Here is a 63,901-nt window from a genome sequence, read left to right on the forward strand (position 1 = left end):
GAGGCATCCCCCACCCACTTCCTCTCCTCCTCCACAGCCCTGATCGCCACCTGGCCCCATGTCCTGGGATCCACCACCTGCGAAGGACGTTAGTGTTGCTCCCAAGATAACAGAGATCACCCTGAGCAGGATGGGTGGAGAACAGGGAAATTGAAGAGTTTTCCTCTCCCAGCCTCATGCACCAGAGCACAAACCATGGCCCCTGAATCCAGCACTCCTCCAAACTCAAGAAAACTCCTCTCAGATAGACCCAATAACACAGAGATGGAGAGGGCTGCAGAAAGACTGGAGAACAGAAAGGAATGTGTAGTTCTTCTTTAAATTAGACAGCCTGAATCACACAAACTTCTGCCACAATTCTATCTGGGGTGGCTAGGAGGTTAGTCAGAGCTGGGAGGAAAACGCCCAACCCTCAGAAGTGGACCAACACTCGTACCACCAGAAAACGAAGACATCAAAGGGCATGCCAGACACAGGCATTCCAGGCAAACAGCGTTAAGGGGTAGTGCTGGGCCCAGTTCACTTTCGATGACTTCTTAGGGATAAGTTGTAAGCAGAATTACAAAGAGGTTAAAAACAAAACAAAAATGTCAGAAAGCGAAGAAGGTGTTAACAATCCTTGAGTTTTGAGATTTTTAAAAGGGTGGTGACACAAGTTGTCAGGGAAGCCAGGTGTCCCAGGCACTCTTCTAGATATTGACCACCAGGATAAAGGTCACTGTGCAGGTCAAAGGTCACAGAAGAGGGAGTGGAGGAGGAAGGGAGGTGAACGATCTTTCTATTTCAATCTAACTCGGCAAAGCCTGTGAGTAAGACCGTCTAGCTTCAGAAACAACAGTCCTGGAAAAACTAGAGGGGAAGGAGGAAAAGAATAAATGAGCAGCCCCAGGCAAGAGGTGATGGCTGAGAAAAACCAGAACGGAAACAGAATGAGATGAAGTGCCTGGGAAGAGGGCTCCAGCAGGGGACATGGGAAAGAAAGGAATGGCTGGGAGGGAAGGCAGCCTGGAGCCTGCTTCCCACGTGGGAAGCATGGTGAGAGAAGGCTGGGGACCTCCCTTCCCGTGGGCATGCTGGCCCAGCCACTCACCACGCCTGGACCCTCCAAGGCCTTTGTTTTGTGGAAAGCTCTGCAAGCGTTTGCTCAGTATGGCTCAGGAAACAAGTGTCCTTTCTTCTGGGGGCCAGATTATCATGCAATGAAGAGTACAGAAAACAAACATAATTATTCTTTCCACTTGAGAACCATGCACCACCCCGGCTGGGGTTGGCAACGGAACCAGGTGAAGGAACTCCTCTGCTCTTCCTGGCCTGTATCAACACAAGCTATGATTCATATCTTTCCTGTGGAAACTGAGACTCCCAAATAATCTCTAGATGGGGGAGAGGCCTACCCCCTGGCCTCAGTCCCAAGGAGGAAACAGTTTAGAGAACAAAGAACTACCGCTCCAAGTGCCAAGCTGCCATTCCAGGCAGGTGAGAATGTCTGCCAAATGGTCGGTTACCAGTGTGCCCCTAAAAGGACACCTGTGTGGAAAGACCATGGAATCTGGCTCTGCTTCTTGTGGGTCTGTCTGACTAGTTAACCATTCTGGGCTCAATGCCCTCATCCACGAAATGGAGACTGAATGCTGATTAATTCCTCTCTTACTCTCCCAGGCTTCAAAACCACAGCAAGAAGAAAGCAGGCAGCAAGATAAAAGAAGATTCAGGCCAGGTGCGGTGGCTCAAGCCCGTAATCTCAGTACTTTGGGAGGCCAAAGAGGATGGATGACTTGAGCTCAGGAGTTCAAGACTAGCCTGAGCAAAATGTCGACACCCAGTTTTTACAAAATAGTAAAAAAATTAGAGCGGCATGGTGGAGCATGCCTGTAGTCCCAGCTACTCAGGAAGCTGAGGTGGGATGATCACCTGAGCCCAGGAGGTGGCGGTTGCAGTGAGCCGAGATTGAGCTGCTGCACTCCAGCCTGGGTGACAGAGTGAGACCCTGTCTCAAGGCAGAAAAAAAAAGAAGAAGATTCAGCAATGTTTTGGTTTGACTCTTCCCATGGTGGAGATGGGGCAATGAGTTGCAGAACAGAGAGATGAGGTGCCTTGAAGTCTTCTTTGCGGTTTGTAGACTAATATAGAATGTAGGGCACAGTCTACAAGGTTAACAGGAGAAACAGGGAAGGAACGAATCCTCTGCTAGGTGCAGCTGTTGGAGCTCTTTTGATGAAGGACTGGAGAGCTAGGAATTCTTGGTCCTCAGGAGGAGGAGGAACCTGCCTGGGAGACTTCTGGGATAGGCAGCCTCAAATGCAGCTTGGAGGTGATGATTCATGGTACACCATCTTGTACAGTTTTATCTTCCCAACAGGACCATGAGCTTGTTGAAGATAAATAATGTGCATTGTGTTTCTTTTGAATTCCCACAGGACTAGTCACAGGATGGACATGGTTGGCACTTCCTTAATATTACTTGATTGTATCAGAAAGAGGGAAGCCTCAATAGACATTTACTCAGCACTTACATATACCAGGCATTGCGAAAGTTTTCACATGTGAATATTCATTACAAACCCCATTTTACAGACATGCAAGTTGAGGCACAGAAAAGTTTCATGGCTTGCTCAAGGTCCCACAACTATGAGCAGGTCTGAGATTCAAACCCGAGTCTTTCTCCTCTCACAACCTCTCTTCCCAGGAGACAGAGCACTGGCTGGCCTTGAGAGTCACATTATATTGCAGCGGGCAGGGCACAGGCACACATACACTCCAGAAAACCATGTGTGACCTACACAATAGAAACGGAAGCTTAAGAGCAGAATAAAGGGGCAATCAAAATGGGGTGGATTCCTAAGGAAGATGATTACAGAGCGCGACCTTCAAGATTTGGAAAGACAGCTTGATGGGGCTTGGGGAACCAGGCAGTAGGTGCTGAGAAAATGCTTAGGGAATAGGAAGCACCCCAAGGAAACAGTGAAGTGTAGTGGCTTGTATTAACACAAGATGTTTGGACAGGATGGAGTTGGTCCCAGGCCTAAGAAAGCAGTTTAGAAATGAGGCAGTGTTTGCTGAGTCCTTTACAAGATGCATCATTAGCACATGACGGAAAGCAATTAACTTGCTTCTTACTCATATGCTGATCAAGTTGCAACTGGAAAGGAGTTTGCACGTTGTGGGGAGGGGGTGCCAGGGAACCAGCCAGTGGCCCTTACACCATTTCCCGAGGGATGCCGAGTGTGAGCTCAGGGTTGGCGGATGCCCAGGGAATGCCATCAGAAGGCCCTCTCCACTAGCAGTGCCCCGCCCCCACAGGATGCTCATAAAAGCCACGAGACCAGGGCTCTCCAGCCACCTGTCTTCTCCACTGCCTGTACCAGCCCACCTCAGGTGCCTTCTCGCCGGCCTTCCTCACCCACCATGTCTCGGCAGTCCTCCATCACCTTCCAGTCTGGCAGCCGCAGGGGCTTCAGCACCACCTCGGCCATCACCCCGGCAGCTGGCCGCTCCCGTTTTAGCTCTGTCTCTGTGGCCCGCTCTGCAGCAGGGAGTGGGGGCCTGGGAAGGATCAGCAGTGCTGGGGCCAGCTTTGGAAGCCGCAGCCTCTACAACCTGGGGGGTGCCAAGCGGGTCTCCATCAGTGGGTGTGGCAGCAGCTTCCGAAGTGGCTTTGGTGGCAGGGCCAGCAACGGGTTTGGAGTCAACAGTGGATTTGGCTATGGGGGTGGAGTTGGAGGAGGCTTCAGTGGCCCCAGCTTCCCCGTGTGTCCCCCTGGAGGCATCCAAGAGGTCACTGTCAACCAGAGTCTCCTGACTCCTCTTCACCTGCAAATCGACCCCACCATCCAGCGGGTGCGGGCCGAGGAGCGCGAGCAGATCAAGACCCTCAACAATAAGTTCGCCTCCTTCATTGACAAGGTAAGCAGGGGCTTCATCCACCCCCTTGGGTTTGGGATCAAATAAACTCTTGGAAGGGCCATCCCATGGGGGGAGAGCAATAATGCAATGACCCCACTGTGGGAATGAGCACTGTTCAGCACGGGCTCCCAGGGGCTGAGACCCTTCCAAGTCAGGCCGGCTTGCCCCACAGGACCTGGTAGAAATTTCCTCTCTTTCGGAGCCACATGGGCTGGTTCAGTCAACACCAAGAGAAGAGTTTTGTTGATTCTCTACAGGAGAGTTGCTGCTCAGCAAACCACCCTAACCCAGAGTAGGTGGTGTTGAGAAACTGAACCCAAGAGCAGCTCCCCAACAGAAGCCTCTAGTCCCCACCACCCGAATCCTATGCAAGCCCTAGGGAACTTTGCGGTAGCTCCATGGACTGCCTCCTTTTGGGTTGGAGTTGTCAGTTACATTATTGTCAATGGGTGCCAAGTGAAAAAAATATCTTTTTCTTCTCTCCCTTATTAATAGGAGTGTCTAACTCTGCCTCTCCAACTTCTCAAGGTTTCATTCTCTCTTCTTCCCTCCAGGTGAGGTTCTTGGAGCAGCAGAACAAGGTCCTGGAGACCAAATGGGCCCTCCTGCAGGAGCAGGGCTCCAGGACTGTGAGGCAGAACCTAGAGCCCCTCTTTGATTCCTATACCAGTGAGCTCCGACGGCAGCTGGAAAGCATCACCACTGAGAGGGGCAGGCTTGAAGCTGAACTGAGGAACATGCAGGATGTTGTGGAAGATTTCAAAGTCAGGTAAGTGGGAGACTGGCTTCTGGCCACACACAGCCATCTGAAGGCTCCTTTGTGTGAGGACCAGAGAGGTGCAAAGGAGCAAATGCCGATATCAGCCGGGAGCTTTGGAACTGCAGCCTTTATCCTGCAAGGTGGAGACAGCACTGTGTGGGGTAGCACAAGGACCTTCATCTTGTGTATTGCTGTTGATGAAGATCCTATTCCTATTTGTTCACATGACTGCAAAGGGATATCAACATCATCCGACAAAGCATTGCTACTCACTCTAGAAATCATAATGTAATTTCACAGTCAGCATATTGTTTAATTCCATTGGACATGGGCTCAATTATTGAGATGGTTTGCATTTCCAGGATGGCATTCACTGTAGAGTGAAGAGAGGTAACAAGGAAGAGTTTAAAGGAGGGCAATCTGACTTTTCTTGTGGTGGGTAACTTTTGACTGCACATCATCCAGGCTGCAGTAGGTGAGGTATCCAGTGGAAAGGGATTTGGTCCAGACTAACCCATTAGCCAGCTTGCCCTTATTTCTAAGCTCGAGCTACCCCTAGTTACAAAAAGCATATTTCTCAGGGGCCACCCTGAGGTTCAGTGAAAATATATCAAAATCTACCCGAAACAGCCTGCTGAACAGATAAAGTTTACTCCACGATTTCGGTAGACACTTGAGGTGGAAAAACATTTTAGATTAGCATTGCATATCTATCAAAAGATGGAGTTGCATAAGTATATTTTTGTATTCCTTTAAGTTCCATGCTCACCTTCTACTCTTAGAAAAGTTTATTAAAAACTAGCAGAAGAAATTATCCCCCTTTTATGGAGGGAGAAATAGAGGTTAAATGAATCACACAAAGTCATGCCCAGGTCAGCGGAAGAGCTGGAAATGATTTGAGGGCTCTTAACTCTTGCTACACCAGCCTGGAAAGAGTTTAATGCAGACTTGCTCAACAGCACACCCCCCGCTCTGTCCTTATAGGTACGAAGATGAAATTAACAAGCGCATGGCTGCTGAGAATGAATTTGTAGCCCTGAAAAAGGTGAGTGGGGATGTCTCTCTCAAAGGAGAAGGTTTAAAATGGAATCTGGAGTGTGGGGTAACCTGACCTCTGACCCTTGGGCCACCCAAGAAATGTCACATCAACCTTGAGAATATCTGCAGAGTTCAAACCTCCCAACATGTTCCCTCTACGTTGATGGCCCCATTAGCCCTACTTGGGTTTCTGTGAGCTCAGGGAATTCAAGCCCCCAGTTCTCCGTAATTACCCATCCCCAACCCCAAATCCCCCAGACCCAGAGTTTTCTAAAATCCAAACTAGATGGGCTGGGGAGAAATCTGCTCAGCTTCTTTTGGACTGGATACTTGGGGCTGCAGACTCAAAGGAGCATCCTGCGCTGTCATTCCAGGACGTAGATGCTGCCTATATGAACAAGGTGGAGCTGGAAGCCAAGGTCAAATCTCTGCCCGAGGAGATCAACTTCGTCCACTCAGTCTTTGATGCAGTAAGAGTCTGCAAGTATTTCTGTCTCTCCTAGGTCTGGAGCCTGGAAAGAAAAGGATGATGTATTGTGCCATTCATTCATTCAGTGCCTCTGCCCAGCATCTTGCTTGGATACTTCAAGCTGGGGCTTGGGTGGTAGGGGGACCAGGGAGAACCACTTGGAGCCTTGTCATACTAAACTACCCCAGCTCTGATGCTTCTCCCCCGAGCTCCCTCATCCCATGGCAGGACAACATCTAGCAAGGAGAGAGTACTGATTCCCAAATTCTAGGACACTGGGTAATTTCCCAAGGAATCAACACATACCTGCTCCCTTCCCCTTCCCTGAAAAGTATTAAAAAAAAAAAAAAAAGGCAAGCTGTTCCTCAGCTCATTGGTCAGGGGGCTTCCTACCCTTTGAAGATGCCTCATTCTGGGCGCTACCCCTCCAAAGGCAGAGACCTGGGTCTGTGGAAAGGGAGAGAGAGGTAGAAAGTGATGGAGTCACACTGTGCAGGGGGAAGCAGTGTCCCAGATGTCCCCAATGCTCTTAAAGAAGCCGTTTATGTTGGCATACTGAACAGACACGTGTCACATTCAAATCTATGTAATTCCAATTCAGAGGACGCTTACCCACCCTCATGCCTGGGGAAAGCACACAGATGGGAGCCTTGAGAAGTAAGGCTGGGAAAGATTTTCACCACACTGATCTTTTGGGATGAATGGGAATACCTAGGGAATAGCTGAGAGAATCTGCCAGGAATACCAAGGAAAGGATTCCTGACCTAGATGGGTAGTTAACCACGAAGATTTAAGATTCTTCATCTTATGCTTTGGTGATGCTGAGTTTACTGCCCTGCAGGAGCTGTCCCAGTTGCAGACCCAGGTCGGTGACACATCCGTGGTGCTGTCCATGGACAACAACCGCAACCTGGACCTGGACAGTATCATCGCTGAGGTCAAAGCACAATACGAGGACATTGCCAACCGCAGCCGGGCCGAGGCTGAGTCCTGGTACCAGACCAAGGTGAGCATGGACACCTCCATGATAGGTTCCAGGGTTAGTGTTCTCTGAGGCTCCACATTATCACTTAACTCAGCCTCAGGAAACGTGTGAGCACATTCGTTTATTTCAACTTAGCAGGCATGTCTTTGATGCTATGACAACTTAGCTTGAAATGCATGTGGAAACCAAACCAGACACACTAATACATGGTCAGCCCAATGCTGGGAGCTCAGGACATCCACTGGCCCCACATTCCTCAAGATCTGGGTGGGAGCAGGGTGAGACACAAGGACAACCGAGACACAGTCATGAAGCAGTTTCTAAAAGGCTTATTTATTCTCTATATATTTTCTGAGCTCCTGCTGTATGCCAATCAGGGTTACAGGGTTGCAAATAAATAAACCGCAAACAGAGAACCCAAGCTCTGGGAGGCCATGAAGTGAATGGACAATCATGGAAGGGAAAAGATAGCATGAATAAAAAGCTTCCAGGAAGACGTGGGGGCTTTGTCCAGTTGGGAAGCCATGAGGGACAAAAGATTGCCGAGGAGTGGGGAGAGGTTTAAGGCTGAACAAGGAGCTGGCAGGCAAGAACAAGCAAGGGAGTTTATGTCAGGAAAAGGAAGGCTGGGATAAACACAAACAGCTACTGCCCAGAGCTCAGACAGCCGCAAAGAAGTTTGGCTTTGCGGGGTACAATTGACCCATGATACCAGCTCTCTGTCAAATCCAGACCCCTCTTGGGGCAGCTTCTCACCTACGAGCTGGTTCCTACTCTTTCCCTGCTCCATACATTGCCTCATCCCTTCTGGTCAGGAGTGTGGTGGAAAGGAAGGTGGGTAGCAGGGATCAGGGGTCCACAGGGCAGAGGCAGCGCCTTGACGGTGAAAGGAAATGTGATGCACTTAACCCCAAGGTGAAGTGGTTGAAATCGATAGCAAACGATTCCTCATGTTGTTGGGTTGTTGCTCCATTTAATCGTGTATACCTAGAAGCGGGAACCTGAGCTATTCAGCACTTTCAAGAACCCCACAGATCTTGACTCTGGCAGGGGATCTCCTTTTGTCAGGGAAGGGTGTAGGTTTCACTTCAGTCTGCTGGAGGAGACAGGGTGTAATTATTGCTCTTAAATTCACATGTCCTGGATATGCACCATTAGATTGAGAACTACCTGAGATTGGGAATACTTTTACAAAGTCTTCAAAATTGTGCCTTCCACAGCCTCTGCACCATCCCACACCATTCCCCCATATCTCCTCCCTGTTTCCCCAGCATTGGTGTTTGGAGGGCTACCAAAATTCATGGGCACAATTGGTCTGGATGCACGCTCTGTGACCAGGAACTCCCCAGGGACCGTGACCAAATCACCGTCTCACTCCTAGAACTCACCATGTTCCTTCCCTCACCCAGGGTCTTCATGCAAGCTGTTTCCTTTGTCTGGAATATTCTCCCCCACAACTGGTCACTTAGGTCCCTCCTTCTCATCCTTCAGACCACAGTTCAAGCATCTCCATCTCTGGAGAGACTTCTCTGACCACCACTTCCCACTTCCAAATCTAGGTCAGATTCCTTCATTACACTCTCCCAGGACCCTGTTCATTTCCTAAGGGCACTGATCTTAGTGTGGAACTATACATTTGATAATATGCTAATTCAGTTAATGTCTATGTCCCCCAATAAACTGTAAGCTTCAGGGGGAATGAGTGAATGACCAGGAATGAATGAGCCTGCTTGTGGCACCCAGGGTGGGTCTGTGTGCACAGCCAGTGCCTGGGCCAGGCATTTGACTCAGTGACTGGGTTTGCTCTGGTTCTCTCAGTACGAGGAGCTGCAGGTCACCGCAGGCAGACATGGGGATGACCTTCGAAACACCAAACAAGAGATCTCTGAAATGAACCGCATGATCCAGAGGCTGAGAGCTGAGATTGACAGCGTCAAGAAGCAGGTAAAGATTTGGCAGGGCCAAGAGCTCCTCAAATGCTCATTTCTTCTGGGCCTTTCTGCCATCTTTAAGAACTCCTCCCCAAGAAGCACCACACCTCCATGGGCTGTCAGCAGGACTCATGGCTTCCTCCTGTACTTACAGTGCTCCAGCTTGCAAACGGCCATTGCTGATGCAGAGCAGCGGGGAGAACTGGCTCTCAAGGATGCACGGGCCAAGCTGGTGGACCTTGAGGAGGCCCTGCAGAAGGCCAAGCAGGACATGGCTCGGCTCCTGCGTGAGTACCAGGAGCTGATGAACATCAAGCTGGCCCTGGACGTGGAGATCGCCACCTACCGCAAGCTGCTGGAAGGCGAGGAGTGCAGGTGAGGCAGATGCACCAACTTCATCCTCAAAGCAAGTTGAGCTCACCCCAGCTTCCTGGGCATTCCTAGGGGCTCGGGCTGTTGCAGCCCCTTCTTCTCCTGGAAGAAAATGCAGTTCAGAGTTGGGCTATGGCAAAAAAATAATTTTAATTTCCTTCCAGGCTAGTAAATCATTTGAGGTGCAACTACAGTTAGCATCCCCATAGAAACCTAAAACCTGATCAGGTCTAAGTAACTGAATTCTACCAAAGGAGACATTTGGTTACATGGCAGCTCTCGAAATGTGGTCTAAAAGGCCATGGGCTGAGAACAAACAGTCCTAGGATTTGGGCTTACAGATCTAACACTAAGTAGCTACATAACCTTGGGAAAGTCAGTCTCCCTTCTCTGGCCCTCAATTTCTTCAATGATAAAATGAAAAGGTCAGATTACATGATCCACAAAGCTTCATGGGAGCTTTGTGCTCTGCCAGTTAGGAGCTGTGTAGCCAAGAGCAGATACTTAACCTCTCCACCTCTCAGTGTTCTCATCCAATAAAATGTGAATAACAATAGTTCTAAACTCTCACTTTATTAAAAGGGTTAAAATAAGGGAATACACACAAAGCTGTTAGAACAATGCATGGTACACAGCGTGTTCGATAAATGTTAGCTATCATTCAGTTTCATGGCCAAAGACATAGGCTTTGGTGTCAGATGAATCTGCCTTCAAATCCAGCTTTGTGACTATGGGCAAGTTAGTTAACTTGTCTGAGCTTCCATTTCTCCCTCTATAAAAGTGAGCAAATAATACCTACCTCATGGGGTTGTTGAGAGAACTAAGTGGTGTGATATAAGTAACAGGTACTCAACAGCTGTTACCTCTTGTTAAGTTTCTCAGTATGTGTTTATGAATGAATGCCAGTTCTGTCCTGAAGATGCTAAAGCAAAGTTACTTGGTTGCTAACATAATAATAAACTGATATTACTATTGTTATTTTTATGATTCAGACGCCTCTCCACACTTATATACAATAAGCTCAGCCCTGCTCAGTGCATGACAATGGTCCCTTGTTGAGAGACAAATCTTATTATAGGACAGGCCCTTCTTTCCAGTTGATGCCAGTATATGATTACTTTTAATTTCCTTAAGGCATCTAACTAGTTTAAACCAAAAATTGTATTACTGAGATTATAGATTTTGCTCCTGTGAACCTCAAACTCCACCTTATTTTATTCATTAGATTATTAATATTATCTTTAATACTACTAGTTCTCAAATAATTTCAACCTGTATTACTTCTGCAATAAAAATAATAAAGTATGTTTAAATGCTTTGTCAACAATTACAAAAGTGTCATTGCAAAGGCCCGTAAGCTGCTGGCCACATTGGTAACCTTCCTTCTCCCTGCTCTTCCCAATCAGGTTGAGTGGAGAGGGAGTTTCTCCAGTTAACATTTGTGAGTATGACATACTTCTTGGGCCATTTGGAGTGTGTGTGGTAGAGGGGATGGGGATGTGGTGGGCTTGCCAGAGGGTGAAGATATGACGGGTTAGACGGGATCTCACAGACAGCGTTCATTTGGAGAAGGTTTGAGGTTTTGGGTCCCTTAAAAAGCAAGCCATATTAGGAGTCTTTAATGTCACAGTTCTTTCCTCTTTGAGAGTGAGGGTGTCACAGAAGGGGTGATGAGAGGTTTGATGTCATTGTTCTGAGTGGGTTTAAAAGATCCTGGCCACATCTCCTACCTCCCAGAATTCCCTGCCTTTTTGTTGGGGCTGCAAGCCTAGCACAGAGGTGAGCACTTGATGTAGACGGGATTTATGAAAATTCCTGGTCTGGCTTGGACCTTTGAAGGGAGCCTTCATGCTGTGGACAAGAGCATTGCAAACTAGGCAGCTTCTCTCCTGAACAGTTTGAGAAGAAGCTCCACTGCTTGGCTCAACTCTGCCGAGTATAACTGCAGAAGGATGCCAAGGGTTTTCAAGGCAGTAAGGGCAGCATAAAATATGGCAGTTGGGTACAGTAGCTCTAAAACAGGAGAGGTATTAACAAGCTGGCATGGCCCTGTGCTGGTGAGAGAAGAAGTGGTCATTCGCAGAGCTCAGTGCTGGCATCACAAGGGCAACAGATATGACTCTTACAACTCACCCTCTACAAGTGAGTTTGAGTTTGGTTTTCTTGATGGGCATTCATAAGGGCAATTCATTATATTAGCCAATGAGTCTAGAAGGCAGAGCCCTCTGAACCACCCAGGTGTCCTTCTTCCCTGATGTCCTTGTCTAGTGGTGCCAGAGACCCTCAAAGCTAATTTTGGGGACAGGCCTTCAAGCATAACCTTGAAGCTCCTTTTCTCTTGAAAACACCTAATTGTCTGTATTAGTTTTCCAGGGCTGCTGCAACAAAGTACCACCAGTCAGGTGGTTTAAAGCAACAGAAATGTCTTGTCTCACAGTTCCGGAGGCTGAAATTAAGGGTTAGCAGGGCCCTGGTCCCTCTGAAACTTGGAGCCTGGGCCAGCCTCCTGCTCTGTATATCATGCAGAGTGGCACTATCCCCTGTCCAAACCAGATGGTGTTCTGGAACACGGAGGCAGCATGGGCAGCCCAGCCCCCCTCCAGCCTCCTCCTAGCTCTGGCGGTGGCCATCCATCCTCGGTGTTCCTTGGCTTGTGGCTGCATCCCTCCACTGTCTGTTTCTGTGATTGTATGACCGTGTCCCTGTGTGTCTGTGGCATCAGATGAATGTCTTCCTTCTTTCTGTATGGACACCAGTCATGTTAGATCAGGGCCCACCCTACAGACTTTATCTTAACTTGGTTATACCTGCAACGATCCCATTTCCAAATAAGGTTGCATTCACGGATACTGGTGTTAACACTTCACCATAGGTTTTTGAAGGACACAATTCATCCTATAACGGAGTCTATTTTTTTAAATTTGATTTTCCTTCTGCAGGACCCAAAGTAGGGTGCTAGAATGTGTAAGGGGATGAGTTATAAATTAGGAGAAGAATAGGTTGGGAGGAGAACGGGGGCAGAGTTCACTGGCCAACAGGTTAATCTGTCACTTGATCCATCAAGAATATTCCAGCCTCCACCCTGGGATTCTGAGTGTGGGGCTGGGAGACGCTGAGGGAAGAGGAGTGTGCCCCTCCCCCCATAAGCATCCAGAAGGAAGAGAAACTTTGGAGTCAGGCTCAGACAGGGAGACAGACCCAGACGGCACAGCAGGAGGATCAAAGGGAAAGCAGGTGGACTGGAGCTGCTTCCAGGAGGAGAGGGCTCCAGTAGGTTCTGGAAGGGGAGGAGGAAGCCATTCCAGCCTAAGAGGCTGCCTGGAGCTGCAGCTCAGGAACACAGGCAGTGATCTCACTAAGCAGGGGACGTTGGAAGGAGGCAAACTGCTGGCTGACGAGACCACCCCCTCCCCACCCAAGGACTCCAGGGCACAGGCCCTGACACTCCCAGCTGTCTTCTCGCTTGCACTTGATCTGACCACACCTCCTCTCTTCCCGGCAGCTGTGGTCACCTCCACTCTTTCCAGTGGCTATGGACGCGGCAGCAGCATTGGAGGTGGAAACCTGGGCCTCGGTGGGGGCAGCGGCTACTCCTTCACCACCAGTGGTGGGCATAGCCTGGGTGCAGGCCTGGGAGGTTCTGGATTCAGTGCCACCAGCAACCAGGGCCTAGGGGGCAGTGGTTCTAGCGTCAAGTTTGTCTCCACCACATCCTCCAGCCAGAAGAGCTACATGCACTAAGAGAGCCCCATGGCTCCCTCTCCCCTGCCTTGAGGCCTGTTTGCAGTCACACCTGGACACCAGGGTCCTCCTCCTTCCTCTCTCCTTGTAAGGTGCACCTGTGCTGCTGGGAGCCTGGAGTACTGGCTACACCCATTCCCAGGCCTAAGCCAACCTCTCCCTCCTGACCGTGCCCAGACTGCCAGCAGCACCCGTCTGTTACACATGTGAAACCAAAGCCTGCTCTCTCCCAAGGCTCTCATTCAGCCTATCTTGCGAGGCCCGGGCAGCTGGAAAGTCCTCCTCCAGCTCCACCTCCCTCCCTCCCTCCAGATGCAGAGGCTGGGGAGTCTCTCAATGCCAGGTTGTCAACCACCTGTCTCATAGTGTTTATAAGTGGCCTGCTGGGAGTGAGTGCTCCCTCTGTTCCCTCCCTGGAATGTGTCTATTAAATGCATGTGTCACCTGTTTGGTGTCTGGCCCTCTGTTTGGAATGGTGACTGACCCAAAGCAATTCTCCTCCTCTCCCAGGCCTGCTCCCAGCATGGGGATCACACAAGCAGTGCTCAGAGGCATCAGCCCTTGCCCCTTCCCTCTGAGCTAAGAAAGCTGGCTGGGAGGAAGGGAGGGCGGCCTGCAGAGGTGCAGGGAGTGCAGGGCTGGCCAGACTTCCTTTTTCCTCTCCTTGGCATGCCTTGTTTGGGAAGCCGGAGCTGCTGGGAGAAGCCCAGACCGGCCTCCCTGCTCTGTTAGTGCCGTCCCCATTCCAAACCAGTATTCCAGAATACTGACGCCGGGTGGGCAGCCCAGCAGAGGGGCTGATTGTTCCCTGACAGTTTCAAACTTGCAGACCCAGCAGAGAAATAACAGGCCACGAAGAGGAATTAAAAGGCAGCCCTGGGAGCAACGCTTTCACCAAGGAGAGGAGCCATTTAGCCCACAATTGCAGGCAGCAGTGAGATATCCAGTAAGCTCCCACATTCCTGAGTTTACAGTCTCCTGGACCCCTCCCATCAGGCCTGAGCTGGGGCATAGCCCAGTGGGCTCACCCAGAGTGGGGCAGTCGATGTGGGCTTGGAGAGAGTGAGTTCAATGCTCAGGAACTGATGTGAGCTACTTGGGACGGGGTTCTAAAACACCCTTGTCCAGGGTGAAGGAGCAGGAAGTGAAGTCGGGGGAGAGGGAGGCCGTGAATCAGGAGGGAAGATGAGTGTAAAACCAGGGGCTAAAATTTGGAATGGATGGGAGAGGGAGGACGGCAGGAAGGAGAGAAATGACACTGAGAACAATTGTGAAATCCCTGGTGTTGGGGTGAGGGCGAGTTCAGACCAAGAGAGGAGAGAAGTGGAGGGACAGGAATTTGGAGTGACATTCTCAGGCTTTCTCCACTGGCCAAGCTGGCTCTCATCTCTGAGCCTGATCTTCCCAACTGTGTGGGGTGCAATGATTCAGGGCATGGGACCAGGAGTCAGGGTTCTGACAATGGCCCCAGTGCTCACTAGCTATGTGACCTCAACAAAGGTGCCTAACTACACTGTGTCTCAATCGGCCTCCTTTGTCAAACAAGGATCTTAACAGCAACCCCTGTAGTGCTATTTCAGATTAAAGAAGATACATGGAAACCAGCTACCCATAGTGGCTGCTCAAAAAATATTCAGAATTGTCCTTATTTTTATCATCCACCCTCACAAAGTTATTATGAGAATTAAATGAAAACATGCTTGCGGCTGACCTGTCGTGTGGTGTGGCACAGACTGAATCTCCAATAAATGAATTTTTAGAAATCATAAGTGAACAGAATGGGAGGAGCATAATTTAGTGACTTTGGGTTCAGAGCCCAAGACCTGGGAATAGAGAAGGGAGTTCAGATGAGAGGCTACAGGAGTGTCCACAATGTGTGGCTGAGAGCCTGGGTGGGTAGGGGGCCCAGAAACCCCCAGGCCTGCTCCAAGTCTGCTCCAGACTCCAATCCCCAGATTTTGTCCTGGGGGCTTTGTTTAAGGGGAAAAATTGTGTGTATTTCCCAAGTCTGTCTTCCATGCTGAGGTGAGATAAGGGTTATTCAAGAAACCCAAATTGGCTGCACAAGACCACAAAGGACTCGAGAGAGCAGACAGAGGAAGGGGTGTGGGGGCTGGCCCTAGGCCACACAGCTCATGATGGACATGGCTGGGGACATACCTGCGTCCTCACAGTGCAACTCCAGTGTGACCCATTGCAGCATTCCCAGAGTATATGGACAACTGAGTCCAGATTCTAGGTCTAGAGAGATCATGTCAGAAAGAAAATGGACATATTAAACTTTCTGCCAAGAACCTCCTGCCCATTTAATGGAATTCAAAACTTCACCCAGTAATATGATGGTGGCGTGTTCTTTTCTTGAATTATCACACATGCACCTGGTTGGTGCCAGCCCCTCTGATTCTTCCTGCTTCTCCCCTCTCCAAACAAAACCATTTGTCCCCCAAGCCCATTGCACCAACATCTGCTTGGCTCTCTATGTTCCAGGTTCCTTCCAGGCTGAGGAAGAGGAGGAAGAGACTGCCACCTGGACTCTGAGATCCATGTTGTGCAGAGCCTCCCTGCACTGTTAGGGATCCCATATCCCAGAGCCCTCTGGGAGGCTCCTGCATGGAAGCTCTCTCAGTCTCTTACCTCTGACTGGGGCAGGTGTGGTTTCTGGAACAGGAGAACAAAGTCCTGGAGACTAAATGGAGCTTCCTGCAAGACCAAAAAACCACCAGGGCCAATTTTGAGCCCATGTTTGATGTCCACATCAACAACATGAAGCAGCAGCTGGACTGCCTGGGTGGAGGGTAGGTGAGGTTGGATGTGGAGTTAAAGAACATCCAGGACGTAGTAGGGGATTTCAAGAACAAGTGAGCAGACGGTCAGCCAGTGCCTGGGCCAGGGTCCTGCCCTGGGGCTCCAGGGGAGGTCAGAGGGGGCAGGAGAAACAGCCTCTGCTCTCCAGAAATGTCCAGTCTAGTGGGGAAATGGAACACACTTAGGGCACAGAGGTGGAATCAGAAGTAAACATAAAAGTGTCAAGAGAGCTGGGACCCACCCTGTGGTCAAGAATGCTGAGGCTTTAGTGAAGGGCTGGGATTGTAGATGATGATACCTAACATAGGTACAAAAAGCATGATACACACAGCATTCTTCAAACTCTGCAGATAAGGAAAGTAAGGCTCTGAGATAGCATACCAAAGATGACACAAAGTGGCAACTCAGGAGTTAAGAATGAATCCCATAGAATCTCACTCTCACATGAATGCAACTAAATCTCACTGCTAATTTGCACAGTGTTCACATATTCACTCTAATCCAGGCCAAGAGGCTGGAGAACAAAAAAGAAAGGACACATTTGCTGCCTTCTCCCAGGACCACACACACACACACACACACACACACACACCACTAAACGTAATGAGATGCTCAAATGCTCATGCCTGCAGATACAAATTTCTTGATTTTATTGTTTTTACTTATTTTTATTTCTTATTTTTCTGGTTCTAATTATTTTTAATTCTCTTGGTCTAACCAAAATTAGTAACTGGATCATGAGTTTTGGTTAACACTGTTTGTATACTGTAGCACAAGTTCAGGTTTTAGAGTTGTGCTGTCCAACATAGTAGCCAGGAGCCAGTGGCCACAGATGACTATTTAAGTTTAAATTAATTAAAATTAAATAAAATTTAAAATTCAGTTCCTCAGTCACACTTGCCACATTTCAGGTGTTCAATGGCCACACATGGCTAATGGATCCTGTAATGAACACAGATACAGAGCAATTCTGTTATCGTGGAAAGTTCTCCTGGATAGCACTATAGACTTCAGAGTCAGTGGTTTTAGGATCTTGGCTCAACCACTTAATGGCTGAATGACCTTAAGAAAACTATTTAATCTCTCTAAGCCCCAGGTTCTTTATCTGTTAAAAGAGACATCAATAGTGCCCACCTCACAAGAGCATTGAGATTATTAAATCAAAACTTGCATGTAAGGTGCTTGGTAGGGTTCACAGTGCCTGGCACATATTAAGTTGTTAATAAGTGTTAGCTATGTTTATTGTATTTATGATTAGGTACGTGTAGTGATACAGACGCAGACAAGAGAAGCAAGTGCAGATGGGTAATTTATAACATGTATGCAAGCGTGGACTAACAGTGTTTCAATACAAGAAGACTTCCTGGAGGAAAAGGCTAAAGCTTAGCGTTGAAAAGGAAGAAGGCACAGGGGAGGGATATGGTAGGGCATCTGTTGAAGAGTGTGTTCCTAGTCAACGACCAGGCAGTGTTCCTGTGGTATCAAAGTGGCCTGTGCAGGGCCAGGCGATGCTTGCCCTTCAGCAGAGGGACTGTGAGCTGGGCCACATGGAAGACGAGGACAGTTGTATGGAGTTAGGTGAAGAAGAGACATTCAGAGTTCATTAAAAGGCAACTCAAAGAAACGATGAGGAAAACCAAATTGCTCTTCCCAGAGAACACTGAGAGAAAGCACAATACTGAAATTTCAATGGCAAGCAAGAGATTTTCTCAGATCCTATAGAGCAGCAGAGGAAATATGAAAGCCAGGAAGATCCTGCTTCATGTAAGTCATGTGTGATGGGACTCTGTGGTTTTAAAAGAATGACAACTTTCCATTACATAGTAGAGAAAGATCCTCTGAGAGGTCATATGGCTGATGGGCAGAGCAGCTGAGATCAAAACCACAGCTGTCTAGCACCACGAGGGTGGGGTGTGCTGATGCACCCAAGTAGGTTGGGTGGGGAATGGGTCACCTGGAACAGAAGCAAAACTTCCTTCCCAGAGATCAGTGAGCAGGAGGCACCTCCACATGCCCCTGGGGGACAGACAGGGTGGGGTTGCTGCCTACAGGTAAGTTGAAGAATGAGAAACCTTTGGGGGAGAGGGTTCCTATGGTCCTGAAGTCTCTGCTCCTTAGGCCACAGTTCAGTGTGCCTGAACAGAGTGAGGGAAATGCGGGTGTTGTACAGTGAGGGGCTGCCGGCCTCTGACCTTTCTCCCTGTTCCTCTCCTCCCTGCCCTGGGTTGGGGCAAGACCATAAAAAAAAAAAAAGAAAAAAAAAAGGAAATGTATATGCCCCTTTATGGGACCCAAATACTCCAAGGAGCTGAGCTGTGAGAAAAGAAACCTCAAGTAGACTGAGAGGGGATCTGTTTTGTTGTTTTGGGTTTGGGTTGTGTTTGGTGGTTTATTTGATTTGGGATTTGGGGCCATGTGTGTCATAGGAGAGCCAGGCTACAGTGGAGCATTTGCTAAGGCTGCTCTGCAGACCCACCATTGCCTGTCCACCTCCACCCTACTGCTCTGACCTCACTACCAGCACCCAATCCAACCCCAAACCACTTCTTGATCCTTCCCACAGGTATGAAGAAGAACTCAACAGGTGCACTGAGGCAGAGAATGAGTTTGTGGTGCTCAAGATGAGTGGACAGAGTTCCTCCTGCCCAGCTCCCAGTGGCCTCATACAAGGCCTTATTTAATTTGCACAGCAAGCCTAGAAGTAGGTCTTACTTTAACAGTGGGAAAACTGCAATTCAGAGAGGTAAAGACACTTGCCCAAGGCTACCTAGGTAATCAGGAGTGAGTCAGGACCCAGGACTCCAAAGTCTGAGCTGCAAATCCCAATACCAGCCCCCGCCGTGTGGAGTCCAGTGTGGAGACAGGGGAAGCAAAATGGGCCTTGTCCTGGGCTGGGTCTCTAGGCACCCAGTCAGGCTCAGGAGGACGGGGCAGCCCAGAAGCAGCTCCACGGAGTCCTGGGCCTTCCTGCTTGGTGGCCAGGGCCAGAACAGGGTTGTCCTCACAATGTGAGGTGATGCAGGAGACCTTTCAATGTGGCACCAGAGCTGATGAGCAGGTGGGCACCCCTGAAGGCCCTGGTCTTCACAGAGTTTGGAAGTTCTACTCCCTCCCTCCTTTCCAAGTTCTAAGTTCTACTCCATGGCCTGGAGTAGACAGATGCTCTGTCCTTGGGAACTGAAGTTCTCCCACCTAATTCACAGACAGAGGGGGCTGGTTATCCCTGGAAGGGTAAGGCCCAGAGTGATAGCATGTTCTGTGGGACATGGATGCTGTCTACATAAACAAAGTGGGGCTGGAGGCCAAAGTGGATGCCCTGATGGAGGAAACCAACTTCCTGAGCACTTTCTATAAGGCGGTGAGAGTGCCCGGTGCCCCCTCCAACAGGAGGGCTGGGGGCTGGGTCTTACAGCCTCAGCTGGGCACAGAGCCTGTGGGCTCCTTCCCTGGTCTTCTCTCTGCTCCTTATCCCATATGCATATTGCAGGGCAGATGCCACTTCCCCTACCACAGGAGAAAATGAGGTTCCATAGAGCGGCTGGCAGGTCAAGAGAGATGAAAAATTCAGCCTTAACCATCTGGATCAAGCATGTTCTGTTGGGCAGGCAGAAAAATGGACCACCTGTCATTAAAATATGGATTTCCATAGAACTTTCTGAGCAACTTGGCTCATCCTGCCCTGCCAAAATTTACCTGCTGCTCTTCCTAGAGCAACTGCAGGGTGATGCAATTACACAAATCAAGTGGCAATTAGTGAGCCCTCAGGTGCTTCTGGGCGCAAACAACACAATTGCCTGGTTCTCCGTTTGTGTCCTCCACAGAGCTGCAGGCACAATGCTGAGCAAATACAACGGGGCCTGTAAGTTCTTGAAGCTTACAGTATAGTGCAGGAGAAAGGCACAACAGAGATAATCAAATCACTGTACTATTTCAGGCCCTACAGAGGCAATGAAGAGAAATGACAGTAGAAAGCAATCATAGGCAGTGGGTGGGTGATATTGGACAAGAAACTTGAAGGAATTGAGCATGTCAGCCAGGAAGGCATGGTGGGTGGGGGCAGTGCTCCAGCAAGAGGGAATGGGAAGTATAAATGCCCCCGGGTGTGATCCAGGAATGCCAGGAGGAGGACAGTATGGCTGGGGCAGAGGGGAGAGTGGTGAAGATAGGGCCAGCAGTGTCGAGGTGGGGTGTAGGGTGAGTGGAGTGCCTCCAGGTAGGCCTGGTAAGGACAGGTGATATGCCCATAGGGTCACACACATGTGATGCCCAACAGAAGCTGGTCACATTGTTCCAGGACCTGGGGCTTCAGCTCTGATTGTTTGGGTGGGCTCCAATTCCACCTTACAACCCACAGGGGGATAACCAGCCTCCTCTCTACTTGTTCTCTTCAGTGCTGACAACCAGGGTGATATTGGCTCTGAATTCTGAACTAGCCCACAGCCAGCAAGCCTGTGGGACAAGACCTTTGAACTAGATCTGCTGCCAGGAAAAACTATTTGGGAAAAACAAGCTGCAGCACAATAAGAAAATAATAATTTGTTGAAATGGGAAATGTATGAATCAGTCATCAATAAAGAGAGAAAAGGAATATTTTTACTTAGACTTCTGCTTTGGCCTACTGATTCTCAAATTTTAAAGAGCATCAGAATCTTCTGGAAGTCTTGCCAAACACCAATTCTGATTTAGTAAGTCTGGGCTGGGCCCACAGTGTTGCATTTCAATCAAGTTTCCAGTGATGCTGATGCTGATGCTGGTTTGAGGTCACATTTTGAGAACCACTGAGTTAGATTATCCTGAAAATGGACCATTAACAAATTAATTGTGGGTTCACTGTTTCCAGAACATCTTATCTGGATGTCATTTAATCTTCACAAATTCATTTGAGGCCAGTATTATGATCAGCCTTGCTGAGATCTGGGATGCTATTTAAATGTGATTGGCAGATACAAGACTGGAATTTGTCAGTTGGGTGCCCTTTCTGCTATTTCCAGCTGATTTCCATTTCCCATCCTATCCCCGAGAAGCAGGGAGGAGCCAAATTGGGAAACGCAACTGGAAAGTAGCCAAGTTTTCTGGCTTCTTCTGACTCAGTTTTCTTTCACAAGATATTTTCCTTATTTGGTGTGAAGGGCTGTATTTTCTCAGAACATGAGACATCTGTGATACTGACAGGTCACAACATGGTGTGCTCCTGTGACAACAGAGTGGCTTCTGGAGAATGCTGGCTGGAGTTACATGTGCTGCTGCTCCCTCCACGCAGATGAGCTGATGACAAAGAACAGCTATAAACTCAATGACCTCCCTAATGTTCTTCCCAGCCCTTTCAGCCTACACAGGCCACTCCATCCCTACCGTGCAAGACCCTCAATGCCAGGGTCTGTTCCAGGGGGCAGATCACAGCCTCCCAAAACACGCCCCCACACACACATGCATACACATGCTCACACACGCACATGCATGCACACACATACATGCACTCGCATGCACATACGAACGCACATGCACACTTGCACACACACACACGGACACACATGCACATGCACACTCTGCCTCAGCTCTCTCATTTGGACCCAACCACAAAAGCTGGCTCAGCTTCAGGCCCAGATCTCTGAAACCTCCATGGTCCTCCTGTTGATGGAAAACAACTGCAACCTGGACCTGGATAGCATCATCATTGAAGTCAAGGCCCAGCATGAAGACATCGCCAACAACAGCAGGGCTGAGGCTGAGTTCTGGTACTAAACCAAAGTGAGACATCAAGGTCAAGTTCATTAAACAAGCACAAAAAACCGAGATTTCAAAGGCAAACAAGATAAGAGCCATGTCCTCTCAGATGTCCCAGTCTGATAGGGTCAAGGGATCTGAGTTCAGCTTGGGGCTCACCCTATGTTACCTGGGGGAAGCATGTCAGGACCTGGGGAACAGCCAGATAAAGGCAGGAGGTGGTCAGTCCCTCTGCCAAGAGGAAGATGGACACACCTCCAATGCCCTGTATCAGAGAGAAAAGGGACAGCTGGACAGTTCCAGCCATCAGTGCCAACAGGAGGAACAGAGAGGGAGGGTGGGGACAAGAGGAAAGTTTAACCCCTTGTGGAGGAGGCTGGAGGATCCAGAGAAGAAAGGCGGAACTGGCTGGGGCCCAGGGGCTGGAGGGCAAAGTCTTAATCTAAGTCACAGAATGGGATTTTCCAGATGAGAGCAAACATTCTGCCCTGGGAGTCGTTGGGATGATAATTTGCAATGCCGAGGAAAACACGAACAAAGGAAAAGTGATTGGCACCTACCTGATGCTGAGTTTGGGAGGGTGAGATGCATGGTGTCGAGGGAAAGGGAAGAAAGACCAGGTATAGGAAGAAGAGAAAGAGCACAGCCACAGCTGTCCAGCTGTAGGGTGAAGCCAGTGGGCATAGAAAGTGAGGGACAGAGTCAAGAGAAAATGCAGATGAATTTGATTGGGCCAGAGGCGGCCCAGCAGGGAGGCTCTCAGACGCACATGAAAGCCTATGGGGCTGTGGGAAGCCACAACCTTCTCTTCCCTGGCCTGGCTGTCCCTGCCCACTGCACGCATCCCCCATCCGAGGTCTGCTTCTCCTCCCTCTTAGTACAAGGAGCTACAGCACTCTGCTAGCCTGCACGGGATGACCTCCACACCACCAAGATGGAGATCTCTGAGATAAACTGGTAATGCAGAGGCTGCACTCTGAGATTGATAACTTGTAGAAGCAGGTAGGGCTGAGCTCCCAGGTGTCCTTCCATCCATGCTCCTGCCTCCAGGTGGACTTGTGCCTGGGCCTCACTCAGCCCCTGCAGAGAGAAGCCTCCCAGATGAGTGGCCTTCCAGGAATATAAATATGCATTCACCTAGTGCAATGGTTAATATTGTCAACTTGATTGGATTGAAGAATGCGAGAAAGGCACTTTCTTCTGGAAGAGTAAATGGCAAAACTTTGGCTTGCTTTACTTACTCGCAATCCAGAAAAGTTCAGCATTGAAAAGGACCTCAGAGGGCTGGGTGTGGTGACTCACGCCTGTAATCCCAGCACTTTGGGAGGCTGAAGCGGGCGGATCACCTGAGGTCAGGAGTTCGAGACCAGCCAGACGAACAGCGTGAAACCCCGTCTCTACTAAAAATACAAAAATTAGCCAGGCGTGGTGGTGCACGCCTATAATCCCAGCTACTCAGGAGGCTGAGGCAGGAGAATCGCTTGAACCTGGGAGATGGAGGTTGCAGTGAGCAGAAATCGTGCCAGTGCACTCCAACCTGGGCGACAGAGTGAAACTCCATCTCAAAAAAAAAAAAAGAAAAGGACCTCAGAACATCATTTTCTCCATTCTGGCTAAGTCTCAAACTACCCAAGGGGGACAGAAATCAATCTTAGTTTTAAAGATGATGCAGCTCCAACCTCCTTTGCATTAAATCCACTTCAGGGAATTCTTTCATATTTTCAACTTAAAGTTCATAGAGGATCTTACTGCATCCTCCATGAACAATGTCACACACATTCTCATCGCCACCTGGCAGTGTGCCATGCCCCAGGCCACCATCGCCTGCTGATGCCAAGCAGCATGGGAACCTGGCACTAAGAACAAGCTGGTGGAGCTGGAGATAGCCCTGCAGAAGGCCAAGCAGGACATGGCGCAGCAGCTGTGCAGGTACCAGGAGCCAATGTATGTCAAGCTAGCCCCGGACATTGAGATCGCCACCTACAGGAAGCTGCTGGAGGGCTTGAAGAGCAGGTGGGCCACCCCTCCCCTCCCACTACCACCCAAACAGATGCACCAGACCACGACAGCAATGCCACAGAGGCCCCATGAGCCCCACAGTGTCAGCCCTCCAGATGAAGCTCCCAGGTCAGAAACAGGGTTAAAATGCAATTGCTCCCTTAAAGGCGTCCTGCAGTCGCAGCCCCTCTCACAGCTGTTGGACCCAGGGCAGGGGTGAGGGTCAAAGGGGTCAAGGAAGGGACGCTAAGCAAGACCCTTTCTTCCCAAGTCCTGTGAGAAATGCAATCATGCTTGGGACAAGCCTCAGGGGCTCTGGAATTTCCCTGCAAGCTGACGGTCTCGCACTACCTCTCTACCACAGCTGCCTCTTCTCATTTCTCTCTGTATTTGTGACTTGTTCTCTCTCCTGGATTTTCCTCACAGATGCACTTGAGCTTCCCAAGGCTAACAAGCTGAGGGAAGAGCTTGCCAAGCACAGTGCCTGATACATGTAAGCATTCTGTGCTGATAACTTTAAATACCAAGAACCCAGGGCCCCTTAACCTCTCAGCAAACAAAATGACTCTTTCTCTCCCTAGCAGTCACAGACTCACTGAAGGTGTCAGAGCTGTCAGTACCTGTGAGTCAATGTCTTGGAATGGTAGAAAAGTGGGGGGCACAATGGAAGCTGGGAGCATCACTCTTGAGGGTCTGGTGGGTCAAAGATGAGCAGGCAGGGGCAGGGATGTCACAAAGACCCTCTTGGGGGCTCTATGGGGACTCTTCTTGTGCCCTTCTTCCCCCTGAGGTCAAGAGAACTCAAAAGGGGCACATTCCATGTCACTAAGGAGCTCAACAACTTTCTCCTCACTCTGGCTTAATCTCCACAAAAACTGTGGCGATTAATCTGCAGGTGACCCCTCACCCCCAGGGCTGGTCCCAGAAGATCCCAGTGACAGGACAAGACTATTCAAACAATCGTGGGTCCCCAGTCTGAATGCCTGATTTCTCAGCTAGTGCTGTCAGGAACTCAAACTAACACAAATAAGAGGCTATTAAACAGATTAAATTTAAAGACCTATATTTAGAATTGAAGCATATGAATTCAACAAATAGAACAGTGACTGATCTGGCGTGGCCTCAACTCACAGGAGGGAGAGCAGCAGTGACCTCACCGAGTGACCCACCAGGGCTCTGGGGCTGTGTGTAAAAGCTCAGCATCATAGGCGGCATTAATGGGAGCATTGAGTCCTGGTCATGGGAGTAGAATCCCCTTGAGACCCATGTGGGTCAGATCACATTAGAGAGGCTGGCCTGCCAGGATTGGGGAGAGCCTGGAACCAACTCATCAGAGGGGCAGGAATGCCTCACCAGGAAAAACGGACGCCAAGAGGGGAAATCAATGAGATGTTTCCAAATGTTTACCTGGCTTGCAAAGATGCATCCAAGTAGGGAGTTCCCGTTGCTGAAAATATTGAAGCAGAAGCTGAACAATTGTATCTTGGCAATGTCATTGAGGGGTTCTGGTACTGGGGGAGGCTCGTCCAGGTGGCCTTCAGGCCTCTTTCGAAAAGGAAGTCTATGGCTCCCTTCCAGAATACAAGGCCTCCTCTTCCATCCAATGTGACAGCTGCCTACAAGACAGGGGAATGAACCCAGCACAGGAGCTAAAAGCCTTGGCTTCTGGTGGGCGTGGACTTGGGTATGCCACTTGATCTCTTTGCACCTCATTTTTTCCTCTACAAAATGGGGGTGATTGTAGTAATGGTGTCCTCTCAGCCCCGTTGAGATCCACATGGTCACAGCTGTGAATGTGCCTTGAGTATGGCGATGCCCTGTGCAGAGGTTCATGAGAAGGTAGCGTGTGACGGGGTGGTGAGTCCACACCCACCCTCTCTCACACTGGCTCAGGCGTTCCCCGAGGCTCTCAGGGAAGGGAGGGTTGCCTGGAACAAGGCACTGCGGGAGGGGAGCAGGCATGGGGATCACACCCAGGAAGGGCGTCGTGGGAAATGGGAAGAACCTGCCAACATATCCTGAGCCCTCTCTCCACAGCTGAGGTCTCTTCCCCTGGGGCCACAGGCTCCAGTGGGGGCAGCGTCCTCTGTGTGGGTGGGGGTGGCCACAGCAGTGGCCTCTGCCACAACAACAGGAGCAGTGGCATCAGCTCCACCAGCAGTCACAGCAGCTCCAACATATTCATTGTCTCCAAGAGATGGCCCACCAAGGAGAGTCACAGCAGCCATGCACCCCCCCTGCCTCCGCTGCCACTCCCCTCAAGCCCTCAAGCTTCCCAGCTCCAAGGCTTGATGTTTACTGACATACTACACACAAAATCAACAGCAGGAGGTACAGGGAGCAGGAAGTGGCTTATGAGGTCATCCTGTCCATCCCTCTGCCTCCAGAAGGTCCCCACAGAGGTACCCCACCTGCTCCCGATCTCTGCAGGGTCCTGCAGGGTCCACAGGCATCCATTCCAACCAACGTTGACTCAACTGCTCTGTGCCAGGACCTGGGCTAGCACTTTGCCCTTAAGAAGCTTCCAGAGTAGGGGGTGCAGTAGGGTCTTTCCCCTCCTGTCTAAGTCAGACCCACAGCACCACAAGACAAGGCCTCTTATGCAGTCCTTCCCAGGACCTCAGAACTGACCACGGTGCCCCAAAGAGACTGAGTGCAGTGTGGGCCCAAGTTTCCACACACCTTTCTCATTGCAGATGGAACAGTTTTCCCACTCAGGCCAGGACACATCTTGCAAACCCTGCCACACATGCCACCTCCTCACCTCCTTTCTTCCCCCTGCCCAGGCCCCAGCCAAGTCCCCTGACAACTCCCACCAGCAGGATATTTGAGTGAGAAATCAACACCCTTCAAAATATGATCAACTCTTGCTTATTCATAATATAATGGAATGATGTTATCAAGAACTCAAAAGCCCTCCATGGCCCAGGGCTGCAATGAATGAGAGTTCATGGCCAAATTTCTGTCAAGTCTGCTTTATTTAAGTCAATATTAGACCTGCTGTTCCTAAACAGAAATGCCCTGATGACAGAGGAGTGGGAGGGAAGCAGGCTCATGTGAGGGTGTGGGAAGGCCACTTGGCCCAAAATGTTTGCAAGAAATACACCAGGAAAAGCCTATTTTAATTCTCCTGCATTAGGAACTGCCCTGTGAGATTCCTGCAAAATAATCCTCCAGGCTCAGGACTATTCTTCTTCTCTTGTGCTAGACACATCTCTCTTCTGGAAAGTTTTCCTTCCTTTTAACCTTGCCCTTTTCACCTTTCACTCTCACTTCTTTTTCTACTTACCTTTCCCCACTGCTGCCCCACGCACCTCCTCTCTCTCAACCCCCCTTTCTCCTCCTGTCCTATATTTTTCACCCTTCTTCCTCTCCCACTCTTTCCATTTGACAATCTATTAATATTGCCTGCTGTTTCTCTTCTGACCTCCCTTTTTCTATCTCCCTCCTTCTGAACGTCTCTGTTCCGTGTCTTCAGCCGTGGCTGACACTGAAGCTCCTTAAGCCAGGACACCACATTCTCTACCCCACAGCAGAGGCCCAGGATAGTGCACTCAGAGGAGAGGTGGCTCTTTCTTTGGTGTTTTTCCTCGCTCTGAGGGGACACATTGCTGAGCCCCAGAAGGACACAGGAGGAGGCTGGCGTGGAATTGGGGGTGAGGTAGGCATGGGATTCTTCTTTGAGGCCTTCAAAGGGTGGTTTCTGTATTTAATTTGAAGAGTCATCAACCCCCAAGACACCTGCCAAAACGCATTCCAAAGGCAGGTAGAGATTGTCTACTGCACTGCCAAAGTGAAGATGGAGTTCACTGCTCCAGAAGAAAATCACACCCTTCTCAACTGCCTGCTCCCTTATGCCCCCTAGTTCCTGAACCCACTTTCATAAAATGCCGCCAAACTGTCTAGGTCTTGACTGAGTCCTGCCCTAGCTCACACTCAGAGGGCAACCCTGGACTCGGGGGGCTCAGGAAACAGGTGCCTTCCACCCACAATGAATCCAAGGAACCGCCCTGCCCTCTGCTCCTGAGCTCTGGTTCTGGGCTCCAGGAGCCCAACATGCTCACTGAGGCCCTCCTCTGGCCTGGACATGGTGGGGAGACTCTGCTGTGTCCACTGCTGCAGTGACCCCTGCCCTCCGGTGCAGCTCACTGTCTCCCTCACCCCCTCTAATGGGAATCTGCTCTCTGGTGGGCCCTCTGAGTGTCTCCATCAACATTCACACCATCCTGGGCCCCCTCTGTGGACTCAGTCCAGGGAAGAGTGTGGTCTTCTTCCCCTGACACCCTGCAATTGGACCCCCTCACCCAACCTTCTGCCTCCCATCGTGGCCTGTGGTCTCGCCTTGCACCTCTCCTCCTCCACTACTCTGGGGCCCACAGTTAGGACTATGAAAAAGGGGACAGGGAGTGTGAAATGTCACAATGAGACTAAGAATTTCTGAGGCTCAGGAAACCTTTGAGTTCCAGTCTCCTAATCCACACGTTGGAAGGCTGAGGGACAGGGACAACAGAACATTTATGGGCAGCAGATTCCCAATTCCTCACCTCGGCTTCCCTGCTGTGGAGCAGCATGGCAGGGTGAAGTCAAAAGGAACAGGATGGACTCCCAGCTGATCAGCCACAAGCTGTGTGACTTGGGGATGCTGCTCTTAACTGCTGTGCTCCCCATTTTCCTGTCTGTGGCATAGTAACTACCTCATTGTGTGGTCAGAGAATTAAATGAGACCATGGATGTAAAGAGTACGGAGTGGTCCCAACACACAATAAATGCCCAATAAATGTTTATTATTGTTATTATTATTATTATTGGTTTGATTTTGACCTGGTGATAAGTCTCAGTGTGGAAGGGAAAGGCCATTTGGCCATGGCAAAAGTTTCACTGATGAAATTGATGGAAAAGAGGAGGAAAGAGAGTGAGGCGGGGGCTTCAGACATCTCCAAAGATCTGTGTCTGCGACCTGAGCTGGAAAGAAAACCTGAATCCCACCTCCACCTGAAAATTCCCAAGGGCAACAACTCTCCCCAGAGACATCCTCAGGCCAAAGCTGGCTCTGTTGACCTCAGGGACACTCAGGCTGGGTTGGGCAAAAGGGGAAAGGAACAGCCACATGGAAGCCGAGACCTGATGCTGAAATCATGCCTTCTGGGGGCCCCAGAAGTGTTGAGGAGAGCGTCCCTTCCTCTGCCCTTCTCAAGCACCAGGCCTCTTCTCTTGAGTTCCCTGCAGCCTTTGTGGACTGATGGGCCCTGTAGAAAAGTGTCTATGCCTGGAGTCTGTCTACCTTCAAGACCCTCATGGGACAGTGGGTCACTGAGCCAGAGCTCAGGAGGGTTAAGGTCCGGCCTGTTGTAGGGAGGATTCTCCCACCCCAAAAGCCTTCCTCCTGGGAACTTCCTGACTCACCTAGGAGCCCACAGAGGGCACTTGGGTTGAGGATCTGCAAAAAAGCCTAGGAGCAGCCTTGGGGAAAGAGCCAGAGCATCTTTAAGCATATGGAACTTGCCCTCTAATCCCAGAGAAGCCAGGGTGTATAATTCATGGCACGCCTCCCCTCCTACAAAATGACGTAGTCCCAACTCTCCCTTTCCTTGAGGCTGAGCCACTGGATACATGGAACATGTCTGTCTGGTTGGCCCCTTTCATCACCCCCACAATCAAGGAAGGAGGACAAATAGGATTTTTATAGGGCCCACCAGCACTGACCATTGGTCCCTTCTCTTTGCTCTTCGCTACCCTAATTATCCACCTTGCTACTTAGCTCTGCCAATATCCCAAGCTCATAAACCTAGTTTAATGGTGATTTGGGGTTTGACCCAGCTCAGTCCTCCATCCCCCTACCAGATAAAAGGGGGGAAGCTGAGCCTGACTTGATCATCCTGCCCCCGTTCTTTCCTCCAGGGCCCCATTTCTCTGCCTCTCTCTCCTGCCATGTCGTACCACTCCTTCCAGCCAGGCTCCAGGTGTGGCAGTCAGAGTTTCAGCTCATACTCGGCTGTCATGCCCCGGATGGTCACTCACTATGCAGTGAGCAAGGGGCCATGCCGGCCCGGGGGTGGTGGGGGCCTCCGAGCTCTGGGCTGCCTCGGCTCACGGAGCCTGTGCAACGTGGGCTTTGGGAGGCCCCGGGTAGCCTCCAGGTGTGGAGGTACCCTGCCTGGCTTCGGGTACCGACTGGGGGCCACCTGTGGGCCTTCTGCCTGCATCACCCCTGTCACCATCAATGAGAGCCTGCTGGTCCCACTGGCACTGGAGATAGACCCGACTGTGCAGAGGGTAAAGAGGGATGAGAAGGAGCAGATCAAATGCCTCAATAACCGCTTCGCATCTTTCATCAACAAGGTAAGGGGGCAGTGGCCCAGGGCTGTGAGAGGACCCACTGCAGATCTGGGGTCTGGTCTTGCTCTGGTCCAAGGGAACCAGGAGGAGACTGACATTGAGGAGGCCTCAGTTTATCCAGTGGCCTCCCTCACATTCCACGACCACCAGCCTTTGAAAGCCAGTTAGATCAGATTCTGCACTAAACATTTCTGCTTCCTTGTCTTTTTAAAAATATATCATCTTTCTCTGAATATTATCTGACAAAATCACCAATCACCAAGGTTGCCTGAGGTCAGACTATAAGAGGAATTTCCAAAGCAATACTGAAAGGAATGACCAGAGAGGCAGAGAAATGACCTTCCTGATGAGGCTTTAACAGTAGAACCGCCTTCTGTGTGCCTGAGCTGTGTCACAACTCTTGAGCCTGAAGGTGAGGATGGACACTGTGACCTCAGAATTTCCAATCAGTTTAGGCCTGGGATGAGAGGAAAGTGGACAGTCAGAGCTAGAGTCACAAGGTGACGGTCACGAAAGTCTTACATCTGTCATCTCCAGAGCCACTGAAAGGCTGCTTAGGAAGGCATGCCTTCAGAAGGTGCTGAACTGGCCTGCCATCCCTCAGCAGCCTCTGGGTCCATCCCACGCCCCAGGGAGGCTCTTGGGGTGAGGATTCATTCCACAGTTTGAGCTGGTGTTTCTGGTGACCCTAAGGTTTAGGGGCAAGAGTCCTGGGCCAGAGGTCAGGAGCCGTGGCCACTGGCATTGACTCTACTCCTACACCCGGAATCCCCAGGCAAGCCATTCACCTCTTGGCCTTTGGACGGTGCTGCCCAGTGAGGAAGGGGAGGAGTGACGGTGGGAGATTACAGGAGGTAATATATGCCAAAGTGCTTCACAGAGGAACTTGTTTAGTCAAACTTGCAGTTTTATTTCTAAAGCTTATTAAGTTCTAGCTATAAACTTATTCCAAAAACATGGGCCCGAATTAGCAACAACATCACACCACCTTCTGTTAGGCTGGGAGCCTCCTGTTGATGCAGCCACTGACCAGAAGTAGGGCAATGATACTTCTGTAGTTTTCTTGACAGACACTGCACGATGTGGAAAATTCCAGAGCAAGGGCTGGAGACCACGTTCCCTTAGTCAATGTCCAGCCGGGTGGCCATGGTGAACTTACTCAACTCCTAATCTCAGTTTCCACTTTACGAAAAGGGAGGAGGAGGCCAGCAGCTGTCCACATTACTAGGACCTGGACTTTTTTCAGATACAGCCATGTAGGATGCAGCACAGTAGGTGAAAAGAGCTTAGAGTCCCTTGATCTGTCTTTTCCCGTGAGTGTCCCTAGGCTGTCATAAAGGAAAGCCTCGACCCCCAAGCTTCACATCCTCTGACACTAGTATGAAGTTAACAGAGTCCCTTCCCATACACTGTCCCAGGTAGGAGCTTTGGGAAGCAAAGTGAGGCTTGAAGGGACAGGATGTCTTGGTCAAGGTCACGAGGATAGAGAGAGGCAGGCAGGCAGTGCTGAAACAGGACTTGCCCAGGCCTCTTGGAGAAGTACCATCCACTACAACACGCAACCTCTGAGTGGAAGGTAGGGGTCCACTAGGCTCTCCCAGGCAGGGGAGACACAGACACACATGCCCTCAGATGCCAGTCTATGCAGAGACCCTGATTTTTGCAAATTCTAGTGCACTGGTAGCCATGTGTTGGGAGAGAGGGCACAAACTCATTCCATTGCCCTCTCTAAGTCATGGTCCCCAGGATCTCTGCTGCCTGGTGACATTCCATTCTTGGCTGCAGGTCCGTTTCCTGGAGCAGAAGAACAAGCTGCTGGAGACCAAGTGGAACTTCATGCAGCAGCAGAGGTGCTGCCAGACCAACATCGAGCCCATCTTCGAGGGCTATATCAGCGCCCTTCGGCGGCAACTGGACTGTGTGTCCGGGGACCGCGTGAGGCTAGAGTCAGAGCTCTGCAGCCTCCAGGCTGCACTGGAGGGCTACAAGAAAAAGTGAGTCAGTGCTGCTTTCACCCCACTGGTGGACCTGGGGCAAGGGACAGAAACAGTCTGGGCCCTGATTCCCCATTTATAAAATGGGAAGCCTAAACTTAGTTCACTGGGTGGCAGAACAGTTAGGTGGGATGGTGTCAGCAGGGCACCCCACTTGGCACATGGTGGGAGTTCTGAGACTGTGTATTGCCATCTCTCTCCCCACTACTCCACCTAAATAAGGCCCTCAGATCTCTCTCTCTCTGTAAAACAAGCTCTTTCATGTGTGGCTTCTGGAGCTCCAGCTTCCAGCTGAAACTGCCTGTTGTGCCTTTGTAGATCCTGAACTACTTCCTATTCCATAGACAGATCCCCAGGCCTCTTCCCTCCTGGCTTTTGTTCCTGATGCTTCTCCTGCCTGACACACCCCTCTCAGCATCTCTCTGCTCCATGTCCAAGCTACCACAGCCCACCTTTTCTCTCACCCCCAACTCTGGCTTCCTGCACAGCCCTTCTGCCCTTTCCCTGCATATCAGGCTCTAGCTCCTTCTGCCTCACTTCCCAGTTCTTTGTGGTTCCTGTTTTGTCTTCTGCCACACTTGCTCCCCCTGAGGACGAGCTCCAGGTCTGATTCACAGCTTGGAGCAGGTGGTTGATAAGCATATGGTAATTAAGTGCTTGCAAGAGGCTGAGGCCCAGATAAATTTTCTCACCAGGTCCTGGGCCGAGTGCCTCATGGGAATCCAGTGTCCTATGGGAATCCAGTGCCCCATGGGAATCCAGTGCCCTGTGACAGTCCAGTGTCCTATGGGAGTGCATGTTAGAGGCAGGCAAGTTGAAACAGGTGTCTTTCTATTGAGGAGAAACAGGGCAAATATACTGAGAGCAACAGGTCATAAGGGTTTGGGTCAGTGAAGTGGAGCCGTGTTGGGGACACTCACTGCAGGTGTCAACCACATGCCTACTCAATGCCAGACACTGTGCTAGAAAGTGGGGGTGCTATTGAAAGAAAAAAGGCTAACTCTTTCCCAGTCCAGTGTGCACAGACCACCTGCACCTACACACAAACAGAGAAGAAGGGAGAGGAATCCCAAGAAAGGGAAAGAGCAGGAGTCCAGGAAGCCTTCCTGGAGGAGGTGCGATTTGCTCTGGCCCTTGGAGGATAATGGCTCATTCCAATGGCATTATCCTCCATTTTGGAAATGGGGAAAGGACAGGAATGGGTGGCAAGAAAGAGGAAGGGCCTGCCAAGTGAAGGGGACAACTCTAGCAGACTGTGACAGGTGAGATGCAGTGAGGCTGTGGGAGGGCTGGAGGCCAGCCTGTCAGCAGAAGCAATGCCTTTCTTGAGGAGTGAGTAGCAAGGTGAGATTAAGAGACAGGATTTGCAGCTCAAGATGAGAACTTTGGCTTTTAAAAGTGAGACAATCGGGGAAGGATGAGGTCCAACTGGTATTTTAAGAATAATAGCAAACACTTTCACAGTACAGAGCCTGTACCAAGCACTGTCCTAGTGCTCTTCAGGTATTAATGCATGTGACATGTTAGCTCACAACAGCCCTGTGAGGCAGAACTAGTGTTAGCCTCATTCTATGGATGACGAAGCTGTGCATCATGAGGCAGAAAGGCCAAGTCACTTACCCAACTTGCCCACAGCTTGCACGGGACACAGCCAGAATTCAAACCCAGGGGGCTAGGCTCCAGAGTCCAGGGCCGTTGCTGGAGCAGTTCTGCTGGAAAAAAAGAGAGATGGACATGATGAAGCAGAGAAGCTTTTAATGAATTGATGCTGCTTATCAAACTGAACCCCCTGACCAATTCCCTCTGCCTTAGGGGAGTGGTGAGTGGGCTGAGGAGCCCCAAGGAGCTTGAGGAAATAGCCTGGCTGTCTCTGTGGGTCTGGTAAGATGGATAATTGCTACCTCTGCAAATGGACCACAGGTAGAGGCCAGGCTCTGAACCCTCCCAGCGAGGAGGATGCACAGGGTCAGCCGGGAATTTCAGTGACTCAGAAAAAAACAGCTAGGCCAGCAGCACAGCCTTCTTCTACGTTCCCAGGGGAGGCCACTAGGTGAAGTGAACCTCCTCAGCAGCAAGATAGAATGAAGGTAGCCTTAAGGAGGACCTCCCAGGGAGGACTCATCGCGGGAGAAGGTTCCTGAGGAATGGGGAGAAGAGTAAACTTGAAAAGTGGCTACTCATCCATCTCAAGTGGGTGGAGGAGCTAGAGTTGCCAAGACAGGGCTGGACCTGGGCACTCCCCAGGGCATTCAGTCAGTGACAGGCAGAGTTGCCCCCAAAGGCCTGATGCCAAGATCTCTTCCAAAATCCACAAGCCCGACTAAAGCATTTTTTCCTGCCTTTTCCATCAGATACGAAGAGGAGCTCTCCCTGCGTCCCTGTGTCGAGAATGAGTTTGTTGCCTTGAAGAAGGTAAGGAGGAAGCTCAGAGAGGCAGAGCCCCTGAGCTGGCCTGCGTTGCCCCAGGCCACCTAGCCCTGAACTCAGTCCAAACGTGTCTGCAGCCCACCCACTCTGAAAAAGGGTTTTTCGCCCCTCAGACTCCTGTGCCAGCCCCACTAACTCTGAGAATGAGGAAGGCCGGCCTCCTCTCCCCCAACTTTGTCCCCTTGCAAAAGGCCAGCCATTGGCCTGGCCTCCACTTCCCCACTCATGCAGGCCGAAGCTGGGTTAAAGTCACGTCTAACCCTGCCCAAGCAGCTGGAGATGGGACAGATGCCAACGCCAAACCAAAACAAAAGCTCAAAAGCTTTTGTCAAATACGACAACAATTGCGATGGTTCCTCAGACAGGTAGCCAGGTATTTCCAGGCCCAGGCTCTGCAAAGTGGGCTCTGAGAGGCTGCTGCTAAGGCTCATTTAAGCCCCACCCCCTTCAGATCCTTTCCCATCAGGAAGCCAGGCCCAGGCCTGGGGTCCCAGGGCTAGGGACCCTTTTTCCCCACCTCGGCTCCATCACCCCTTCGCTGCCCGTGGGTGTCCGTGAGGAAAGGTGAGCCCCACGCCTTCCCCCTGCCACCAGCTTGCCTGGGAGGTGGCCCAGCCAGGTCACATTCTGTCCCTGCTCTGTTGCAGGACGTGGACACAGCCTTCCTGATGAAGGCTGACCTGGAGACCAACGCAGAGGCGCTCGTGCAGGAGATCGACTTCCTGAAAAGCCTGTATGAGGAGGTACCCACAGCCCTGACCTTGGGTGGTTAGTCAGGGCTGGAGCCAAGGGATCGAGAGGGCAGCAGAGTGGCTGCCCGGTGGGTACATTTCAGGGCAAGCATGGAAAGAGGTCTGCACTGTAGAGACGTTCTCAGGCGGTGAGACTCACAGAAGTTGGATCATCCAGGCCATGGCTCACAGGCCCCTCTGGGAAAGTCTCCACCAAGCTCTGGGCAACTAGAGGGTGGGGACAAGGAGTCAGTTGGTGACTGAAGCCCAGAACAGCCATAGCAGAGTTGTATGCACTCTGCTCTGGGAAGGTCAGAATGGGTTCTCCCCTTCTCCTGTCCCCGGACGCTCAGAGAGCTCACTCCTTCTCACATGGGCCCTGCCCCCAGGAGATCTGCCTGCTCCAGTCTCAGATCTCTGAGACCTCGGTCATTGTGAAGATGGACAACAGCCGGGAGCTGGACGTGGACGGCATCATCGCTGAGATCAAGGCGCAGTATGACGACATCGCCAGCCGCAGCAAAGCCGAAGCAGAGGCCTGGTACCAGTGCCGGGTGAGGCCCAGTGGTTGGGGGCAGGGAGACTGGAGAGGTGACAAACCAGGGGAGGGGAGGACCCCCAGACTCCTTCTCCGCAGAAGTGGGTGAGGAGCTAATGAGAGCCACGCCATGCCACAGACACAGGGAATCCCATAAAGCCCAGCTGCTGTTGTTTCTGCCAGGCCCCAGGCCACTTCCCTGCAGAGCACGTGGGAGGGACCCCTCCCCGCCCCGGACAATCCAGGCCTGTCATCAGGGTGCCAGGGTGCCCAGCAGTTTTTACCTGCAGACTCACTGGAAGTGCTCCTGTAGGCAGCGTTCAGTAAACACTAATTGGTTTTACTGAACTGTAATGATGGCAAAGAGGGCTCTAAGCTTCGAGGCGTGGGAGGAGGCTAGTGGCATGGGGTGGCTACTAATGGTAGAGCAGAAACAGTGATTAAGATGGCCTCAGACTTAATAATTAGGGGCTTGCTTGGAGGGCAGGGGGGCCCTAAGGGTAATTAGATTTAACAAATATCATCATCTCAGCCTCTCCTGCCCTGCCTGTGAAAGGCGCCATGCATGCATGCACTCATTGGTCCACTCATTCAACACTGTGTATTCAGCATCAACCACGTGCCAAGCACAGTTCTAGAAGCTGGAGACACAGCAGGGAACAGAACAGACACTAGTCCCTGCCTTCATGTCGCTTTCATTCCAGAGACAAGCTGGGTTCCAGGGTAGGGTTGGAGGGGCAGGGTGATGGATGATAAACAAGGCACATAAGTGCAGTGGATGTATGTTAGACTGTGATACCAAGTGCTAGGAAGCAAATAAACCAGGGGAAGGGTAGGGAGTGTTGGAGTGCAGTTTCAATTAGGGTGGCCAGCAAGGATGTGCTTCCCAAACCAAAACACCAGCTAGCAGGAAGTGATTGCAAAGGTGGAGCAGCAGGTAAAGGGAGTTTGATGACAGAGGGAACAAATTGTGTCACAAAGGCAAAGGTGTTGTCATTTGATCTAATCTTGAAGGACAAATAAGATTCAAAGGGGAGATGGGGGGAGGGTATGCCAGGCTGAGCAGCAGGTGCTAGGACACAGCAGCAGAAATTGAGGGGCCTGGAGTGCCATGTGCTGTGGAGATCGGGCTGGAGGGGTAGCTTGAGGCCAGGTCACAGCATCTGCAGGGCTGTGCTAAGTCATTTGGCTTTGTTCTGAAGGCAGTGGGTGCCACTGCCCAGGGAGTGCCCAAAGTGATGCTCTGCCCATTTTCTGGAGCTCCATGGTGGTTGGAAGTATGAAAACTTGAAATGGAGTCAGCTCCTGGTGAACCTGTCTGTGGCCCACCCACGGCCAGGTTTCACTCTGGCTGGCCCTTCCTCTGGTTGCCCCTGGCAACCACCATCAGCCATGTTGGGTTCAGGATTACAACCACCTCATTTTCCCATCCTGCTAAGTCAGAATCTTAGAGAAAATTCTATTAGTTGAAGATTGCATTTGGTTACCAGGATCAGAAATTCTTAAAAAAAAAAAAAAGTTAAAATTGAATTTTTACTTTTTTCTAAAGTAGCTTGAAGTACAAAATAGACTGCCCAGGATGACACAGAGATTCTGTGACATCATCAGGGACCCAGGATCCTTTGAGTTCACCATTCTGCCATCTGTAATACATGCTCCATCCTCTTGGTTGCCTCATGTTCCAAGAAAGCTGCAGCACCTCCAATCTCACATGCTTACGCCTGGCAGTAAGGAGAAGAGAGGTGAAAAAAGCCAACTGGGTCATTCCCCCCTTTAAAGAGCTTACCCAGAAGCCCTACCCAGCCATGGTCATAGATCTCATTGATTGGAAGACTGAGAAATATTCTCCTATCTGGGCTCATTGTTACCCTAAATAAAAGCAGGGTTCTATTTGGTTCTGGGTTTTTTCTGTTGCTGTTATTTTTGTTTTTTGTTTGTTTGTTTATTTTGAGATGGAGTCTTGCTCTATTGCCCAGGCTGGAGTGCACTGAGTGGTGCAATCTCGCCTCACTGCAACCTCTGCCTCCCAGGTTCAAGTGATCCTCCTGCCTCAGCCTCCCAAGTAGCTGGGATTATAAGCATGCACCACCATACTCAGCTAATTTGTGTATTTTTAGTAGTGATGGGGTTTCACCATGTTGGCCAGGCTGGTCTTGAACTCTTGACCTCAAATGATCTGCCCGCCTCAGCCTTCCAAAATGCTGGCATTACAGGTGTCAGTCACTGAGCCCAGCCAGGGGTTCTGTTTTAAGAAGAGGACAATGGATATTTACTAGGCAACTGCAGACTTTCCTACTGTAACCAAATAACAAAAGAGCCAATGAGTGTGATTATGTGCTTATCTCTCATTTTGCATTTTGTATATAATATGCTCCCACTCACTATCAGAAAATCTAAAGTCAGCTAATTTTTTAAAACTTACAGATGTAATCTGTACACACTACTATTCAGAAATTGGATTCAGAGTGCAAAGGTTTTTATTAAAAAGTGTTACCTCAAGGTAGGACATAAATTGCATTTTTTTTTTATTGTTTTTGTGGAAAACATACAAATGTTCTCATCCTGATGGGCAGACCCATCCTGATGGGCAGTCCTTGGTCTGTTAGGCAACCCAGGCTGAGCACAGAAACCCCTTCCAAGTTCCAGAGGCATATCTAAAAGGGAGGGAGCCCTCAGGTGAACTTGGGCTCTGGGACAGAGAAAAGGACCAGACACAGAACAGCTCAACAGAGGAGGGGATCTCAGAGGCTGGAGAAAAATCTAACAAGCCTGGAGCTGGGGATGGGGTGAGATGGGAATCAGGAGCAGCCCACATAAAGGACCCCAAAATTGCCCAGAAGCGGAAGAAGGTAAAGGAGCAGAACCAGTATGAGAACCAGAGAGCACCTGAACTAGGAAGTCACGGGAGAAAAGACTGGGAACAGTGAGAAAAGAGGCTAGGAGATGCCACCTTGTGGGGCCTGGGGCTCTGACCTCTCTGTCCTGGCAGTATGAGGAGCTGAGAGTCACAGCTGGGAACCACTGTGACAACCTCCGCAACCGTAAGAACGAGATCCTGGAAATGAATAAGCTGATCCAGCGGCTGCAGCAAGAAACCGAGAATGTCAAAGCCCAGGTGAGGCTGGGGAGGACTTCCTTGCTGCAACAGCCATCCTGGGCTGACTGGCCAGTCTGTGCCGTGCAGGGCGGGTTCAATCCTTGCTGTGAGTGCCATTGAAGAGGGAATAAACTTGTGCTGCCTTGCTCAAGCAGAAGCAAGCCCTTTCTACCAAAGGGCTGACCCACAGCAGGATGAGCAGCCACAGGAAATAGTCAGGTCCCCAACAGAAACGAGGTGACCGATGTCAAAGATGAGAAGCAAGGATGCTTCACTAGGTGCAAGTATAGAAAAGATGCGCTCCACGGTCCCTTCAGACCCAAAGACTGTGATTCTATGATCCTGAAATTCAAGGTGACTCTCAGTTGTTCATAAAATCAGACCCACTCCATTCTCCTGGGCTAGGGAAGACCAGCTGGGCATTTAAAACATATTAACCCCACAGAAATTTCTCAGCATACTTAAGAGGAAAATCCCCGCTCTCTTGGAGGTATTTTAGACAGAAAACCCATCCCAGTTCCCTGGAGGAACCAGATGTCGCAATCCTAGGATGAAGCTCGCAAATGTGAGCCTGGCACGTAGCCACCCCCGTGTTCTCTCTGCTCTTCTGCGAGTCTGGCTTGGGGCTCCAGGGCCCCCAGTGATGCTTTTCTGCGCCCCTCCCACAGCGCTGCAAACTTGAGGGTGCCATAGCTGAGGCAGAGCAGCAGGGCGAGGCGGCTCTCAATGATGCCAAGTGCAAGCTGGCAGGGCTGGAGGAGGCTCTGCAGAAGGCCAAGCAGGACATGGCCTGCCTGCTCAAGGAATATCAGGAGGTGATGAACTCCAAGCTGGGCCTGGACATCGAGATCGCCACCTACAGGCGCCTGCTGGAGGGTGAAGAGCACAGGTGAGCTCCTCCAGGAGGGGGTCAAAGATGGGCTACCAGGTATGGCCATTACCCAGCCCTCTGGTGGCGGCTGCTAGTATCTCTCACCCCTGTCCCCACCCCAGTCATTGAAAACCCACAGCAGCACATGGTCCACAATGAGGGCGGGAGCGGGGAGATGCTGCATTTACCTGCATCTGTTTGATGTAGTTACCTGTCTTCTTTTTCCTCTCATCCCCAGGCTGTGCGAAGGCATCGGGCCCGTGAATATCTGTAAGTAGATGAGCCATGCCCCACTGGCTCTGGGGTCTTGGGGGTTGATCACCCCAACACAGGCAGCCCACACCACCCCTTCCTAGACCTCTGATGCCTCCCCTACCCCAAAGGAAGGGCTCTGTCTGCCGTGAGCTTCCAGGCTGGTGGAAAGGGCTATCCAAATCTTTTGGGAGTCAGACTAGGAGCAGATTTGCAACAACATAGTCCAAGTGCTTCAGGGCCCAGAAGCCACAAATAACCACCCTGACAAGAGGATGCTCTTCTAGAGGAAGAGGATTTGAAGCAAGCTTAGGAAGGAGGGACCAGTAGAAACTGAGAAATGGTGAAGCTGAATCCGGCCTGGCCTTGCCCAGGCTCTAGGGAAAGGAGAGAGGTGCATGGGGACCTTGCAAGCACTTTATGTGGCTAGGGTGGGAGACGCGGAGGCTGGAGGCTGGAATGGGGTGTCTGTAGAGGTGAGTGGCAGGAGGTGGGAGGAATGGCCTGGCTGAGTAGTTTCAGGGCAGTACACTGAGAGCCACACCGTGTGGGGCCCTGAGCACCCCTTCCTGTTCCCACAGCAGTGAGCAGCTCCAAAGGCGCCTTCCTGTACGAGCCATGTGGGGTCAGCACGCCTGTCCTCAGCACTGGCGTCCTCAGGAGCAATGGGGGCTGCAGCATCGTGGGCACTGGTGAACTCTATGTCCCCTGCGAGCCCCAGGGGCTACTGAGCTGTGGGAGTGGGCGGAAATCCAGCATGACGCTAGGAGCTGGGGGCAGCTCCCCCAGCCACAAGTGTTAGCATGATCCGAGACATCCAGGAGACAGAGCCCCTGCCCCATGGCCCTGGATGTCACACTCCCACCAGGGCTGAAGACAAAGATGTTCCAAAACCCCACCTCCCTTTATTGACTCCACATTCCCCTCCAGTGTTCCCTCCTTGAGAGCTGAGCTGCCCCTAGGACCCCTCCTTTGCCTCATGAGTCACCTTCCACTCACCTGTGTGCAGACCCTCAGCTAGGCCCAGAGGGTGGGGACAGACGGCAGAGAAAGAGAATGCATTGCTCTTAACCGCAGAATGGCAATAACCCCCAAAAGGTCAAATGGGCACACCACAGTTCTGCTCTGTGGATCATCCCATGGAAGTTTCCTCACAAAGCCAGCTCCTCTCCCACCACAGGCTCACACTGCCCTTACTTTAGGCTCTCATGCCCCTAAGAAAAGTGAATTTCCTTTAACACCACCTGAAACATGCACACTGCAAATATCAAAAGGAGACACCCCCAAATCCCACTCTAAATTCCAAAGCCAAGTGCCACGATTTCAGGATCAGTCAGGACCTGCCAATGTCCTCTCAGCACAGAGAATCAAGAGGTGGCCTTTGGGCAGTAGATTTACTTTCTCAGGTATGTTGAACCCAAACTGTGAGAATAAATCTTTCTCCTGAGCTCACATTGGCAGGTGATGTCAGGCCAATGCCTAGAACAAAGGGCAAAGGGATATGGAATGTTTACTGGACAGATGGAAAACCAAAAACAGATACCATTTGCTCAATGGAATCAGTTCCCCCTCCACCCATCCCCTTCTGTACATAGCCGCCCCTTCCTGTTCCCCAACCCTTTAGCTCCTTTTGCTTTGAGTCTGATATGACAGTGATGTGGGGCTGCCCCAGCTGACTTGGAGGCCCTGGCTCAGGAGCTCATAGATGGAGGAGGTGTGGGCTGACTACCTTCCAGAAGCCCCTCATGCCAAGCCTGTCCCACTGGGGCTCCAGGGCCTCTGCCCTGAACATCTGGGCTTCTGTTCAAAATAAACCTACTCTGTTCATGGATTATAGCAATCAGGATTATTTACTCTGCTCTGTGGAAAGTGTGATAAGGCTGAGGGGGAACTGGTGAGCAGCTTTTTGGGACTGGAGTCTTCGGAACAGAAATGAAGACTATTATACAAACAGAAACACTGCATGTAAATAATTTGCAAATGGCCTGTGGAAGAAATAGGGCTCTATACAAATCACACTTAAAACCCGCATGTCACACCCCAATGGTTTGCAAGTCATTTGCCGTGTTAAAAACCACAAGCCCATTGCACACAGGCCTCCTCACTACATGGTGCCCTATACACATCCTAGAGAAAATCCTTGGGGTCCTCTATTGTGTCTAGACTTAGCAGCCCCCAAGCCCTAGGCTCTGTCCCTATCCTGAACCATTCTCAGTGCCTGGATACCCCCAGCTCCAGGAAAGCAGTGAAGATGGTGGCAGCCCATGGAGTGAGGAGGACCAGGACACTCCAGTCTCCTCTCCCCATTTAGAGAGCCCAAGACCTGGAGATTTGGCGGCACTGCTTCCACCCTCTGTGAGGCCTCAGTCCCCTTTCCTCTGCCTCACCGACCCCCTGAAACAGCCCCTCCTGGGGGGTGCTTTCCCCCTTATGGCTTCCCTCTCCTGAGAGTTGGGATGACTCCCCACTCTCCCCAAAGAGCACCCATGCTGCGCCAAGCCCTGCATTAGAGGCTGGTGCTGCAGAATTGACTAAGACTCCCTCTTAACCTTGGAAGGACGCTCAGCCTCCCGGAGAGAGGATTCATAAATAATGAGGGCCAAACAGCATGGGAGCCCCAAGAAGCAGCTCACGACTGCCTGGCGAGGGTCAGAGACAGGATCACAGGGAAGACTGTATGGACAGGGGCTGAAGGGAAGTCTAGAGTCAGATCTGAGGGCAAGCATAGTCAGCAGAACCCATTCCTTCACATTCTCATTGGCTCATTCTGCATCTCTCAAGCACCTGCTATGGGGCTGGCTACCCAGGGCCTGGAGACTCAGTGCGGAATGAGACAGCCCTGGTCACGGCCAGTTTACCCCATAAGCGCAGTAGACACTGTATGTGGGGCCGATGGTAGAGAATGTAAGATGGGGCAGCCACTGTGGAAGACAGACTGGCAGTTCCTGAGCGTGGTCCCCACAGAGGTACAAGGTGAGTCAGCACTATCACTCTTAGGCATACATCCAAGAGAGATAGAAACCTATGTCCATGCAGAAACATGCCCGTGAAAGTTTATCACAACATTACTCCTAATAACTAAAATGTGGAAACAACACTGTGTAGACATGTCACAGTGTCTATCCAAAATACGGCACACCTACACAATGGAATATTCTCTGCCATATAAAGGAGTCCTGTGCTGATACATGCTACAGCATGGATGAACCTTGGAAACATTATGCAAAGTGAAAGAAGCCAGTCACGAAAGGCCACCTATTTTACAATTCCATTTGTATGAATGTCCAGAATATGGGAATCCACAGAGAAAGCAGAGCTGTGGCTGCTTAGGGCTGGAAGGAGGAGAATACAGAGCTTAGGGGAGTCATAGAAGCCACAGCTAAAGGTTTCTTTGGCCCGGTGTGGTGGCTGCACCTGCAGTCCCAGCCACTTGGGAAGCTGAAGCAGGAGGATCACTTGAGCCCAGAAGTTCAAGGTTGCAGTGAGCTATAATTGCACCACTGCACTCCAGCCTGGGTGACAGAGCAAGACCTTGTCGCTTAAAAAACATTTTTTTTTTAATAAAAAATAAAGGTTTCTTCTGGGGTGATGAAAATGTTCTAAAATTGGCTGTATTGATGGTTGCACACTCTAAAAGCCATTGACTCTTACATTTTAAATGAATGAATTATACAGTAATAGCAATTATATCTCAGTAAGGCTATTTTTTTTAAATGGGGCCTTGGCCGCACGCCCCATGGGCTTACAGCCTACCGGGAAATACAGACCGGGGACACAAAATTACAGCTGTGAGGACTGTTGTGATGGTGGCAGAGCAGAAGACCATGGGGACAGAACTGAGAGTCCCACCTTAGTCCTGAGGCTCTGGAAGCTCCCAGGAGGAGGGGCAGGCAAGCCTGAGTCCTGGAGGCCCACAGGACTGTCTGGGCAGGATGCCAGCAGCAGGCTCCAGGCTGGGGCATCGCAGCTGCCAGCTGGGCATGCAGCACATGGCTGGGGCCTGTGAGTGTGATTCCAGGGATGCACATCCACATGCTGGGAAGGAGAGAAGGAAATGATGGATCTGAGAGCCTTGTTCCCACTTGAAGCCTCGTCTCTCTGGACCTGGGCCTGGATCCAGCTCCACTCCCTGCTGAGGACTAATTCAGAGCACCCTAGAGCCAGAGTGACCCTCCGCCCTGTAGTCAGCAAACAGATTCCAAGGAGACTGGCCACCCCATCTCACAGATGGCTGCTCGAGGTCCAGGAAATGGCCCACCTTGGTGTTGGGACTGAGCTAAGAATGAAGCAGAAGAGGGAAGGAAGACTCCCCCCACTGCGGTGAGGCAGGCTCGGGGCCTGGTAACCACCCTCTTGGGATTTTGGTTCCAGAGTGCCTGGCCCCTGATAAGTGTCTGCTGGGCAGGGAGGCTGCCTGGAGTCATCCCATAAGCACTGCTCATCCCAGGAGTGTGCTCCCGCGCTCAGCCCTGGATGTGAGCACAGAGACCAGGGCACCCCCTCCAGGACACCCACCAGGGACTCCCCAGCATCGTGCAGCTGTGTCCCCATTCCCCCTTCCTCCCCAGGAGAGGAGACATTCAAAATAGGCGGGACAGATGTGCCTCCTGGTGGTGGCTGGGATGCCTGCATTCCATTCAACACAGCAAACACCTCCTGAGTGTCTTCTGGGGTCAGCCCTGCAATGGGTGCTGGAATACAGTAGGAACAGGCCCCGGCCCCCGGCCCTGGTGAGAAAGAGAACCGTCTGCATGAAGCCAGAGTTTCACTGTACTCGGCTTGGCCTGGAGTCTCCTAATCCCAGCCCCTCCAGAATGTGCCAGTGAGGATAGGATGGGGAACAACCCAGAGAGGCCTAGGGAGGCTGGGGGGACCTGAATTGGAGCTCTGTATTTCTGTGTCTGTCTCCACAGAAAGTCTCCCATTTCCTGGCCCTCTTCCTCCTGAAGCTCTCAAGTGCTCACCAGAGTTTCTCTCCCTCCCACACAGCTCCTCCTTGTTCCCCTGGCCCCTCCCTTGGGTGACTCTGCCCCTAATGGCCCTTCCTCACACCAGTCACATCTGTGGTCCCAGGTCCACCCACGATTGCCACACTCCAGCCAGGGTCACCAAGTACCCAGAAAGAATCCTGGCAGGGGCTGGAATTGGGAAAATGGCTCTAGAAATGGCACCCTGAGCAGAGGAGGGGGTGCTTGGAGTCGCTGAACCTGGAAGAGGCTGTCCTAGCCATCCTAGCACCTAAGTGCAATGCCAGGCACACATTAGCAACCAATAAAGGTGTGTTGAAGCAAACTGAACTAGATGTCTACCAGGAGCAACATTTTCACTCTGGACAGGTGACAGCCATGTGGGCCATGTGAGACATCGCATTAAACCTGAAAAAACCATCCTTCCTGGAAGAAGTGCGAGGGGTGGGTAGAAAACAAGAGGGGGGTGCTTTATCTCCCGTGGGGAGGCGTGTTCATTCATCTGAGAGGGGAGAGAGGAGGAGGTACTGGCAAGGGTGGACCTAGCCTCTCACACACACCCCCTGCCCCCCGACCCCTCCCCCTGCTGGGGGGACTCTGAAGCTTCCTTTCCCAGCAGGAGCAGGTCTTAGCATGAAAACTTCTCCAGCCAGTGCCTCTCTCCAGCACAAACTCGTCCCCAGGCTAAACAGAAGCCCTCTGAAGCCTTCTCAGAATCTGGGCTTCCCCTGTCATCCCCTTTCCCACACACACACCCAGCCACAGTGCAAACAGCGTTCCCAGAACCTGCATGGCCAACCAGGATGTCCCCCTCCCTCAGGCAGCCCTTCCCCTCCCTTTCCTCTGCTCAGCGTTTCTGCCTCCTCCCTGCTCCACAGATAGGATCCTGATGACCCAGCAGCCAGGCATGGTAATGCAGCCACGGAGCCTGGGCTCAGCCCGCAAGTCTCTGGAGTTACACTCAGGCTGACTGACAACAGCAAGAAGAAACTGTTGCAGCAGCAAAATCTCCCGCCCAAAGTTGCCAGGGCAACTCCGCCCCCTCTCCCCACCTGCCAACCCCTAAAAAATGACTGGGGGTTGTGTTATGCATCGTCTGGCGAAATAATGCCTCCAAACTGCAAACTGCTGATGGTGACAGTTCATCACAGAGCAGGGACTATGCTTGACTGGTCCCAATTACAATTACCCCCACCCCACCCAGCCTGATCAGGGTTGAGGGAAGCTGGGACATGGGACAGGAATGGCTAATGGGGTATGAATGCATCTGCCACGGGAGCGGAAAGGAGGCGGGTGTGGATGGGAACAGGGATGACTGTGTAGAAGTGAAGGGAGGATTGTGCAAAACAGAGAAGAAAAGGGAGGAAGGGAGGGAGGAAAGAGCAAGGGAAAGGAATGGAGTACAGTAGCAGCTGCCAGGCACTGCACAGTGCACATCCCAGGCACTTCCTAGTCAATCCTCATCATACTATGAAACAGGGAATATTCCATATTAACATGAGGAAACTGAGGCTTAGAGGTTAAATAATTTCCCCAAGGTCATTGGTATACCATAGGGGTGGAAGGGACTACTATCATTATTTAGAATGGCCAATGCATGCTGAAAATTGTTAATAAGCTGATTGTATTTGGTTTTAAAGTTCTCTGCAGAAAAGTTCCCCTAGTGCCTGCACCTGCAGCAGAACCTGGCCACCACCCTGCCCTTGGTATAGCACTATCCAAGATCATACTGCTAGTCGGTGACAAATCTGAGCTTCACCCAGGTCCATCTGACTCTAAAATCGATATCATCTTCTGGGTCCCCACCAGGGTTCTCTAGGCAGGCCATCCCTTCCACTCCCTTCCCCTTTCACCTCCACCAGACAGCCTCTGGTCCCCCTGCCCCAATCTCCTGGAACCCCTCGCCTGGCCTCAGAGGAGTGGGATGCCCTTTTGTTCAAGCAGCCTGGCTCAAACCCCAAGAGGCTGGAACTGGGGGACAAACTGGATTGGTTCTCCTTTGAGCTCTTGAGTTTCTGCACCACCGTCCCCTCCTGGGCCATTCCTGTCCATTTGAGAACTTGGAGTCTCTTTTTCCCGAAATATCTGCAAAATCAAATGCCCAAATTCCTGTTCTTCATACTTCCTATTTCTTTCTCCTCCTGCTTTTAATCTTCGCAGCCTCTTCCATTCACTCAACGAAACTATACAGAATGCCCACCATGTGCCCCACTCTGAGTCCTGGGGACCCCTAAGAGAGCAAAATGCACAGCAGTGTCTGCCTCCTAAAGCTTTGCTCCAGCCAGTACAAGTCAACGACAACAACAGGCAAATCCACCCAAGAAGAGGACCTCAGATGGCTGTAAATGCTAAAGAGACAAGGAAGCGGGGCAGGTGTACAGGGAGGACAGGGAGTTTCCAATAGAAGCTGAGAGGATGACATATGAACAAAGCCCTGGAAGAGTTGAGGGACCCAACCATACAGCTATTTGAGGAAAAACGTTCCCAGCAAAGAAAACAGCAAGGGGGTAAGCATCCAAGGCAGGAGTCATTCTGCCTGTTTGATGGACAGCCAGGATGCTCAAGTGGCTGCAACAGAGTGGGCAGCAGGACAGGTGGAGGGGATGAGGTCAGGGAACAGGGAGGCACACTGCATAGTGTCTTACAGGGCATTGACTCTGAATGGGTGGGAAACCATGGGAGGAGTTTCGGCATGGAAATGGCATGATCTGACATGTTTTTAAAGGATCACTCTGTGCTGCTAAGAAAAGCCTGAAGGGGCAAGGGAGGAAGCTGGGAGACCAGCTGGGAGTGTAGTTCAGAAGATCCTGTGGGAAGAGATGGGCCTGGACCAGCATGGGAGCAGCAGGATGGTGAGAAGGAGTAGGAGTCTGGATATATTTTGAAGGGAGAATTTGCCAATGAATTGAATGTGGGAAAAGGGAAATAAAAAACAGAGGACAAAAGGATGACTCCAAGATTTCTGGCATGAACTATTGCAGAGATAGTGATGTTGGCAAGTGGAACATATTTAGTAGGAACAATTAGGAGAACAGTTTTGGTCATAAAGTCATCCCTCTGTATCTGTGGCTCCCACCTTTGTGGATTCAACCAACTGCAGATTGAAACTCTTAAAAAAATTGCATCTGTGCTGAACAAGTACGGACTTTTTTCTTGTCAATAAAGTATAACAACTATTTACATAGCATTTACATTGTATTAGGTATTATAATCCAGTGATGATTTCAAGTATACAGAAGGATGTGTGTGGGTTACATGCAAATACTACACCATTGTATATCAGAGGCTCGACGAACATCCATGGATTTTGGTATCCACAAGGGGTCCTGGAACCAACTACCTGGGGATACCAAGGGACGACTGTATTAAGTTTGAGATGCCTATCTGATATCCAAATAGAGATGTTGGTTAAAATATATGTGTGGCGTTTAGGGGTAGGGAGGTCTGGGATAGAGTTGTGCCTTGGCAGTCATGAATGAACAGATGGTATTTAAAGTCCTGAGTCTGTATAATATCACCAAGGCAATGAGTCTAAAGAAGAGAATAGATACCCAAGGATTGAGCCAGGGACTCTGCAGTGTCTAGAGGTTGGGGATATGAGGAGGAACTGGCTTAGAAGACTGAAAAGAGTGTGGCAAGAAATCGAGAGAGTGTAGTGTCCGAAAATCAAAAGAAGAGCATGTTTCAAGAGAAAGGGCATGGTCAGCTTTGTGAAGAAAGTGAGAACTGAGGACAGACCATTGAATTTAACATGGAGGCCACTGGTGGTCTTGACGAGAAGTATGCACTTCTTATTGTTTTTCTGCTTCATTTCCCCCTTAGACATACAGCTGATAGCTGGAAAAAGAAAATACCGCACAAATGAGCTGGATGCTTCTGGTCAAAAGCATACATCCCCTTCCAAGTGGAATTGCAAGCATCCCAAAGAATCTCAAGCGTCCAGTCAAACATGAGTTCCCCTGGGCAAAGGACGCACTAGAATAGAAAAGGTAAACACCAGCCTGGCTCAGGGTCCTAAAAGAGCTGCAATATTGCTAACAATGATAATATTCAGCTGCTGAGAACTTTTCCTTTTCTATCCAGATGTATATTGCTTTGTGTCTCTCTATCCTAACCAAAGATTCATCAATAATTCAAGGAACCTAAATGGACAGGCCCATAAATCACACCTATGTTATATTTGAGGGCTAAAAATCATGTAGTTAGCTTTCCATACAGAAACTTTCCAATGCTTTGGCCTCAAATCATGCCACAAAGTGTTGACTGCTGGAAATCCTCAAGATAAATGTTCTGCTGGGCATGGTGGTGCATGCCTGTAGTCCCAGCTACCAGGGAGGCGGAGGCGGGAGGATCACTTGAGCCCAGGAGTTCAAGACCAGCCTGGGCAACTAGATCCTGTCTCTAAAAAAAAAAAAAAAATTAAGATAAATCTTCCCCTACTGCCATGAAGATAGAGACTGTCTTTGTAATCTCTGTACCCTCAGCAGCAAGCACACTGCTGGATACATAGCAGGCACTCTAAAACTGTAGAATGAATGAATATCTCTGAGTGTCTCAAATCACAGATGTGTCTACACTAGCCCAAATGAGCTTTACTGTAGATTCAACTCTTGTATACTAAACAGCCATATCGGATAAAACATGGCAGAAGGTTTTTTGATGATTTAATTGATTTGCAGAAATGCAACAAACTGTATTTTCTCCATATCACTTCTTACTTGGAGATGTGCACACACTCCCACCTCTTTAGGGGGTTATATCTTCATGGATGCATCCCATGTGAGCCTCTTGCTGGAGCTGTCGCCATCCTAACTTTCTGGTGGTTAGCCACACTCACAGTGAAAAAACCTATTGCATTTATGACCAAAGCAAATGAATGTCCCCTTAATGGCAATTGTGGTAGACTTATAGGGAAAAATAGGACTATAATGTTTATGTGTTTATGTGTTTTTAATGTTTATTGGTTTGCTGTTACAGCCCTCATCCCGATGAGACTAGGTGTGTCTAAGTTAACTCATTGTCAAGGAGGTTATAGGCATGCAGAGTTTCTGCTAACTACCCAAGCTCATAAATGCCTGCAAATGGATTTTTTCATTTTTATGGGGCCAAGCCTCAGATCACCACACACATAAAAGGGGTGCAAGGGTTCCACTGGCCTCAGAGGGACTCCCAGCTCCAGCTCACCCATTCTACACTTGCTCTTTCGCTCCCAACCAGGAAGCCATCATGTCTTGCCGCTCCTACCGAGTCAGCTCTGGTCACCGGGTGGGCAACTTCAGCTCTTGTTCAGCAATGACACCACAGAACCTGAACCGCTTCCGGGCCAACTCTGTCTCCTGTTGGAGTGGGCCCGGATTCCGGGGCCTTGGCAGCTTTGGTAGTCGGAGTGTCATCACCTCTGGATCGTACTCACCCCGGATAGCAGCTGTAGGCTCTCGGCCCATCCACTGTGGAGTCCGCTTTGGTGCTGGCTGTGGGATGGGTTTTGGTGATGGGAGAGGTGTTGGTCTGGGGCCTAGGGCTGACAGCTGTGTTGGTCTGGGCTTTGGAGCTGGCAGTGGCATTGGCTATGGCTTTGGTGGCCCTGGCTTTGGTTACAGAGTTGCAGGGGTTGGAGTCCCAGCAGCCCCATCTATCACAGCTGTGACTGTGAACAAGAGCCTGCTGACCCCCCTCAACCTGGAGATTGACCCCAATGCCCAGAGGGTGAAGAAGGATGAGAAGGAGCAAATCAAGACCCTCAACAACAAGTTTGCCTCCTTCATTGACAAGGTACCTATGATAGCTGAATCTCTGGGTCTAGGAATATTACAGCCAAAATGCACTAGAGTGCTCTTTCCCTTAAAAAGAACTGGCCCGGTTCTGGGGACTTGACCTTGACCTCAGATCTTTCAAGTGCCTACCTCAGGCATTGTGGTATGCTTTCTGGGTTGCTCTGCTGCAGAGCAAGGCCAAGCCAGAGGACGAGCTGCATGGTGGGATAGATTCCGACAGTGTTGATATCTTCTGGAGGACAGAGGAGCATCCAGCCAAACTCGAGGGCATCTCGACAAACTAAGATGTTGCATCTGGTCACTTAGAAATGTCTCTGAAACAGGCTGGAAACACTGGGACTTTAGCCAGGTGTTGGCTGGTATATGTTTAAGAGGTTTTATTCTTTGAGGTCCTTTTGTTCCTTATGAAGTGTTCATAGTTTCTGAGGCTGAGTGGCCTCATCTATTCAGGCTTAGAAAAGTAGAGAATGGAGTTGAGTAATTAAAAAAAGAAGAAGAATTCATACCCCCACATGGGGTATCAAAATTTGGCCAAGTTGCCTAGATTCAGGGAAATTGTAGGGAATGACCACTGGTAGTCACTGGCTTCCAGGCAGATGAGTGGGAACAGTGATGTGGATAACCCAAAAGAACTGACATCCCACACACCATGTCTATGTGGAGATGGAATGGTTATGTCTGAGAATGAAGGATAACCTCTGTAAGTTTTGGGTTCTTCCTCTCTAAAATGAGGGGCTGGGGTAAAGGGTCTGTAAGTTCTCTTCCAGCTCTACACATCTCAGCCAATGGAATATCTGCGATGTTGGATAGGACTTACAATCTGAGAATTCCTACCTCCCAGTACCATATCCCACCCCAAATGTAGTTTACTCTGCTCCTCATTCTCTGCCAGGGATGCCTGGCATCAGTTTTCAGATATAGGCAAACCCGAGCTTAAATAGAATCAACCCTTCCAACTTCCTGATGTACCAGTGTACAGCTTTCTTAGAGACTGGATAGGGGAATGGTACTGAAGTGCTGTTCAAAACCCCATATTGGTAACTAGGCCTAGCCGAGCACAAGAAGGGAGTCACAACCTGCCCTTCCAGCTTCTGCTGAGTTAGTGGAGGAATGAAAGTCAGCAGAGGAGAGAACCCTGTCGACATGTGGTCAAGTCATCGCTGGCCATCTCAAGAGCTTGGTCAAGGCATGAACCCTATCAAGCACTTCAAATGCCATTTCTGTGCCCTGTGGATTTAGGTGCGGTTCCTAGAGCAGCAGAATAAGCTCCTAGAGACCAAGTGGAGCTTCCTCCAAGAGCAGAAATGTGTCAGGAGCAACCTGGAGCCACTCTTTGAGAGCTACATCAGCAACCTGCGGAGGCAGTTGGAGGTGCTGGTCAGCGATCAGGCCCGGCTTCAGGCTGAGAGGAACCACCTGCAGGATGTCCTAGAGGGCTTCAAGAAGAAGTGAGTGGGATCTGAGCTGCACAGACCAGTGACAGGCCAGGCCTGGCCCCAGAATTAGCTGCCAAGCTCAGATGAGAGCAGCTGGAAGGATCAGGGTTGAATGCTGGTTACCACATCAAGCCTGGGGAGGTGGGGGTGGGTAGAGATATGTGAACAGAGAAGAGGAGGCCCTCCTGAGGAAAAAGGTGCCCATGTTCAGTATCTTTTTCAGTTGGGCCCTACTTGCTCTATAGTCAAGTGCAATGATCCTACATTATTTCTGTCAGAGGAACATAGCAATAGACCAGGTTTTCAGATCCCAAACCCACATTAAGAAAGTGGAAGGGATTTGGAGAAACTGAGAGGCACTGGCTTATGAAAGGTCATAAAGATGAGACAGAGGGGATGATGTTATAGCATTCAGATAGCAATAGGGAACCATGATCCTGCACCGACTGAGAGATCTTGCAAGGTTCACTGGGGAGTTGGGAGTAACTGCCTCTCAGTTCAGAGTAAGCACTCACCCTCTTAACCTTTATCATCAGGTATGAAGAGGAAGTGGTATGTCGGGCCAATGCTGAGAATGAGTTTGTGGCTCTGAAGAAGGTAAGGGGGAACCACAGGGCAGGCCAACTTCTCCTCTGGACTGGCAAATGTTCTCAAGACTCCCCAGGAAACTGCTCAGGCAGCCCTGTGGAGTCTGGGACTACTCACACCAAGACAGTGGAGACAGTGGAACCTCAGAGATAATAAGAGATTTCCTACAAAGTTCAGGTTCAGCCTCAGATTCTTTAGGATTGGGTCACATGAGAGCAGAGGTATGAAAAGGTGACCTAAGCATCTTGGATTATCTAGATTTTCTTTGCCTCTAACTGAACATCAGGAAATGTCCAGCAGCCCCTGGGGGAATGTTGGCATTGTAATAGGGAAATGAGCAAAAGTTGCTGAGCTTCACTTCTACCCAGCGACCTTACCATCTGTGGGAAGTGGCTGCCTCTTTCCACCCATCTCCAGACACAGGTGGGAAGGTGAAACAGTGCCCAGGCGATGAGTATTTATCCTTCTCTGTTTTATACAGGATGTGGATGCAACTTTCATGAACAAGTCTGATCTCGAGGCCAACGTGGATACCCTAACTCAGGAAATTGACTTTCTAAAAACACTTTACATGGAGGTGAGGGTTCATCTTCTCTAGGGCACCCAAAGAGATCAATGTTTGGCCTGGACTCCCTGAATGCTTAGCCTGGGCTAGCATATTTTCAAACATTTGCTATCATATATCTTTCCTCTCACTCAAATCTGTATGCTATATATGCCAATATGTCTTCAAATGGGGAAGGGAAGGTGAGCAGGCTTTTCAGCAGCCTGATGCAAGTCAAACTCCTTGGATCTATGATCCAACTCCTTATTTACCAATTTAAAGACTGGGATCTAGAAATGTCACTTCCTGTGTACTGACCAGAAGACTGAAAAATTGATTTGCCAGGAGAGGTAAGAAAAAATGTGTTTGACCTAATTAGCCATACCAGCTGTCTTTTGCTTCATAAGCAATCTGTCCAGTCTGGTATAGGCCCAGCCAGAGCTGAATTGCTAGCTGTAAGTGAAGAGGCTGAGGAAAGCCTCCTCTGGAACTCTCTTTGCAGGCCAGTCCCAAGCCCCTCGGTTCTTCTATTAAGGGCTTGGGATATAGGAATTCCTAGACCACCATGTGCTAAAATATTGTCAGGTCTCAACGGTCTGTGACCAGCCCAGCCACTTTGTAGATAATCTAAGAAAAGTTTAAGCCCTAGAGTGGCTCCCACTTTCTTCCACCATGTCTTAGGTCCCCATGGTTTTAATACTTACTGAGCAAAGTAGTGTGTTAAATGGATGTTTCTGAGTAGATCACAAGGGCTCTAAAGTCAGCCTGAGATGGTTCTCAGACATGTCTTTTTCTTTATCATCAATTTAGATGGTCTTGCTTTTTTATGAACCAATGAGTGATGCTCTCTGCCCCTGACACCACCTCCTGGGCCCCCTGTGGCAGAGTCCCAGCTACTAAATGAGACTCTAAGCACATCTGTCTCCCCAATCCTCCAACACAGGAAATCCAGTTGCTGCAGTCGCACATCTCAGAGACGTCGGTCATTGTGAAGATGGACAACAGCCGTGACCTGAACCTTGATGGGATCATTGCTGAGGTCAAGGCCCAGTATGAGGAGGTGGCCAGGCGCAGCCGGGCTGATGCTGAGGCCTGGTACCAGACCAAGGTGGGCAGTGGAGGCTGGGGAAGGGATGTAGGCAGCTCTGGGGATGACTCATATATAACAGATCGGGCCCAGGGAGGTTTGAGGCCCCCAACTCAGTGGGGGCTGTGATCTTGACCTGACCTCCGAACCCTCAAAATACCCTCCTCTCTCCCCAGTATGAAGAGATGCAGGTGACAGCTGGCCAACACTGTGACAACCTGCACAACATACGGAACGAGATCAACGAACTGACCCGCCTGATCCAGAGGCTTAAGGCAGAGACTGAGCACGCCAAGGCTCAGGTGGGCAAAGGAAAGGAGGGAAAGCCTCAGATGAGGGAGAACCAGGGCCTCAGGTTTTGGGAACCCCCAAGTCTAATGAGGTGAGGGAGACCATCAAGACCCAGAAACCAAGGAATGGAGGGATCAGTCCAGGAAGGCTTTCTGGAGGATAAAAATATGGAAGGGAAGGAGAGCTTCCCACATAGAAGTAAAGGGCTAGAGCAGACCCAGCAGGGAAGGTGGTACAGAAAGAATAAGTTTACCCTCTAGATGCCATGGCTCTGGGGCAGCTGAAATCAGCAGTGACAAAGTCAGTGGGGATGGAAACAACAGCAATGCCCTACCCCATAGTGACATCAAACTACAGGATCTCCAGTGCCTGGGAAAGCAGCCACCATGGGGTCCATCCCTGCCTTGGCCCCAGGCTATGTTCCCACTAAGAGGGGCAGTGTTTCTAACCCAACCTGGGGATGCCCTGGCACTGCCGAAGCCTACCTGCAAACTGCCTTCCCTGCAGCGTGCCAAGTTGGAGGCTGCAGTGGCCGAGGCCGAGCAGCAGGGCGAGGCGACCCTCAGTGACGCCAAATGCAAGCTGGCAGATCTGGAGTGTGCCCTGCAGCAGGCCAAGCAGGACATGGCGCGGCAGCTGCGCGAGTACCAGGAGCTGATGAATGCCAAGCTGGGCCTGGACATCGAGATCGCCACCTACAGGCGCCTGCTGGAGGGCGAGGAGAGCCGGTGAGTACTCTCAGTCCAGCAGGAGAGTGAAGTCAGACTTAGGCATCTAGAAAGACTAAGGAAGAGAAGGGGACAGTGAAGAACTGCAGAAATACATAGTCTTTAAAGATGACAATACCTTCTCTGCAAACATTAGTTGCATTGCCCTTGTCAGGGAATCAGAAGAAGGCTCTAGACCTGTGATTCTCAAATGCAAGTCTAGATAAGCTGCACCAGAATCATTAGTAATTTTGCTAAAACTACTACTAATGATAAATTTCCTTAAATATTTTAATCTAATGGTTTTGGGATAGGGTCTAAGAACGTGTTTTTCAACGCTCCCCAGATGTGTGTATAACCAGGGGTGAGAACTACTGCTCCACAGATCTACTCAGACAAGAAAGCCCTTTTTATGGCAAATAGGTTTTCAGGAAACAATAGTGCATGTGAAATGATTTGTTTCTTTCCCTTTCCAGGCTCTGTGAAGGTGTTGGACCAGTAAACATATGTAAGAAACTTGTTTTTTCCTCTTCACACATTTCTCTCCTCTTCAAACTTCCTTTAAACTCAGGCTCACACTGGGGTCAGGAGGCATCCGACATGGCCGGTCTGGCCACGACAGTCAGGGGAGCTGGGACCATCCAGCCCTGGATGGGGAGCATCTTCTTAGCTGAGGTCTGAGATCTCCCCAGAGCCTGCCTTCCCCAGAGCAAAACATTCATAAAGGTTTTCAAGGCCTCCAAAGTGGAGGACAGCCAGCTTTTTTGCTTTGAGCGGCCTTGTCCTTCAAGGGAACTTAGAAGGACTTAGAAGGAATGGGACTTAGAAGGAATGGGACGCCTCTGCCAGGGGAGACTCTCATCCCCTGATGGCAGGGAATGCAATAAGACCAAATGGAAGTCTCCCCACTGCTGCAGCCGAAGCATGGGTTGTACCCAAAGCACGCAGGGCAGTGTGCCGGGCATGGCAGTCTGGGGACACTGGCAAGGCAAGACCCAGCCCACGCTCTCTAGAAATAGAATCTTCTTGAGAAGATGAGTCCTAGCCACCATCAACCTAACCCTGGAAGGATCCCTGGGGAGAAAAGCGGATACTGGCATCCCTGTTTTGCCCACTCAGAGAAAGTACATGATTTGCCAGAACTTAGAAAGCGAACCAGATTTCAAACCCAGATTTCTGACTCCAAAAACAAATGAACACTGACGTGTAGTGGAACCGAGTGCTAAACTGGGTGGGTCAGACAGTCAGATCTACATGTACTTGGAAGACAGTGTCACTTCCCACTCCCATGGAGGTGGTGAGTGGGCAGGGGAAGCTGCAGGCAATGGCTTTCTGCAGGAGGTCAAGCTTGAGTGAACATCATGGATGGCAGGAAGGATTCTGGGTAAGATGAAAGGGCAGGAAAGAGTGTACCCCTCCATGGATGGGGCTGGTCTAGCAAGCTCTTCTGTGGATTTGAGTCCTGAGGCATGGAGTTGTGTCCAAGGGAGAGCAGAGGGCTGCAGAGCACAGCCACCAGTGGGTCAGGAGAGAGGCGACAAGGGACTAGTGTTGGAGGGGTTTCCTGTGTGCTGGGCTAGGGGAAATGTGGAGACCACCAAGGGGCATAATACAACTGGAAGAGAAAAGGCCCATGGCTTTATGGAAGCTGCTGTTCCAGCTGTCTGGATAATCCAGCTCACTACCTACATCTCACAACCCAACTTGACTTTAGCCGTATATAAATGACAGTCAACCTATGGATGCATGCAAACATCTGGGGAATTGGATGAAGTCGTCATTTTCATCTGGATGTTTGATTTTAATGTAGTCACAGTCTTTGAGCCATCCAGAGAGGGAAAAAGTGTATACTGACTGTATAGACAATAGGGACCACTTCCCCAGATGCCACAATCCTGACCCCACTCCCTCCCCACCAGACCCGGAGGTGCAGCCCAGGGGTAGCATGGAGGGGGAGGGCCCTGGTGTTGGCAGCCTCCCTGATGCTTTCTTTCTCCGCAGCCGTCAGCAGCTCCCGGGGCGGCCTGGTGTGCGGGCCTGAGCCTTTGGTTGCCGGCTCCACCCTCTCCCGCGGCGGGATCACCTTCTCAGGTAGCAGCAGCGTCTGTGCCACCAGTGGGGTCCTGGCTTCCTGTGGCCCCACCCTGGCTGGAGCCCGGGTCGCCCCGGCCACTGGGGACCTGCTGAGCACTGGCACAAGGAGTGGCTCCACGCTCATCAGTGAGGCCTGTGTCCCCAGCGTCCCCTGCCCCCTGCCCACCCAGGGGGGCTTCAGCAGCTGCAGCGGCGGCCGCAGCTCCAGCGTCCGCTTCGTGTCCACCACCACCTCCTGCCGGACCAAGTACTGAGAGCCCAGCCCCAGACAGCTGCTGCCCAGAGAAGAACCAGCTCCACGGCTCCTGCTTCTGCCCCCAGGGTTCGTGGGCTCTGGGCTTGAAGGTCTCCAGCTCCCCTTTCTGCCAGGAAGCCACCCCTTAGCACTCCCCCGACTATTCTGCCTGGCCCCATGTCCTCTTGGAGGATTTTTCTGCCATGTAGATGCTCCATTAGCAGTTCCAGCTAAGCTGGCTTCTCCCTGCCTCCCAATTTCTGTCCTTTGGATCACTCCTCTCCCTGTCAGCAACAGCCTGGAGAAATGCACATTCCGTGCAATAACAACAATCCACCCAGTGCCCTCACCACCCGTGGCTTCGGGTTAATTTGGAGAATGGAGTTGACCGTCCACACTGCAGGCATCCTTAACTCCACATCCTTCACTTCCTTCTTCTTCCTTTCTCTGGTAGGAGAAGGTTCTTTCCTTCTCTCCCTGATGAAGGGGATCCCAGTCCTTGGTGGCCCCAGGCTCCCTAAACCCCGAGATGGCTTTTCTCCCAGTGGCTTCTCTCCGGCTGTTTCTCTTCCTGGGTTGTTGGTGTAACTCCAGCATGCGAGTCCACGAGGTGGGGTGCAGGCGGACAGGCGGGCTTTGCAATGATCCCCGTACTCCTGCCCCTGCTCATGGTGTGAGGCCCAGCCCCGTCCACTGCAGGGTTGTGTCTGCAAGCTCCAAGGAGGCCTGGGGGTTGGGTGGGGTGGGCTGCCTGTGTGCACTGCTCTTTGTGTTCCTGGGTTTTCAATAAACTTGCCAAGCTCACCTCACAGGGACTCTGGCCTCTCCTTCTGGATCACACTGGGGGTTGGAGGAGTTGCCTCCTAGACTCCACCAGATCACAGCCTGCCTAGCTGAGGTAGGGCAGAGACTGGTGTCCTGGGCACAGGGAAGGCACTGAGGAAAGAGGGCCCAGGCCATTCCCTGGAGGGACTGACAGTTCTGCAGGGCATAGGAGAGGTAGCAAAGGCTCCAAAAACAAGTGCCAGCCAGCCCTCTGCACACTTTCCCCCACCACTGGGAATAGCCTTGTGCTCAGAGGCACCCTCCCCTGACCAAAGTGAACCCTGCCATCTGTTGCTCCCCAGGTCTCACCCACCCTCAGTTCCCCCAGTTCATCAGTTCATTATAGGTCCTTCCTGGTCTTTCTGTTCCCACTCGTGTCTCCATCCAACTCATTCATCACGATGCTGCTAGAAAGGCCTTTCTCACATAAAAAACTGACTGTGGTTCCCCCCAGCTCATATCCTTCGGTAGCTCCCCATTGCCTCCCAGAAATAGCCCAAGCTCCTTAACATGGCATACAAGCCCTGTGTGATCTGCCCGTAGACTTCCACCCCCAGCCATCCCCTCCACACAGCCCACTGCCCACCTCTCATCTTTTGTCTATTCATCCAACAAACATTTGAGAAGTGCCTATCACATACCAGGCATGATGCTGGGAAAATGGTAATTGACAAGATTCAATTCCGGCCCTCAAAGAGCTTACAGTCCTGTCTGATAGATGGACAAGTGCACATGTCTGATAGATGGACAAGTACATAAGCACTTGACTCAATATGCTAAGTACTATATTAAAAGCAGAACTCATGCTGTACTACCCAGACAAGAGGCCCCGCCCAGACTTGGGGCAACATTAAACGCTTCCTGAAGGATATAATGTCCCAGCAGAGGTGTGAAGGATGATGAATTAGCCATACTAAGAAGGAAGAAGTGTCCCAAGCAGAGGCAACAACAGCATGTGCAAAAACGAAGACATTGGAGAGAGCAGAAGTTTGAGGATTTGGCTGGAGTTGAAATTGGCCATGACTATAGCATAGAGTGCAAGACATAGCATCAGGTGGGGACAGGAGTCAGCCAAGGCACAGTCACGAACAGCACAGCTCCATTGGGGCACATGTCTCATAGTAGGAATGGTTTGCTGGTCAGCCTCACTCCAAGACAGTTCTTCTAAGGGAGCAGGAAGCACATCTCTCATTTTTATAGGTTCTGCATTGCCAAGACCCCAGCCAGCACCCTGAGGATGTAGAGGTTGCCCTGCTCACAGCCTCAGGCCCTGCATGATGGTGGGGTCACCAGCCACTGGCCCTCCTGCTTCCAGGAGCTCATGACTTCCCACCTCGTCTTCTACGTGCAAAGTCACACACACCCCTTGGGGGCAATTTTAATATTTGACATTTTTAAAGTCATTGATGGGCCCATAACAAAAAGAAGTAGACAAAGGAGAGTCAATAACTTGAAGACAGATCAATAGAAATTATCCAATCTGAAGAATAAAGAGAACATAAGATTTTTTAAAAGTTTTTTTTTAAGCTGGAGAAAAATAACACATTACATATAGGGGAATAATTGTTCAAATTATCATAGATTTCTCATCAGAAACCATGAAAGACAGACGATGGTGGCACATCACATTTAAAGTGCCAAGGGTGGTGGAGGGGGGAGGGACTGTAAACACAGAATTCTACAGCCAGCAAAAGTCTCCTTCAGAAGCAAAGGCAAAAAGAAAACAAAACCAACAAAGAAACAAAAAGACATTCTCAGACGAAGGAAAACTAAGAGAATTTGCCATTTGCAGACTTGCTCTAAAAGGAAACGATATCAGAGAGAAACGTAATTTCAGGAATAAAGGAAGAACAACAGAAATGGTAAATATCTGGGTAAATATAAAATTTATTTTTGTTTCTTTTATGTTCTTTAAAATATATATGACTATTGAAAATAAAAATGATAACTAGTGATGGGGTTTTAATTTACATAGATGCAATATCTATGACGACTGTCACATAAACTGGGGAAGGTAAACGTAAGTGATAAAATATTACCTCTAAGTAGACTGTGAAAAAGTAGATTACATACATTGTATCTCTAGAGTAGCCACTAAAAAGTAATACATAGAGATACACTCAAAAATCAATAGAGGTCAGGCGTGGTGGCTGACGCCTGCAATCTTAACACTGTAGGAGGCTGAGGCAGGAGAATCACTTGAGCACAGAAGTTCGAGACCAGCCTTGGTAATATCAGAAGACCCTTTCTCTGCAAAAATAAGAATAATTATAATAATAAATAAGTTTTTTAAGTCATACATCAAAGGAAAATATATTAATATCTAAATAATCCAAAAAAGATAAAAAAGAAGAAATAGAGAAACATCAGAAAGGCCAAAAAGAAAAAAAATAATAAAATCACAGACCTTAAATAAAACAATATTAATAATTACATATAGCATAAATGGTCGAAACACACTGTCAGGGAGAAAAAGCTTTCCTTTACCCACTTAGTTTTAGTGCTTGGAGTCTGTGAATTAAGATGACCAAAGACAGATTAACAGAAGGAAAGTTTAATGGCTACTGTCACTGTCTTTGGTAATTTGTGTCACTTTCAATCAACCTCATTTACTTGACATTTATAGAGCACACCACCCCAAACAGAAAAATATACATTCTTTTCAAGTGATAATAGGGAACATTCACCAAGATAGACCTTGTAAATTATGTAGCCAGTCCTGCCTGAATAGCTCTATATCTAGTAAGTGTGCACTGAATGTACAGTTTTAAACCTTCCCACAGAGAAGAATTCAGGCCTAAGCATTTTCACTTGTGAATTCTACCAAACATTTAAGAAAGAATTCAACCCAAACTCTTCCAGAAAACATAAGAGAAGGGAAAACATCTCAATTCTTTTTGAGACCAGCATTACCCTGCACCAAAACCCAGTGACATTATAAGAAAAAAAGCTATAAACTAGTATCCTTAATGAACAGAAATGAAAAAATCTTCAGCAAGGCATTAGTAAAGTAAGCACAGTAACAAATGAAAGGATAGTATATCATAACCAATGACAGTTTAGCCTGGGAATGCAAGGTTGGTTCAACTTTCAAAAGTCTATTAATGTAATTCATGATATCAACAGACTAAATAGGAGAAACAGTATAATTATCTTGACAGATGCAGAAAAAGCATTTGACAAAATTTAACATCCATTCTTGGCTTAAAAGAGAGAGAACTCTCAGCAAACTAGAAATTGAAGGGAACTTTCTTAGCCTGGCAAATGAAATCTAAAAAAAAAAAAAACCTACAGCTGACAGCATACTTAATGGTAAAAGACTGAATGCTTTCTCTCTAAGATTAGACACAAAATAAAGAAGTCTGCTTACACCACTCTTAGTATTGTACAAGCTGTCCTGGCCACTGAACTAAGGCAAAAATATACAGGTTGGAAAGGAAGAAATACAGCTCAGAAGTCTTCATTTTCTATATAGAAAATTCTAGGAAATCTTTATTTAAATATCTACTAGAGCTAATAAGTGACTTTAGGAAGGTTGCAGGATGCAAGGTCAATATACAGAAATAATTGTATTTCTATACACCAGCAATGGAAATTAAAAAATTATTGAAATATCATTTCCAATAGTACCATTTAATTCCAAAGGATAAATACTTAGGCATAAACCTTTAAAAAGTATATGAGGATCTGTATGCTGAAAACTACAAAACATTAATGAAAGAAATCAAAGAAAACTTAAATAAATAGAAAGATATACTGTGTTAATGAGCTGGAAGACTCAATATTATTAATATGTCAGTTATCTCCCAGAGATGACATAGGGGTCAAACCCATGGACAAGGGCACAGGCAGACCTGAGTTCAATCCCAGGTCTTCCACTTACTGGCTGCGTGACCAAAGGTAATGAGAGGTAACAATAATACCTAACATATGTTGAACTGAGTAGTGTTCCAAATAATTCTCACAGGTTAACTCATTTTATTCTTTCAATATCCTTAGGTGGTAGGTGCTTTTATTATTTCCCATTTGACAGATGACAAAACTGAGGCCCAGAGAGGTTAAATAAGTGGTGAACACAGGAGCTCTGACTCCTGAGCCCATGCTCACCACCACTGTGCTGTTCTGCCTGTCACGTAATCTCAATACGCCTCTTGCCTCATTTGTAAAATGGAAAAATATGTCGTACCTCAAAGAGATGTGGGGATGACATGCAATGGTAATCCAAGGTGCTTGGCACTCAACCTGGCCCACAGTGGGTACACAATTGCTTCAGTAGTGGTGGTGGTGGTGGTGTTTCACTTTTGTCAATGAACAATAGCTTTGTCAGCAGCTCAGCCACTCCAGTACCAACCACAGGTGGATGCAGAAGCGTCAGGGACTGTCTCCAGCTTCCAAAGATCTGGAAACCAGAGCCAGCTGCAGGCAGATCCCTGGCCTTCTCTGCTTCTGCCACGACTGAACTGCTGCCAGGCCAGCTGTGGGAATTTGCTGCCCTCTTCTGGCCACCAACTTCGGACAAGAAGGCGTAGGAGATTTTCAAAGCAGGCTACCAGCAGGATTGGCTTGTGCAATATAGCAAGGAGAGGAGGGAGCTTAGAGTCTTGTAAAACCATTTTGTTTTTCTCCAGATTTGTAATTAGGACACAAACATAAAAACAATAAGTAAGAGCTTTTAAAAATAAATCTATCTCCTTTCTCACCAGCCCAACCCAGCCGTTTTCACCGTTCTGTGTTCTTTGTCTCCATGGGTATTCAGAAAACCACAGCCTTGAAGCAGGAAAGAGCCAGGGAGGGGTCTTAGTCCCATGGCTTTCAAACTGCATGTGTTCCTCGGGGCTCAAGGGCCAAGGCTTCCCACAAGCTGTCATTTTCTGCCAAACCTCAAATATCTAAAGTATCCAAGATAGCCATTCATTTATACATTCATCAGTCAACAATATTTACTGAGCGCTTACTATATTCCCAGCACTTTTCTAGGTGAACAAAATGAACAAAACAGACAAAATCTCTGCTTCCATGGAGTTTACTTTGGGGTGATGGGAAAGACAGACAATAATCCACGAATAGAATAAATAAGTAAATTCTGGACTGTGTTAAGTGTGATGGAAAAATAAATAAATAAGAGCAAGATAAGCTGGATGGAGAGTGCCCTGGGGTGGAGGGCAGGTTGCCATTTTTTTAAAGGGTCAGAGAGATGGTATAGGGGCAAAGCCCTGCAGGAGGCAATGGGCAAGCCACTTGGATGACAGGAGAGCATTTGGGTGGAAGAGACAGCAGGGCACAGGCCCTGAGTCAGGAGTGCACCCTGTCCTGGTGCTCCAATGGGAGGTCACTGTGGTTGCTGAACACAGGGAGACCGGTGACAAAGGCCACAACACAGA

At 49.8% G+C, this 63,901-nt stretch overlaps 3 protein-coding genes across 3 annotated transcripts; all 3 read left to right on the forward strand.

Moving 5' to 3' along the window:
* The first annotated feature begins 3,337 nt into the window (after nt 1–3,337).
* Nucleotides 3,338–13,646, forward strand: KRT75 (keratin 75). The gene is made up of 9 exons (XM_003831048.4): nt 3,338–3,903; nt 4,458–4,672; nt 5,648–5,708; nt 6,076–6,171; nt 7,012–7,176; nt 8,974–9,099; nt 9,241–9,461; nt 10,865–10,899; nt 12,961–13,646. Exons 1-9 carry the CDS (start codon nt 3,406–3,408, stop codon nt 13,197–13,199), a joined length of 1,656 nt encoding a protein of 551 aa, XP_003831096.3. The 5' UTR covers nt 3,338–3,405; the 3' UTR covers nt 13,200–13,646.
* A 15,950-nt stretch (nt 13,647–29,596) lies between these two features.
* On the forward strand, nt 29,597–41,818 carry KRT82 (keratin 82). Its single transcript, XM_003831062.5, has 9 exons — nt 29,597–30,065; nt 31,848–32,056; nt 34,408–34,468; nt 35,131–35,226; nt 35,604–35,768; nt 38,742–38,867; nt 39,518–39,738; nt 39,959–39,990; nt 40,554–41,818. Exons 1-9 carry the CDS (start codon nt 29,655–29,657, stop codon nt 40,772–40,774), a joined length of 1,542 nt encoding a protein of 513 aa, XP_003831110.1. The 5' UTR covers nt 29,597–29,654; the 3' UTR covers nt 40,775–41,818.
* An 8,280-nt stretch (nt 41,819–50,098) lies between these two features.
* Nucleotides 50,099–57,936, forward strand: KRT84 (keratin 84). The gene is made up of 9 exons (XM_003831061.4): nt 50,099–50,711; nt 51,953–52,161; nt 52,686–52,746; nt 53,219–53,314; nt 54,225–54,389; nt 54,545–54,670; nt 55,167–55,387; nt 55,843–55,874; nt 57,368–57,936. The coding sequence occupies exons 1-9, from the start codon at nt 50,166–50,168 to the stop codon at nt 57,712–57,714; spliced, it is 1,803 nt and encodes a 600-aa protein (XP_003831109.2). The 5' UTR covers nt 50,099–50,165; the 3' UTR covers nt 57,715–57,936.
* The last annotated feature ends 5,965 nt before the right edge of the window (nt 57,937–63,901 follow it).

Source organism: Pan paniscus, chromosome 10 (genome assembly GCF_029289425.2).
Source record: "Pan paniscus chromosome 10, NHGRI_mPanPan1-v2.0_pri, whole genome shotgun sequence".
NCBI classification, from domain to species: Eukaryota; Metazoa; Chordata; class Mammalia; order Primates; family Hominidae; genus Pan; species Pan paniscus.

Excerpts from the sequence above, each read along its gene's own strand:
- KRT75 (XM_003831048.4), top strand. The coding sequence starts at position 3,406 with ATGTCTCGGCAGTCCTCCATCACCTTCCAGTCTGGCAGCCGCAGGGGC. Across the intron at positions 4,673-5,647 it reads GTGGAAGATTTCAAAGTCAG|GTACGAAGATGAAATTAACA; the intron begins GTAAGTGGGAGA and ends CTGTCCTTATAG. Across the intron at positions 5,709-6,075 it reads AATTTGTAGCCCTGAAAAAG|GACGTAGATGCTGCCTATAT; the intron begins GTGAGTGGGGAT and ends CTGTCATTCCAG.
- KRT82 (XM_003831062.5), top strand. The coding sequence starts at position 29,655 with ATGTCGTACCACTCCTTCCAGCCAGGCTCCAGGTGTGGCAGTCAGAGT. Across the intron at positions 35,227-35,603 it reads TGAAAAGCCTGTATGAGGAG|GAGATCTGCCTGCTCCAGTC; the intron begins GTACCCACAGCC and ends CCCTGCCCCCAG. Across the intron at positions 38,868-39,517 it reads CCGAGAATGTCAAAGCCCAG|CGCTGCAAACTTGAGGGTGC; the intron begins GTGAGGCTGGGG and ends CCCCTCCCACAG.
- KRT84 (XM_003831061.4), top strand. The coding sequence starts at position 50,166 with ATGTCTTGCCGCTCCTACCGAGTCAGCTCTGGTCACCGGGTGGGCAAC. Across the intron at positions 50,712-51,952 it reads TTGCCTCCTTCATTGACAAG|GTGCGGTTCCTAGAGCAGCA; the intron begins GTACCTATGATA and ends CTGTGGATTTAG. Across the intron at positions 55,388-55,842 it reads CTGGAGGGCGAGGAGAGCCG|GCTCTGTGAAGGTGTTGGAC; the intron begins GTGAGTACTCTC and ends TTCCCTTTCCAG.